Raw genomic sequence first — 63,095 nt, 5'->3', positions numbered from 1 at the left:
GATGACTCGACATTGATGTATCTAATTTCTTTAGTATACTGTTTAAATGCTCGTTTTAGATAGGATTACATGTACATATTTCAAAGATAACCATATGGACTGAAAGGTCTGGTTCTTCTTAAGGTCGAACGATGTGTTGGACGTAACATTTATTGCTCTAACAGAATCATTAGTAACAAGGTCAACAGCTTTCCTAGCTAATCGTGTACTGTTTCGTTGACGGATAATAAGAATACACCGGAAGGTGTTTTCAGTCTTTTGCGGTTAAAATGATTATTCTATCATAGATATAAAAAGTGTATATTTAATAGATAAACAAATCATACTAATTTCATTTCAAACGTGTCTACCATATTTCAAAATTTATGAGAGGTGTTCATTGTTTAACAATCAAAAGTATAGCCGAGACTAAAGAGCTGTAGCTTATGTCTAAAAACCTTATTATGAATAATATCAACACAAACAAAATGCATGTCACACATAGCCAGTGCTACAATGAAAAAATTGAAGGTCAGGCAAATTTCATGAATTGGTATCCCCCACCGAATGGGTTTGTGTTAAGGATGTTACTGAAAAGAACGTAAAAGAGCAAAAGACATTAAGAGAGCACAATCAAGTAAGAAATCTGAAACATGTGTAGTGAGACGGGGGTTAGGGTTTACAACTTCATATGTTGATAAATATTCATGAAGGTTTTGAAAAATTTAAAGTAGAAATGAAAAGAAAATCTTTTATGTGGAGGGGGTGTGACGGTGACCAGATTAGGGTACTAAACTTCACACGTTAATAATAAATATTGATGGAAAATAAAAAATGAAAAAATGTGTGTGTGGTTGGGGTGAGGGGTGGGGGCGGTGACTGGTTGAGTAGCGAGGTGGGGGGAGGGTACAACTTTGCATGTTGATAAATATTCATGGAATGTTTAAGATTAAAAAAAAAAACACGAAAAAAATTGAATGAGGGTGGGGAGGGGACGTGGTGTAACCAGGGCGGTTGGGGTGACCGGGTGTAGGTACACAACTTCACATGTGGATAATAAAATTTTCACTGAAGAAATGAAAGAAGTTCAATGAAATTCTACCAACTGGTTTGTTTGTTATGTACAAATATGTGGATTTTTAAACAATTAAAAGGCGATAACTCAGAAGTTAAGTTACTATAGAGATCCTGACGAAATTGAGTGTGCACTACTGCATTATGGTGACCTAAATTTAATTTAAGTGTTACAATCCTACGTCAAATGTGTCACAAGATATGAAGCAGAAATTGCCGTATTTATAGTACCCTATATAGTTAACACAAGAAACTACTAAGGGTCATTGCTCTGGTGGCACATGTACTTGGGCAATCTGACTGCAACTTGACAGGCCACACTTCCCTGTAATGGTGAATATGTAAATGAAGTTTCATTTAAATATTCCCAAACCACTTTCTAGATATGGCTCTGGACGGCCGGAAAGTCGCCAAACCTATATCCCTCCGCTTTATTTACACTTTAAACAAAGCGAGAAAATAAAATGTTGACATTTGTTTTGACTGTTATATCACTGTATAGTGTTTTCAAGTTTTGATAAGGTGGAGCTGTTATACAGTTTTAGTTCATGGATGAAAATCATTCTCTACTAAACAAAAGAAATTCATCTAACTGTTCTGTAGCAGTTTTTTTTCTACTTGACTTGAGTATATACTTAACTATTTACGCTAACTACAGTATTATACTTTACAGTTAAATTACAAAAGTATCACTGATAGATTTAAATATTTTGCTTTTCGAAACTACTTTACGGTGTTATCCACATTCCTGAAGATATAAACTTTATCTTAATCATATTAATTTTTTGCAAGTTTTTTTTCCAATTTTGGTAGCTGTTACTAATGTAATAACACGGGTAAAGCCATTTGTATGATGCAACTGTATGTTGATTCCTTTGAAATCTTGAAAACAGTGATAAATATGTTTTTATTGTGGGATGACCGGTTAGAAATTTTACACGGTGTACGGATATTAATTCATGTATATTTCTGTGTATCTATGTTTCAATGTGAATCATGATCGACAAATAAATAGAGTTGCATGCAAAGTAAATATATATTTCTTTATAGATGTCGTTATCATGCCAATATTGAATCATGTATTACCTTATATTACCTTTAGATGTCAAAGTGTCTTTTGTGTTTAATATAAGTAATACTAAGCATAAAAAGAAAACAGGATTTTACATTTCGTAATGTTGCGGTTGGTGGTGAGTTATGTTCATTTCAAAATAGTTCATTGCTCAAATGCTTCCTAGACCGCAGGGTAAACGATAGATATATCAAAGGATTCTTAACAAAAATATACGTAAACAAGATATTAAAGGATGTTACATATACCTGGAGCGATTTGATCATTTATGCAAATGCTGACATTGACCTTTAAAGTTTAAATTGAAGTAAATTATAAAAACAGTTTTGTTACGTTATGTATATACAAGGAAGAAACGTGTCCTATTATATGTATAAACAAGAAAAGTGTCCTATTATATGTAAAAGCATACAAAAGGTCAAATTATGCCTTCTTTGTCCACGGCTTGAGCACATAAATAGACAAAAGTATGTATTAGAAGTTCTCTGCGCATTACTCGAAAAATACAATAACGTTCATAATGTTAGTCTATGAAAAATCACAACTTTCACAACACTTTCGCGAATAGAAAGTGTTTACAATGTAGATTGTAATAAAACTTCTCACAGTTATAAATAATCTTTCATTTGTGAGCACCATTTCTTTGCTGCGCCACTCTAGAAAATTCTACTTCTTGTGGTCACGTCATGAAATATGTTTCCATCATAGAATGAAACAAACGATAACCTCTAATTATTTATTAGTGTTTGTTTCCGAGTACTGTATCAGAGAGTAGAACACGACGGGGTCTTCCTCCGCACGACCCGGAAATTTGTTACTAACATGAGGGAAGCAAAATCACAACTTCAGTTTTATTGCAAATGTTGCAAGTAGCATTGCCCGTTATCCTGTTGTTTATGTGTTTATGTTATGTATGTCCCGTATTGTATTCCGTAGTCGTATTCCTGTACATTGTTCGTTACCATTCCCGTAGTCTAGTTAATGTAATTGATTGTGTTTAAATATTTAAAGATATACTAAAATTTAATTTAATCTTATTTCCAAGGTGGTCCTTAATCTTTGCTTAATGGCTTCTCAGACACTAGTGAGCGAATATTATTTCAAAGGATTTTTGTATGAATTTATTAAGTAATTTATAAATAAATGAAATGCAAAAATGTTGTAATTTATATCGTTATGTGTAAGTTGCATCATTAAACATTTAGTAATGATATAAACAAATAATGTCTTTTGAGTTATTTAAGACATACGATTAAAATGACAAGAAAGCGGATGGGGTAAATTTTGCCCGCATTGTCACATTCCGACTTTTTTTTTGGCGAATGCGTATATTTAGGAATAACCTCTACAGTTAAATGCATTAGTTCACATTTACGAAGGCTCGCGCTATTGTCTAAATACATCATTTCATTGACAAGAATTATTGGTGCATATGATGTTACAGTATAATACAAGCAACAGAAGAATTTATTTCCGAAAATAGAGAAATTAACATTAATAGGTTATTCTTTCAGTGAAGTAACATTTAAGACGTCTAACTAACAATTATTTCTTAAATAGCTTAACTAATCCAATTTCTCCTTTTCTTGAAGCACACCTATTAGAGATAGAACCTTACATTTTTCAGAAGGCAGAAAAAACATGAAATAAAACCTAGAAATTATTTTATCTAAGTACTTTAAAATTACCGAATAATATTTCATAAACTTGTACATTTTGAAATTATAAACTTTTACATTTCGAAATATTTGTTTATACAATAAATAAATGTATTTTTGAAATATGTAAACATGTGGTATCAAAGAATGACAATCCGTGCATCATGAATGAATTTATCAGGTTGCATAGATATCTATTAGTTTACCTCCCTTACAACATCACCATTGAAAAAGTGATAACGGCTTTAGACATAATAAAATAATTTGATTTGTCAGCAACAACAACAAGAACAACAAAACAAATTAGATAGATTCACCTTTGTATGATTTATGCTTTTATTACGCAGTAATTTATATTGACGATTTTATATTGTTTTCCTGTAATAAAATGTCATATTTATAAACAGGAGATATATCACATGTCCAATCTGATTTGTAAGGGTATATTTATATTGACCGATGGCACGTATGCGTATATCTGTCTCATTGTTTCTTGAAGGAATTTCAGAGCCAAATCACCTACTGGCAGACACTATGCTATTGATCTGATTTTAAAATAAACAATTCTTACAGACATGCATTTATATGATATTCAAAAGTTCACATTAATATTGCTATAATTTTGACTAACTTATCATGATTGTAAACAATACATTTATATCCTATCACATTATTGTTCATCATACGGGTTTACTATATTTTTCTGTGTAATTGGCTAGAAAATACCATCAACAGTTTATGCATGGTAAAATATGTAAAAATAACCCTGCTTTAAGACCCATTTAAGAACCAATTAAGTGCAATTTAGGCTCTTTCTGAAGTGTTCCTATCTGGCCCCTTATCACATGTACATATGCTGGGCCCTATTGATAACTAATATAGATCAACTGATATCCAAACCGAAACCTAGCAAGACTTGCCAAATATGTCATTAAACTGTTATTTAAACAAATTTTAATCCGAAATGTATATTAACTTAAATAATCTGTGCTGTGACATCAAAATAAGGAAAGGCTACCGTTTTAAAACGGTTAAGGACAGAATCTAAAACTGAAATTCTCTGGACTGGAGGCTCTACTATTCTGTTTCTAAACAAGTAGAATGTGTTCAATTGGACATTAGAGTAAGTTAACTGGTCTTAAAAGACCTTGTATCTTGCAGGAACCCAACTACTGTCTAGAGCACATGTATCTACACACCAAGTATGATGCCGCAGAGTCAAATTCAGTCAATCCACAACCGCACAGGCACAGGCACAGGCACAGACACTGCAATATAGGTACGACTTTTTCATATTATGTAAAAAAAATTAAATTTCATTAAAATGAAAAACACAAATTTGGCAAGAAACACTGCATGCTTTGTCTTAGACATGAAACACGGATGTGCAGCCTGATCTTGGTCTGCACTGGTCGCAAAAGGCGGAATGAATTATGTCCAGCATGGTAAGGGTTAAAACATATTTGTGAGGAACAGTTAGAAATATTGAACTAACTTGCGATGATAAAGCTCACATTCACAGTCTATTCTATAAAAATGGAAATGTGTTAAAACATATATATTTGCATTGATAAAAAACGCGGATATTGCAATAATAAAGAAACTCCAGCGCGGATCATTTGCAATTTTAAGCACAAACTGTATCAATGTAATTTATGATCATAACATGATTTAAAATGTTTCTGGTGAATCATACTTTTGTCAGGATATATTATGATAGCCAAAACCAACATTTTGACCCACTTACAATTAGAAAAATCTTAAAAATGTGAATGTCAAATAACAGTTCTTAACTTGTATTTTTTTATATGTCAAACATCTCCTGGTTGTCTCTGAAAAATTTCTACCACAACATTGATAGCGTTTAAACAATATCGAATGTTGATACATATGTGCATTTACTCATGTTACGGAGGGTAGATTTTAGTGACCATCTATTTTTTAGGACATTAAAAAATTAAACATTAACGCAGTTACTTATTCAAAAGAAACTCTTTAATGCAACATAATTGAAAAAACACATCCGATACATAATCTAATCAATATGACATTTTCTACCGTCAACACCCAGAGAAAATAAAGGATTATGACTGACGATTTAAAGCTGTATCTTTAAAACAAAAATGTGAATATTTACACTTGTTATAATCATTAAATTGAACATCGTATAGAAGAAAAATGGCACCCCTCTGTCAATTTAGAATGTCCTTAACACCACACAAAATGTTGCGGATGTGCTACGTATAGCACAGTGCGGGAATGGCGATTCTAAAAACATACAACTCCGTTATGGAAGTGATAAAATTTACAACGAAATGAAAACATAGGCCTAAAGAATATATTGTTTTTGTTTTTTTTCTATCATGGGAACATGGTTTTGGAACTTTATCAGATGTTGTAAAACATTGATTAAAAAACAAGACAAAAAGTTGACATATCACAGTACTGGCAGTGCTAAAGTATTAGAAACCTGTCACCTAACATAAATTCAAGAACAGTACATTTCATTAAAGAGACAGCCCTCGAAACGGTACATTTTAAAACAATTACCTGTATATGACTAAACAACAACTAAACTAAACTACAATGTGTGGCTTTTATACAAAATCTGTATATACAGCAGGTATTGGAGCATCTGGTAACGGAAGTGATTATGCGTTACGGAAATTGTGTTACATGTATAGTTAAGCCTTTATTCAAACTGCTATGTGTAATAAATTAATGAACATAATATAAAATGTCAGGGCTCTTTAGAAACAGTTCAAATGATAAAGCCACCTCATGATGCAGGCTTTCTATCCATCTACGATCTCCGTCAAAGAACATCGAACATTTCTTGATTTTCCTGTCTTTTCTAAATAATCAACTATTTTGTATACGTCTTATTTCTTTTATTCTTTTTGGACGAATGGGACTTTGCATTTGTTACTATATTTCCAAATTTCAGTAAGAAAATTAATCAGAACGTTATCATGAGCCATGTCTCAAATTACGCAGCCATCCAGATGTGTCTCCTCGCACACAAATTTCTGTGATTTGTCAGAAACAGTTGAATTTGCATTTTTCAGTTACTTTTCTGATATTAGTTGTTTGTCTACCATTCTCTGAACAATTCCAACTCACTTAATAATGTTAATAAACGTTTCTTTACTAACATTTTCTGTCTTTTATTCTGTCACATCGATGTTTCAACATACAACAGTTTCTATTGGATAATAAATTCTGTAAAGATCCTTTGAAAGCAAAGAATGCAGTCAACTAAAATAATAGCAGACTCGGTTTGATTAAGTCCGTTCATATCATTGTAAGTCATATGTGCCGCTTTATCTTCTTTACACATGGATGAAAAATAGTCAAATTTGTCAAAAAAGGAAATTCATAGAAATCTAATTACAATAAAACAAGTCTAAGAATACCTTATTGCAACTACATAAATAACAAAATTTCTATGTAACCTCCGTAACATAATATTTTCTCGGTAACAGAATAAAACATGTGGTCGTCGAAGGCACATTTCTTTTTAAAACAAATTAGTAAGGTTTTAAATATTATATAATGACGAGAACTTTACTGAAACCAGATCATATTGGATGCAGTGACTAAACAAGGACAACTTCAATGCAGTCAGACAAACAATCTCACCTCCATAACGGTATTGTGGCAACAATCAAGCTCTGTATCACTTTTCTACTGATAGAATAGTCAGAAAAAATATATATTTCTTGAATCTGAGTCAGTTTTGACATATCTCTTTGGCCATATTTCAGGTATGAAATTTGAATGTCGCACTGGAATTTACGAACACGTTATCTCTTCCGTAACGGACATGTTTTAAGAGGCACATTTATTTCAGCGCTATATTTTATGTATAGTTTTACGTTCAAACCAAATTGGAAAAGCAGAGAAAACACATTCAAACACCTTAAAACATAAACTCATAAACATCATGTAGTAGAATGCTTTTTTGTATATAACTATGAACTTACCTTATTTACTTGAAATACTGTGCCACCAATAATTTAAAATTACACTTAAAAGTCTTTGCAGATCAGCCTCTGCTTCCTTCGAGTGACCCATGAGAAAAACTTTTTTTGTGCTTTCCGCATTTCAGTAGGCAGTTAGAACAGCTAAGATGTTATGTTACGGAAGTGATACGTTACGGAAGAAATAAAAGTATTTCAATATTTGATAACTGTTCGATACCTTGATGGCATATACTGAAAACAAGCCTTCTTACTGATGCATTCAAGGTATATGATACAGACACAAAGGGAAAACACTATTGTTATCACGTATATTTGAAGAAGTCCCCGTTACGGAGGAGAGATTTTAAATCGCGACAAAATAAAGTTGAACTGAAAACGATAATATCAGAAATATGTATTTAACAGATGGTAACAAGGGAGTTATTTTAATAAAGTTATATCATTTGACGACAGTTTGTGTCACTTTTGTCACATTTATACCTTTTTCAAAATACTTTGTTAATATATTAGTTATTGTTATGGTAGGTGAGAACTGTTTTTGGCGACAGTAATAATTATGACCGGGATAAATGCATTTTGTGCTTATGCTTTTTCATAATACTGCATGTAGTTTTGGTGCACAGATGTACTCCAGTGCTATCAACAGAGTTATTATTTGGCTCAGTATACTTGGCGACATGGCAGAAATGAGCAGAAAGCTTTTATTTCAATCCTACTGCACGCAGAGAGTAGAAAAAAGATCGACTTAAAGTATAAAAAACAAAGAATATGCCCTGGCTAAAGTAAAAACCTCTTTTCAATGTAATTTATTCATCATGTGTTTGTAATAGATGAACAAGAATGAAGGCGACAAGGAATTTTCTAAAGTGGGTCAAAGTTTTGGTTTTGACTGTATGAGCACTTACTCATCTTACAAAGAATACGGCTTTAAACGAAAAGAAAATGTATTATAACACTGGACAACCCATGTTCTCTCTGTAACCGAGTAATTTTTATCATACTTTATGACGGAGTTTCTACATGTGTTTTGAAACGTTTGAGTGATGTCCAGAGTGTTAGAAGCATACCGAACCTTACCTTTAGGTGGAAAAGATGCTGTTAACACACCACTTGTCCAATATTGTGAGCCATAAATAAAGAAACATCTTGTGTCCAGTCTTTTCTAGTCATACTAAATAGATAAATGCATAAAATATTCCGAATTGTATTTCAAATACTAAAGCTATTACAGCTACTATTCACACCGAAACTCAGATAAGGGCGTTTGCCGAACTGACTACCACGATTACTGACTGCAAAAACTCACGGTTAACCCCGCCAGCTTAGCTCAGTAGGGAGAGCACAGATCTACGGATCGCGGGTTCGTGAGTTCGATTCCCGGGCGAGGTATATGTTCTCCGTGACGTTTTTGGTAATTGACATAGAGTCTGAAATCATTCGTTCTTCACATCTGATACGGACTGGTCAGCCCGGTGTCAGTATAATGTGACTGGGTGGGGTATCATACCATGTATCTACGGCGTGATATTACAGTGAGGCAGCACTATAAAGTTGGGCATTGTGCTCACTGCTACAAGTAGACACCGTCGTTTATATGACTGAAAAATTGTTGAAAAAGACGCTAAACCCGAAGACTCACACACTCACATCTGATAGATGTATGTTGGGGAAGTTACTAGCGTAGAACAGGTGTATACTGGTATAGAATCAAGGAACAGTAGTAAGGTTAACTGCCCGTCGTTACATAACTAAACTGCTGTTGAAAAACGGTGTTACACCCGAAACAACCAACCAAACAAACAAACCCATGAATCTATAGCTTCTATCTCAAGGTTGTATCTTAAAGTTGACATATTGTGAGTATTTTAAAGTACGTAAGAGTTTCGTTGTAATTTAATCGCATTTCTGTTTTATGTCTAACACGTCAGAAGCTTTACAGTCTGCACAAGTGGTTTGCTGCGGGAAATCCTGTTTATAAATCACTTAAACACTTACTGCATATTCATTTAATTCAAGTGTTTAATCCGCGCTAGGCCGCCAACTTCAGGCCGCGCGGCCGTCAACTTCAACAACATAAATGTTTACAAGTGGAATAAGTCTGTAAATTTGCAGGAACGTTTTTTTTATCCTGACTCGTGCCTATATAAAGCCCAATTAACTACAGCTTTTAAAATACCAACATACACTATGTACATAAATGTAATTCGGTACTTATATACTACATAAACAGATCTCTTATCAGTTATCGATGTATTGTGCTATTTATGGTACTTAATCATATATAGGAATTCCAAAGTAATAATAGTTAAAGGTATAAAACCAATACTGAAAATTACACTGATATTTATGAGACTTGGGGTAATCGTAAATTCTTCTAAATAGAAAAAGTGGAAACTCCACAGGTCGCTCAACACAACAAAAACGAAAATGTTGCAGGCTCGGTTTCATTGAGCCTGTTCATGGACGGTAGTGGGAATGCATGCTATATTAAAGTCTTCTTTACCCTTTTATTCGAATTTCTTTTTCGTATAACATATTTGAAACTATTTTGAAGAAGAAGATTTGAAGGAAAACATGTAGTTGCTACTTTTCTTTCAAAGCATACGCATAAACATTGCCTGTAATATAAAAGTAACTGAAAATTACTACAGTTCAGAATTTAAAACGTTTACAGTAGCGCTCTCTTGTTTATTATTAGTTTTCTTGTTAGCAAGACAATAGGTGAACTGTTTGATTTTATAGCTGAACCAAACCCAAGACGTCCTATCTTGTGTTTTCCGGGTATGAAATGTCAAAGTTAGCGATATAAATCCTTTAGTTAGCCAGTCAGAGAACTTGCTTTTGTGTCTTAAGGCAACAATTGTAAATTGCCATGCGGATGTAAATTGAGTGACGTTAACTATTCAGTCTTTCGGGAGCTCAGACTAAGAATTTGAATGAACATTTACACATGAGGATTATTTATTTGAGTAAAGTCATGTAATTTTGTAAAACATTTCACTGCTTTAACTCATATGTTATATGTATAAAAATGAATCGGTAAGCCTTACTGATTCGTTTCTTTACAGCTTATTTCATATTTAAGGTATATGCTTAGATTCACCGACCGGGATTTTTAATGACCGTAGACAAAGTGGCATTTGACTCATTCAGAAACGTTTTACAGGTCTACCCTTCATAAAGTACACTTGTTTTAATAGACTTCCTAGATTTTAAAACAAGACTTTTATCGGAAAAGAGAAATCCTTTCATAAAAAAAAGATATTACGATAACAGTATTTATAGCTTTGAAAGTTGTTGGTTACTATTAAATACAGCATAAACGAATTAGAAATGATTAACATGCATGTATATGCAAACCACAATTTATATATTAAATATGTGCCTAAGGGATGATGAAAAATATTTTTCCATTACTAGATGACTCTATTTTAACTGTTTATTATATTATCATTTACCTTCTAGTGCAAACCTGTTTAAAATGCGTTTAAAACGTTTTGTTACGTACTATTGTGAAGATTCGCTTCGTTTAATATTCTGCTGATTTTATAAATAGTAGTTCGTTTCAAATAGTTAAAATAACACAAGAAATTCGGTCATTTACAGTAACTATCGTTTTACAATACTATATAATACTAAAATAGCAATCAAGTATAAAATGTACATACTTATGTCACAAAAAGTATATATTGCTTACATGATATCAACTCCTAGAATAGATTTAAATTTAGAACTGAATTTTCGGAAAGTCTAAACTTATATCTTATGAAATAATCATGTTAGTATAGATAAAAAAGTATGTTATTGTATTTTTGTTTTAACTTAAAGAATTAGTGTAGAGGTAAGAAAGTGTAATTTAAGCTATAGTTCTTGCTTTGTAAGTTTTCTTATGATTTCTGTTCTCTAATGTGAACGTTAACTGGATATGTAATATTGTTTTCGTGTTGGCTTGCAAAGAAAAAGGATGAGTGTAACGTTTAAGCTCTGGCACTTTATACCTACCAAGGTGAACAAATTTATGGAGTTATGATGTAAAACAATGATGCCATGGGATATGAAGTGCTCTTACAAATACATACTTAAAGACGAGGAATTATTTCTTTTCTCTTCAATGTGAGACGGTTCCCTCAGTGTGCTTCAATTTGGTATTGAAAGTATCCCTAGTTATAAAACTTAAAAAAGATAAGTAAGAAATATTATCTACCTTAATGACTGATATGAATTTATAGCCATAAGCTTTAAAATTAGTTTTGTTGTATCTGTTGACAATTGTATTTTCTATTATGTGCAGGTACAATAGTTTGGAGAACTTAATTATGCCACATTTAGACGACACGTTTTATTCAGTCTTCAATTTAATGAATTAATAAAATTACAGTCTTATTTAGTTACTGTATACGAGTTTGCTTTCTATATTTCAGTTAGCTACAACTTCCTAATATACATTTATATAGCAACAGTGTGACAATGGGAAAGCAACGCAAGACAAATAAAAGGCGCACTGCTGAAAAGCCGGAAATCAGGATAAAAGGCACAGCTAAAACTGACAAAAAGACACCTAAACAAAATAATTCAACCACTTCAGTAAACTCTCTGGAAAAAATAAAAAAGAAAGGTATTATCCCATTTCCCTTCCAGAGACAATTAATGTGTTTATAAGTCAGCGTCCTTAATGACACAATTCTACAGTGGCTATAATAATGATACATATTCTTTCAGACTTTGTAAGCGTTAAACATTCAATCTACATTTTATTGCATGCACGCCTATTGCCACCTTTACATCAAATGCTTCATCAACAGAATCTTTATACAAACAAGGAGGTATATAATTTACACCTCAACATAATTCAATACGACTAGAAGGCATAACTGTTTTGAAGATTTACAGGATATAAAATGGTTTGAAAGTTTTTGACATTTTATAAAATTGATAGGCTAATTTAACAATAACTGCGAGGTCTAGAGTATGCCTCAGCTTCAACACATAACTTCACAGAGTCATTAAGGCTAGAATATGTCTGGAAAGGCGCTCTCCAATTAATATTCTTCAGGGATCATTCTAATGTGTTTACACCTAAATTAGATCGATTAACACGACCATTTTATTAACTTTTTACAGCTATTGCACGTGAAAAACAAAAGATGAAATCAAATGATGAATATGAAATATATTTTTTTTAAATGTTAAAATTGCATTATAACCAACAACACGTGAGTCTTACAGGCAATAACGAGAACAGAGCCTCTTACGTGGCTGGCACTGTAGGTGGTATTGTAGGGGGAACGATTGCTGGTGCACTTATTTGGCCAGTTGGGCTTGTCCTCGGTGGACCTGTTGGTGGTATTATTATAGGTGCTGGTGCTGCTGGATTGTCTGGTGTTGCGATTCAAGGTATAAAGCAAGAGAAACTATTAACTGCGCAGTTTTATCACTTCGAATAACGGGATAAAAACAATTTTGATGTATACATATTATGCTGTTTTGTTTTATTTTAATTATTCGTTAATTTTTACATTCTGATACTTACTGTTTGTAAATGAAGACTTCATAGCAAGTACCGACATAAGCACTTCTTTTATATTAAGAAGTCAATTGTATAAATCGACCAAGAAAGTTGATTTGAGTTTTGAAAACAGCACTTATCCCGTTTTATATGTGTCGTTAATAATAAGCTCATTTGATTTTTTGAAAAAAAATGATGAGTTATTGAAATCACTTGATCGGAGTCGGCGTTGCCTGGTTAAGTTTTATGTTTAGGTCAGCTTTCTTCCTAAACTCTTAAAGCTATTGCTTTGAAACTTACAACACTTGTTCACCGTCATAAGTTGCCCCTGTACAGCAAGAAACATTACTCCATCCTGCATTTTGCAGGACATAGAAAATATCAGATTTATTGGTTAAGTTTTATGTGTATGTCAGCATTCTTCCTAAACTATTCAAGTTATTGATTTGAAACTTGCAAAAGTTGTTCACCATCATAAGCTGACTATGTATATCAAAAAACATAACTCCATCCTGCTTTTAGCAAGAATTGTGGCCCATTTTGGACTAAGAAAATCATGGGTAGGACAATTTTTCTATTGTACAAAAAAATCAGATGAGCGTCAGCACCTGCAAGCTGTGCTCTTGTTTTCTTTTCAGATATTTTATCAATGCACGATCAACTACTGCGTTTTCTAGTAATTTGTTTGGGCGTTTTGATCATACCTGTCCTGTTTTACCTAGTTTTCCGTGAGTAACCTTTATTTCATTTTCAAATGTTAGTTGAAGGAGCTTCGAATAGTTCTGTGAACTTGATAACAATATATAACAGCTAGGCAATGATTTAGATTTCTTTATATTTATTTTCTGTGGCATGCTCAGAGCTGAATGCAAAAATAAATAAAAAAATAGATAAAAGAATGTCGCAGTTCAGTATTTGTGCGCAAACTCAAGCCAGAAAAGTTGTGTAATAATGTATTTGTTCCCAATGTTTAATTAATAATGTATTTAGATTATGGATTTCTTTCAGTAACAGCGACATTTGAATATGTTCAAGAAGAATTGGCGCCCAGAGGATTCATACATTTGGAATGAATATGTACTAAACATTTGTTGAAGCTCAGAGCTTCTCGTTAAATGTGGTGTCATAACTTTCCGTTTTCCCTTCTTAAATAATCTTTGTATGTATGGTAAAATTTAGGCAAAAACAGACCAAGAATGTAAATATATTAATAAGGATAATCGAAAACTCAGAGGAACACGATTTTTATTGTGTGTATAGTGCTTTTCCCATTATCGTAAAGGTAGTAACTTTGTTAATGATTTTGTCGTTCATTAACTTATCACATAAGAACACTACCCTACCATCATGTATGAACTGATCTTTGTTATCTCTTACCTATTTTGTGCATGCCTTTTTCATGTGTCTTAACTATCTGTGAAATAGAAATGTGGTAATATGTGATAATATAAGTGGTAATATGAACGTTACCATTAATCTCGTATGCTATCTTGATAGATTTGTGAAAGCGTTTAAAGATAATCTTCAAACAATTTTGAATTATAAAATGCAAAAAGCTATGTTTGCGCTTACACCTTTTGCCTGAAAACAAAACTGTTCTGTAGAAAATTATAAGTAAATTTCGAAATTTTAAAATTAATTGTTTTAGTTCAGATATCATAGTTTGTTTTAGTCTCATAATTGTACAAATATTAAAATACATACAAACATAAAGTTCATAAAATGTACAATACCATTCATAATATTCATAATATTGAATTATAAGAGACTATTAAGTAAAAAATTATAAAAATACGATATTACATATTCCAGATATTTCAACATTATATCTACACATGAAAATGTTGAAAGTTTACCTGTTAGAACAGAAACGAAATATCTAAATCGTATGTCGTTCAGAGGCATACTATTATATCCCTCGGGATATGCTCTCGAGATATAGTCTTTTTGCATCAGAACAACAAACTATGAATTTATTTAACAACATCACTAAATGTGATTAAACAGACAAAAAATTCAGCCCAAACTGGTCCGAATCGGCTTTATCAGTTTACTTTAGCGTGGGTTGGATAAAAACAAAGGAACACATGCGTTTTTGCCCATCACCATCCCCTACACCACTGTAGTTAGTAATATAAGGAGTTACCCAAATGGGGCATGTAAAAAACCCAAACGATTTTGTTGTTGTTGTTGTTGTTGTTGTTTTATGTCATACCAGACATCTAGCTCTTGTAACGAACCATTTATATTTACATTTCGAACGAGCCATTTTGAACGACCTCTTCACAATACTTGCTATTCGTTAATCTTATACATCTGTTTTCAATCATGTTTTATATTAAAATGATTTAAGGTACAACATTTATACATTATATTTACAATTATTACTCTTAAATGATTATCTTTGATGAATAAACGAATAAACAAGGTCATCCTATGACCATTCAACAACAACTATGTGTTGAGTTTTCTCACCCAGTAGGTGACATAACAGAAGTTATCAGTGACTACAAAATACATATTGGAACTACTACTAAAAGTTAATAAGATCATAGACTCCTTAAAACCCTATGATAAAATCCTCAATACCTAAAATTTTGACCAAATTTACAGCATACTATAACAGGTTTTTTGAAGTGACCTTGACAATAGCATCGTTGGAGTTAATTTCAAACACTTTAGCCATCAATTGTTATCTTAATGTACCTCACGTTCAACAGATTCGCTACAAATTGGATAAATAGTGTTGTCAATGGGGATGTTCTCATATCGGTCAGTTTCAAGTCTGATGTGGCAACCCCACATCTAAATTTAGCCAATGCCTCCCTTGTTTATAAAAAACATGAACAGTTTCACGTTCAGTAAAACGTTCTGTTTTATCAATTTGTTTCCTACTCTACCATTCAAACTTGTAATATGCCATTCAATTCTATACTCTGACATTAAAGAAACAATAACTTTATCACAAAAATATTTGGACGACAGTCTTTCACACTGACTGCAATGTTCAGTTAATCTAGACTTGTGGAGTTTCCACTTTTTCTATTGTCTAAACATTTTTTAAAATCAAATTGCCAGGTTTTACATCAATTTCCACTTATACCTTTACATGCTGTGAAATAACTTTTAAGTTAAGTCTTGTCACTTCATCTTATTAAACCTATGCCCCTGCTGACAGACAGATTTCCACTGTTTTACATGAGGTGGCTGCTAATTCATAAAACCCAGTTGTCCATAAAGAGCTGTAATAGGCATATATTTACATTCGAACAGTTACATAATTTTGTAGATTTTTTCTTTCGCTACATCTGTTACCAAATTTGTCTATAGTCACTAAAATAACATATGATGCGGTTATCTGTAAAATAATGTATGTAGGGAGGTTGGGTCAGCACTTAACGACAAGTGATTGGAAATACAAATTTTCGTGTTGCATAAACTGGAACCACCTAAAGCTGTCATTTTCATTTTAAGCAATGTTTCAACTGTTCCCTACCAACAATATCAGCTATAACTGAACAGAAAAACGACAGAAAAAGTGTACATCTAAGATCCATGTAAAATGTTTGGTTCAAGTTTCATCAAGAAACACCATTGTTTTCAAAATATATATACAAAGTATTTTGATGACAAACAGATCAGGCATGTTATGGCTCGTGCGTCTGTAAGTCTGTTTGTCCATCATATTGGGTGTAGGTCAAAGTTACAATGAAGGTAAAAGGTCAAATATGTCCGTCATACTTCTTGTACTGATAAAAACTTAATAACCATCTAGTGCATTACGAGTGCATCAATCCGCATTATTCCCCCATCCATCAAACAAAAACATTACCCACACCCGCTCTCCGTCCCCTAGAAAATAAACTCTTTTGGTTTCCTGTTCCTTAGTTTTCCACCACTAACTAAAAATGAAAACCTTTTATCATATTTGAACTACACAAGATGTATATCACTATTCTGATAATGTTTGACAGTTCATATTTCTCTTTCACGTTGTTTTATTGCTGTTATTTGAACAAACACCTATTTAACCTATCTGGAGACACAATAATTATATTATAGTGTAAACAATATATTTAATAGAAATTTGATGTTTTGCTCGAAATATGTAATAAACAGAAAAACCGTATGTTATACAGGATACAGAGAATCTGTCATTGGTGTTCGGTTAAGATCAGAAAATCCCAACCCGAGGGCGCACCGCTCAAGTCTTAAACGAGGCTGTGCCGAGTTTAAGACTTGAGCGGTGCGCCCGAGGGTTGGGATTTCTGCTCTTCACCGAACACCAATGATGGATTCTATTTCTCACTTACCACAGCAGAAACAATAAAAACAAGCATGAAAATATGAAACTATTTTAAACGCTGGAAATGGACGTCCGTAAGCAGAAGTGACGTCGTGACATTTCAGTGACGCACAATAACAAAGTTCCGCTATAGTTTTATCGTTTGTAGCGTAAAGGTACGTTCTTGTCATAAAGTAATGAATTTTGAATAGAGAAATACAGTATAAGGAACGGAGAGAAAAGATAAAGGTACCTGAGTTTTAATCATTTTACATAAATAATATGTATATTCAGTGCATGAAGTAGTTCGTCACAGGAGTGTGGGATAACCCATGTGAGATAAGATTTTCCAGCACTTAAAATAGAGATTTTTCTGTCCGATAAGTGAGAAAAACTATATCCGTTATTTAAGTTCTTCCAACTTCGTCTGACAAATCGGCATTTGTGTATTAAGAATATGGTCTCTTAAGACATAGTATAAATTTTAAAACTTAAATTTCGCTTGAAGTGAGACATATTTAAAATATTAATAACACGTTGGGAATCCAGACTGGAATACCGATCAAAACATTCCGAAATATTTGTTTACACTTATATCTCTTTAAGACGTTGTATTTTTAAATCCCTGTCATAATACAATTCGTTTAATACTGTTATGCAACCGTTTTAGGTAAAAATATAAAAGTCCGTTTTACGGTTAAATTACAGCAGCTACTAAACGAAGTTACTATTTAGTTTGGTTTGGTTTTATGTAACAGTTACCGAAGGAGCAGCCTTTTTCTTTTCTTCTTTTTTTTTTAAATTGTGAATATTATAACTACTAAACTATAATTTTATATGTATGACTTATATGTATGAATATGAATATGATTTTTTATATGTATGAATATGATTTTATATGTATCCAAAAACGTCGCACCGACACATGATAGGTCATATGGCAACTTTCCAGCTTTAATGGTGGAGGAAAACCCTAGGTGACCCTCCGTGCATTATTTCATCACGATTGGGCACCTAGGTAGAACCACCAACCTTCCGTTAGCCAGCTGGATGGATGGCTTCCTCACATGAAGAATTAAACTCCACGAGTGAGGCTCGAACCCGAATGCCCTCTTTATCATATACCTCTCTACCTTTTCGTTTCTTGTTTTGTTATCGAAAGGAATCCTGTATGTTTATTGGTGTTAATATATAAAAGAGTAAAGGTTTTGTGCGCGCTATTTATAGAACTGTGAGAAGTCATGCGTTCTAAAGAAAGAGGACTGGCAATATACGATACAAAAGGTACAATACGTATTTTTTCTGCCTGTTCAGTTTTACTTGTGAAATACAACCCTTTATTTTGACAGTATTTATAAAGGTATATAATACTTCTCACATTGACTGAAGCATAAAGGTAACTGTTGTTTTATTATTAAATCCAAATAAAACTTTTAAGTTACCTATGGAATGGGTTGAAAGCATCGTTGGGGGTTGGTATTATTTTCTTGTGGTACAGTCTTAAATTTTATTATATACCTATATGAATTCTGTGAAAAATCGGCATCTATTTCACAATAAATATTAACAGTCAGACAAAAACTTTTAAATTCCGTATTGTACCTCCTATTGTACCGGACTATTTTCATTAATATGAAAGATTTGAAGATTTCGTTCAAGAACAAAACAAAAATCAAAATAGTAAATGTATATAATAAAAGGGTCATTTGGACAGTAGCTAGATCTGGGACTTTGTATTCTTGTGGATTTTGGAAGGTCGGATCACACTGGGCGCTTGCGCGCCTCGTGAGATCCGACCTTGCAAAATTCACTCGAGCCAAATACTGCATCCCAGATCAAGCTACTGTTATAATAACCCTATTGTATACGATGTCATTACGATGTGACGTCACTGCTCTAGGTCAATCGGATCAGAATTCAAGTAGAATAGCAGAGCGGAGGTAGCGTTACTCCACTGTATACAGCTTGTAATGTTTTTATATTGAATCCAAAATCACATTTACCCCACTTTTCATTCTTTGCAAAAGATGCGCTTTGTTATCGTCACGTAAGCCTTTTATATTTACACTATTTGTTTTCCTTTGATTTGTTCGCTAAAATCAACAAAATTTAGATTAAATGGTGACATTTAACCTTTTGAAAAGGCTAACTTTGGATTTTCTATGGCTTGAAGGAAGGAAATGCTTGTTGGCGACAAAATTAATAGTATAACAGATATCTTAGAATTCAATAAGAACCTTCTATTTATCAGCAAGGTAACAACTAGTATTTGAAGCTTGATAAATAAAATTGAAATTCAAGAAAGATCATGTAAAGAATTTGAAACATCAAACGTCTACCTAGGATCTAGTAAAGGATTTAACATTACTGACTTTCATAAAAAATGATAGCTGTAGTGGACGTTGAGGAATGGGAAGATAGGGCAACTTCCTTCCTAATTTTAGACCCAGATATTTTATTTGTAAAGACATTCACATACAGCATACAGTACTTTCTGATAGGTGATTCGGCGAGGGTTTAGATGCGTTGCTATTTAAGCGTTGCTAAGCAAGGACTTGCTTTGATATCTTCATACAACGCTTTCCATTCAATAATCACGGATGAAATAAATGAATCGTTGTATAATTGTGTATGACAACATGATAAGGGTATATTCGTGTTATTTATTAAATTACCGCTTCGATAGCCTAGTGGTAGAGCGTCCGCTTCGAGTGCGGGAAGTCGTGGGTTCGATCCCCGGCCGCGTCATACCAAAGACGTAAAAAAATGGTACTAGCAGCTTCCTCGCTTGGCGCTCAGCATTCAGGGGATAGTGCTAGGTCTGGTCAGCCCGGTGTCAGTATAATGTGACTGGGTGGGGTATCATGCCACGTGATATTCCAGTGAGGCAGCACTATAAAGTTGGGCATTGTGCTCACTGCTGCAAGTAGACACCGTCGTTTATATGACTGAAAAATTGTTGAGAAAGACGTTAAACACGAACACACACACGCACGCACGCACGCACATACACATGTATTAAATTGGTATCTATTTTGCGTAGAAGGGGTTTGGATAAGGTTACAGAAGTAACTTGGAGAAATGTCATTTTTCATTTAATAGAACAGTAAAGTTTAAATTTCTTTCTTTTGCTAGATAGTGTTTCCCATTTTAATTCGGTATAAAGGTGGTTAATGTTTCAAAGCTTCGTCGCGCTTTTAATAAGGTGGTGGCTGGTGCGGTTTAGTATACTTTTTAGAAATTAAAAGAGTTTTCGTTTTATTAGAATCAAAACCAACATGCAATGTTTACGCCCAATACTGTATTTTGCCGATTTCAGAATTAAATTATATGCGGCGCCAATATCTGATCGTCTACTACCAGATATCAACTTGTTTCATCGGCGAATAATCGAATGTTTGATTTTATAATAATACCTTTCACAATGTCGTTTATGTAAATGCATGAAGGACGAGGCCCGCGGCACCCCGACCATTACGCTTAACCATTTTGAATCTGAAAACCTAACGCTATAAATTCAATAGATTTATGGGTTCTTCCCTAAGATGATAATTTAAAATACATAACCTCCAGGCAACACTTATAAAAGGACATTTAAAACATTCAGTTACCGCATACTTGTAAATGTCGTCGTGTATATATATTACAGTCTGATGAATAAGCGGGACGGTTGGCGCGACTACTGATAAAAATTGAGCATGTAGGGCAAATCCAAACAATCGCGATTCCTCAGGTGGCAAAATTATAATATATTTACATATATATACCCTGAATAACCTGGTTTGTTGGAACCTTCTTTTGTTAATTATCTATGATCGTTCCAAGATCCCAACAAAAGAATGTTCCAAGATCCCGGGTACATATAACGGGCACATTACGGAATAAACAGAATTACGTTCCAACATACCAGGTATTTTAAGGATATAATAAGGTTAGCTATTGTAAAAACTTGTTAGCGGCCCGTTTGTTATGTTGAAAACTACTGACACTGAAAGATTTGCGAACAACTTGTCAATGCAATAGCAATACGGCAATTTTATTGTTTCTTTAAAATCTGCTTATTATTGAGAACTTAAGTTTTTATCTCTATAGAATCAAAAAGATCTCGCTTTGTTTCGCCTCCTCTAATTGGTCAACGGTATAATTTGGTTTAAATCTATTGGTCTTATATAATGTTTTAGATTTTGATAGGTTTATATCTGTAATTCCAGTCTCAATCAAGTTAGGTTTGTTCATTCATAAAGGTGCGACATTTAGCGGCAGATGATTTTGCGTCATTTAGCGGTGGTTGTGACATTAAACGTCAAACCCACGACATTAAACGGTGGTTGCGACATTTATCGTTGTTGCGACGTTTAACGGTATCACAATGAACACAACTGCAACGGACCCTTGCGACCGTCAATAACACTCTTAAGGGGACGCATACTTTGAAATTAGAAAAAAGTGGGTGGGGTATTATAAAATTTACCTGCAAGAAAGTACAAGGTTTTGGTAAATGAAATGAATACTGTTTCAACTGTTATAAGTACACAAAGGATTGCTCACTAAAATAAAAATGAGAAAAACTGAAACAAGAAAGTTATTGTTGAATTACATAAGACTTCTTGTGTACATTCAAAGTAAACAATTAAGACTTTTTGGTGCGAAAATAATAGTGCTTCACTTTGTCCAAACATTTATCAATGTCCTACAGATTCTAATTTAAAGAAAGAATGTGAAATAAGTTCACTGTCTTGCTTTTCATTTGGCATATGTGAGCTAAAACACATTATTTAGTTTGTTTACAAAGTAGTGCATAAGAAAAGATATGGTGGTCAAGGAATGCCATATTACAAAACTAAAAGAGTATATTCCCCTTAATACATTAAACATTTATCATTACAGAAGTCTAGTGGCTTACAATAAAGGCCTAGAAATGTAGCCATTATTAATTTTTAACTTGGTATTCATGAATTGCAATGCACTTAAATATCAAAACACATTCAACAAACTTTTGAAAATGTACTGTCTTAAAAATCCCTAAAATAAGGTATGAAATTTGGTTGAGAGGTCCAATCAATGTGTATATGTGCAAAAGCAACATTCTAATCTTGTTCACAAAAGTTACTAATACACAGCAGGAATGTCAATGATCAAAACTGGACGAATATACAAGTATCCTCATTTTAATGTCATTTATAATTTGTCCTTGAATTCTCCACCATACTTTTCATAACTCTGTTTGCACGAGTTGCACGAGAATGCTGTCATTCACGTAAAAAAATGGGGTCAAATAAGTTGTAAATGCAATATCATGTAAACGTAGTTAATGGATTATGCAGTTCAAGATAAACTTTATCTCATAACGTAACGAACATGTATAATGTTGTAACAACAACTTTACTTGCACTGATTTAAGTAGCAGTCGGTTTATAAGTAACTTTATTGATTCATTTTGTGTTTTGTTATTGTTGTCAAAAGTATCACGGAAGTGCCTCACAACTGAAGCGGAAACCAGTTTGATGCGCAAAGTAGTCCACTGTAGGTAATATTTTTTGACAAATGTCCACAGAAATTAATAATTTTCTAATATTAAAGACGAATATCTGAATAGGATTCATTATTTGATAAGAAATTATAATCATCGACATGTTTTTTTTAAAAATCGTACACGTGCTGACACCTAAGTTGTCTCCCGTTGTTTATTAGAGTTACCTTTCGTTCGGCGCAGTAATACATTTGCAGTGAATCGCCGAGAAGTCGTGGCAAAATTAAAAACCATGTAAACAAACTAAAATTAACCACCTTTTCAAGATGAATTTCAAGTGATCGACATTATGCATTTAACCCGCCTTACCTGTGTAGCATCTTAGATATCTGTTCTAAGGTATTCATTGTGTAGAATGTCATGTTATGCCCTTGCAATGCTAATCCCACTCTGATTTTTTTGTTTACATTTTTTATCAATGAGAAATATGGCGTCCATCCCGAGATGAACTGACGTGGCGTTAAATTTTTACATGTTTAAGCAAACCTGGTGTGTTAGAAAGAAAATCTCATCCCTTCAACATTATTTGGAACACTGTTATTGTAAAAAACCTGTTTTTTCCTTATACAAAAGCTTAATATTTTGTGTTGAATGTACTTTCACAAACACCTCTGTTTTCCTATTACATTCATAGTACCACATCCTTATCCACAAAATACTGAATATTACAGGTGTCCATCAGTATTATATCAGTTTAGGAATATGTTTTTTATTTTCCCACCATCGATTTCTTGAATATGCACCCCTTCCGCATTGCTGTATGAACTGTGAATGTAGCAATATGCGTCCCCTTAAGACGAAACCATGCTCTAGAGAAAGTACCTTAAACATTTAAATTATGTTAAAAACATTAAAACTGTAAGGATGTGTGTTGGTATATATTTTTACGTAATAGTTTTATACAATTAAACTATATAATAAGTAATATGAAAAGGCATGTCTATCAATCTTTTTTCCCGCTATATTTTCCGTATTGTTCAGCAATAATACATGTTAGATATATACATTTATTTCACACCCATATAAATTTTACCAACAGAATGCTTTTGCTTTCTATCACGTGTCGATGAAATAGAAACCAGTATTGTACTGTGTCAAATGTATTCACGGTCTTTTACGTATATATATAACAATGTCTGAAACCTACAGTCTTCTCGTATCGGACTAGAGTCCAAAATATCCATATCTGTTCGTACTGGACGGGATAACTCTTCTGATTCCGTAATGCAAGGAGTTGATCGGGATTTCTTCTTTTATAAAATGCATTTTGTCTGCAGGCAAATAGAAAGTGCGATAACTTTCTTCTTTTTGACCGAAATATGTAAGTGTGAGTACACGATTTCTAAGTTAGAACATTTTCTATCCGATAGTCATTTTTTTTGGAGCTGGAGTAAAAACATGATATCGCACATATCTAATATTAACATACATATTATGGGAGAAGAATGAGAAGAATATCAACGTCTAATGTTTGTTGTAGGCCTATCTGGAAATGTTTCCATTTAAAAATTGTGAATATTTGCATTTCTGTCATTTCTTTTATATTATGCTTAATGAAGACGTAATTTAGCAGTTATTAACTGTTACAGTGATATGACAAATAAAAACATCAGTGTTCATAGGTATAAAACAGACATATATTATAGTTAGTAAATAGATGGTTTAAAGTACACATTTAAAATATGAACGCTCTAACCACAAAATAGTAAATATAGGCCTAAGTGGTGATACACAAATTTAGGACCAGGCTATATATAAATAAGAGTCAGAGGTATGCCATGTTGACTGTTTAAATATGTTGGTGTGTAACCATGTTTCAACACTTTTGAAGGGATTAATAAATGGTAACAGCTGTGATATCGACTAAAACGATTTGTGGAAAGTATCTAAACTAGGTGACAAGTTTATCATTTATACACCTATTACAGTTATATGTTTGGATTTGCGTTTATTCTTATAAATTATATAAATAGTAGTAAAATAAAGACAAGCTGATGTCAACTGATATTGAAACAAATTGCTCTTTCATCAATATCATCTTACAATTGCCTGTAACCAATTTAACATATTAACACATATTACTTTTGTCAATTGTCTGATTCACGTGCAAGTGGAAAGTAAAACTACCTGTTGTGTATAAACCAGCTTTTTGTGGATCTTCGGCTACTCTTGTTAATTCTTGGAATGTTTATTTGAAATGAAGCAAAATTAATATCCTTAAGTAAGTTACAAATTCAAACAATATTTCAATATCAGTTGGGACTGCTTTTTCATTTAGCGCTTCAAGTGGACCAAACAATATAACTATAGACTTTAAGGTGACAATTCAAGCTTTCTGGATTTGTAATGACTGAGAGGATTATTTTTATTACTGCCACATACAGGAAGAATAGCAGATGTACGCGTCAAGGTTTTGTGCTGGCAGTAATTTTTCTCACCTTTTAAAATGCATGGTATCATCTCGATTACAGTTGGTATAGTTCAACGTCAATTAGTGAGGCGTGACTTATACGCTATCCTCGGTGTTCACCGTTGTATTGTTATGAACTAAAAGTGCAAACACGCCTCGATGCATAAAGTCGATCTATTTTGTTTTTGTTAAACTGGAAAACATTTATTTAGAATGTACAAACACAATGCACTAATGTTTCGTTGAATGTACTTTTTTTTTTATTTTCAACGTGAACGCCAGCAAAAATGTGTAAATTGTTGTCATTTATAGTTTTATGGAAAAGTGACAAATAGTAACAAATATGCGCGTTTGATAGCAAAGTATTAACGTATAACGGCTCTGTAACGCATACCTGAAATAATTTTGAGAGTATAGAGACGCGTAGTGAAATATTGATCTAATTAAACGTTTTTGCTAGAACAGCGTTTCTTTAACGTGTTATGGTATCTAAAGCGTTCCTTGAGAAACGTTGGTGCCTGAGTCAGTTAATCCCACGGGGTTCTTCATATGTTATACTTAAGAAAACATGTGTTATTCCTTCACAAACAAGCAAAAACTAATTCGGTAATACGAAGCCATCCCTATATATTTCAGCAGTAACATAGTTCTCCGGCTTCAACTTCAACTCACAGATTGATGGCGAATAAGGGCAATGGAAACAGATTTTCAAAAAAGAAATCAAATAAAACGCACATTAAAGAAACAGTCGTGACTGACAGAAAAGAGGCTAACAAGACGACTGAACAAAGTGATCTATCTGTTGCTACCAACTCATTCCAAAATGTGGAAAGCAAAAGTATGGTTGCATTTTGATGTGTATAGTGTTCAGCATCTGTAGCTAGTCCCAACTGGTTGTATGAGAGTGATATATTCTTTTTATACTTCTGAAAATGTTCAGTGGTGTTTGATTTTTCCCTTCGGGTAGTTTTTTGACTTTTCAATGTTCCATGCACACGGAAAGAAGCATATTACCATAAATGTGCTAACTCAGCTAGGATTCAGCACGTTGCCCATTTAAATAGACTGAATGAAACTGAATTAGTTTTCATTTTTACTTTGCACGAGTGTTCGTCTGTCTGTCATGTTTCGTGCCCAGGGCATATCTAAAAAACCATTCAAAGTATTGACTTTCACATTGGCATAAAGATGGATGGCGATAAGACGATGTTCAGAGCAAATAAATAAGGTCAAATGTCAAGGTCACAAATAAAGGAGCTTAAAGGTCAAATTTTGACAATCACATTTCGATAATCTGTCCTTTGTATTTGGCTTCCGGAGCACAACTTCAAAACTATTTAAGATATTGAACATAAAACTGGATTAAAGGTGGGTGGTAATGAAGTGATTTGAGGAATGCAATAATCCACAAAACTCCCTCCCTCCAATACAAACATATACACCACCTTTCCCGCCCCAAGAAGAATAAAAAATCACTTTTAGTTTCTTGTTCCTAAGTATCACCCCAAAATCGTTAACTTGTACTTCCTACTCCTCTGATCCAGAGCTTTGAGAGTATATTGCCCCGCTTAGCAGAGCTCTTATTAATTGATTATTTGCAATTTAAATCATTTCAAACTTTATTTTTTTTCCAGGACTTGATAAACTTGCATGGTGGCCGTAAAATGTATCTTTGAATCTATGTTATTATTATAATTGCGAGTGTTTCGGGCTCCTTGAGTGTTTTCAAAATAACTTCAAAATAGAGTTCCGCTTAATTCATCACTAGCCGGGTAAGATGTACTTTTGCTGCACATTTAATTACCATTCTTGAAAAAGCCTAATTTCGCTAACTTTCACAGAGGCAGTCTTAAATTGACAAGTTACGTGATGAATATGCTCCCATAAGCCGGTATGCAAAGAAATTATAGGTATGAATAAATACATTAGATGAAAACACTTGAGAACAAAATATATACGTATCTATTAACGCATAAAAAGTCACTTTGTACCTGATTGTGTTAGCAGTGGCATCTGCGTTAACATAGGCCATGTACTAACACCAAATAGTTTATTAAGTCTTGTTTCGATTTGTTTTTGCTATATTGCTGACATGATTTATGTCAACAAAGGAGGATAGAATACTTATTATTCGTCAATGTTATATTACAATGCGTTAATGAAAGTGCAGGTCGAGAACGATAATACTTTAAATTTGCCAAACGTTTTCAAACAAATATTGGAAGTCGGACAGAGAACCTCTGATAGCTGTTGAATGTTAAGGAGGTAGGTTACCTTGTTACAAGGGTAAATTCAAATTAGTTGAACCGCTGCATGTTATTGTATTTCGTGTAATATGAAGTTTTAAATGCTACAATCTCAATTTCGTTTGTCTCTGTCCCTTCAAGTTCAATTTTTATCCAGGTTTGAAGAACATGACCCTCCAAAGGTATTTCATATTGAAAGAAGAAGGAAAATACGGGTATTTAACACTTTTCATTGTATTTTAGTTTCATTGATATCCATAGAAGCCTGCATAATTGATAAATTTATTGGTATGCACGTTATATTTTTAATATAAGTTTAAAATGTATATGTCGCGGGGCTCGTATTTCCATGGTAACGCATTTTCTCTCATTTTTAAACAACTATGTATAAAAATTGGGGTTTTCGACGACTTCAGTGCCATTCTGTTAATGACCAACATAAAATATTTGGGTAATATTATTAGCAAAATACCAAGCACTTTACATGGTACTCTATTTTTCTTAAATTTTAAAGTAACCATGGCAACAGAGATGTTTAAAATAGCTATTATCTTGCTGTTTGTCGTAAATTCTTAAAAAAAATATATTGAATAAGATTATCTTTCTAGTTGATGTAGCTTTAAAACATATTATTTCTAACGTAGGTTACATTTTCGTGTTATTTGCATTTATTCAAACAAATTTCACAGCTTGGAATACGTACGGCAGTACCCATCGTCGGCCATTTTTCATGGAAAAATCGTTCAGCGTGCTGCTATTATTCTAATGGATATTGTTGAAATGAAAATAAAAAGCCGAAGCTGTGTTTCTTAAATAGATTAGTGGCAACGCTTTTGAATTTTACATTTAGATACATAGGTCACGGGTTTCGTTTCCATGGTAACATCAATTTAATTCAAGAAACCACAATTTTCTACTGAAATTTGAACAATTTTAGATCTTAGTTTTAGTATATAAGTAACAAATTATCAACTGAACCTGAAAAATATGTATAACAAATCAAACTGCTAGACTTTTTATTTGAAAATGGCCGTAACAAGTAATCTTTCACCCAACTATATTCCAAATAACATTGGTTGCCATCATCCATTTTCTTACATTCCGCATAACATTTCAATATATCTACATAAAAGAAGCAAAATATTGATTATTATTCAGAGAAAAGACTCATAAAAATATTTTAGCAAATAATGGTTATTTGAAAATAGTTAAAATAAAGAAAATGTACAGAATTACGTACTTTCAAGATAAAAGCTATTAATTTTGCGCGGTAACTGACACGTAACGTCATGACGTCAATGACGTCACTTTAAGGCAAAATTGTTTTGAAGCGTTTCTGCGCCAATTTATTCATTATTTCTGTATTATTATACCATAAAACATCAAATCGAAGACAAATTCATGATTTGTTTTCAGAAGAATAAATATACAAACACATTTAGTTTGTCGTAAACGTCGTCGTAAATCGTCACGTTAGCTTCCGGTTGGACATGCGCACATAAAATATGAAGGTAACCTACCTCCTTAAGATACTAAAAGGAGAAAAACGTATGACAGATAAATTACTTACTAGTATTTTCTTCGTTTAATATTTCATCGCAAGTGAATGTTACAGTGGATCATGAAAAGAATACTTCCGAAGTTGTTGGCACAGTAGCAGGCATTGTACAACAATGTCTGCAGCACTGGTCTGGTCTATTGGAATGGTCATATTTGAACCCGTGGGTGGTATACTTGTAGGCGCTGGTGTTGCTGGATTTTGTGGTATGGCTATTCAAGGTCAGTGTTAAAAAGTAAAATATTTCAATTAAATAACAAACGTTGTTAAAGTAACTGTTTCTTTAATTTTGACTAATTATATAAAAACTTTTCAGCATAAATTATCAATGAATATTCAATCACTAGCCATTACAATCCTGTTTGATTTCCATTTTAGCCATGTGGATGACGAGACGTCTAATCTGCGATGTACTTAATTGACAGGAAGCATCGACACACAACAGTTACCTTACTATAAGAAGTAAATTATATTATAAGAAAAATGTGATTTGTTTTTTTAATTAAGCGTTACGTCTGTCCATACACTTATTTTATACATTTATAATTTGTTTTTCAGAAGTTGTTTCTAAACATGTTCCACAAATAGAATTACTTTTACCTTGTCTAGTAGTTTTAGCTTTGTCCGTTTTTATTTACCTCTTTGGTTCCAGTAAGTGTCTTGAAATAGTTCCTTGATAAACATTTAATAGAATAGATTGAGGAGTAGACAAAATATATGCAATGATTTCAAAGTTTAACATCGCTTGATTCTAAGAGAAAATAATAATATTACTTTTTTAAATCAGTTTCAATAAATATAGGGTTAACGCACGTTTATTTCGTGTTACAACATCTGCAGAATCCCGAGGGATTGATTGGTGCACTAGCTTGGAGGGATTCTGCAGATGCTCTTTCACGAAACAAGCGTGTTTTATCGCTGATTGTGCATGAAACAAAACTTAATTGCTGGCTATATTGAAAAGAAGAAACAACAAAAAAAGAAAGACCTTTAAGCTGACATTAGCTGATCGAAGGTCGTAGTTTTAGGTTGTTATGAAAAAACATGTTTTATTTATGCTTTTTCGGGGCCTACAATCACAGTGTACGTATCGAGTGAAGCATTTCTTGACATGTGATAATTTCTTTAACATCAGATATATATGTAAAGTAAGTGTGACCCCCACCCCTTTCTTAGATATAATCGGTATACAAAGAAAACTTTAACTTTGCACGGCACACTGTCTTTACACAACGTGCAAAGTGCCTGCAGAACACAATTCTACCTGGTTCATTCAATCTCTTACGCATTTTTTAAAAATGTAAACATGATCGTGAAATACAAATCGATATCCATAATATCCTTATCCTTAAAAATGAAATATCTAGGCTTATTTACTTTTGCAATGTAAATAAAAAAATGACGTGGACTAAGTCAGTATAAAAGGTTTCCAAATGCAAACACTAGTTCATCATAAGGTGAGCGGTATCGCGTTACATTTATTACTTTTTCGTCGTGAGTTCGATTTCCTGACCCGTGTAAGTTTTAGCCTCCCGTGCCACACTTCGAAGAGGGAGGGGTATATTGTTTTGCTGATGTAAGTAGGTCGGTTGGTCGGTTGACTAATCGGTCTCCAGATAATAAGTCAAGAACGCTTGAGCCTAGGATCGGAGGTTGGTCATGATCAGCAGATGACCCATATTTATTTTGAGATCAGTAGGTCAAAGGTCAAGGTAACCCGGAACATTTAAACAAACAACTCCAGTTAATTACAACATTGGAGATGTGAAATATTCAAACCGCCAAAAGTATCAATACAAAATGCTCAAATTTCTATCCACTCATCCACTGTGCCACCAAGCCAGCTATCGGGCTAACTTCATATATCTCTTTTAAACGCCACTGATACTAACAGAAATCAGAACGACATAAGAATGTGAAAAACATATAATGCCGATAAAAAGTTTATAATTTATGTTTATTTTTTGCAAATACGCTATGTTTCACATCGATTTTTCTGGTTTACTACATAAGGTCAATAATAGTACTCTAAAAAGAGCTTTTCATGCGATATTGAACAGATCCAATAATAGCTACTGTATAATCAAAATTCAATAAAGACTGTGTCCGCATTTTGAAATTTCGCGTTTAAAGCCCTTCTTTTATCTACACACCCTATGTACTTTTTGGGAAACCAAACTAGGGAAAAATGCAATTATCCAAAATACTACTAAGTATGTCAGACCAGACTGACCTTGAACATATTTTCTGTTTATAAAACCACCGTCACCACCAATATTTGGATAACTACATCATATAAATAACATACTTTTGAAATACGATATATGTATGCTTGCTTTTGAAACGTTTGTATATATGAATATTTTATCAGAAGTATTATTTAGTTACGTGGTTTTTGGTACATTCACGCATAAAATAGTTTGTAGGCTATATATTCCAAATTTACCCGAGTTCTAAAGTGCAAGTTAGGATTTAAGGAAGCAGTATACCATTAATTTGAATATGTGAATGTCCGATCGGAAGCAAACATGAGAAGTACGATAACATTTGAGAAAATCTAAATGTGTTTGTATATTTATTCGTCTCTTGACAATTAGATTAGCCTGTCAAAGATTTGAAGCTAAATTGTTTAATAAAGCCGAAATAAACAATACTTTACCACAGGAACGCTACAAAACATCATTGCGTCAGAATGACATCATACAAGTGGTGACTTTACATGTCAGTAATCGCGCAAAATTGAAAGTACGTGTTTTTGAGTAATGATCAATATTTTGAAGATTTCAGGTTCAGTATTGAAACGTCATGCGGTATTAAGAAGATAGCTGTTGATGACTTATTTTATTGGAAAGGTAGAGGTGTGCAAAATTAATTATCACAGTCATTATCAAGTTGAGCAGTTTTATTTGTAATACTTAATGTTTCCTTTTTCATATTTGATTAAATGGTACTTCGACACTAATACCTATACTAAAACTGTCAATATCTCTTTAGGAAAATGCGATTTCTTGAACTAAATTATTGTTACCATTGATACAGACCACGCAACCTATATAACTTTAGCTTTCAAAGGCTTTACTACTGATATATTCAGTGAAAACAGTTTGAGATTTTTAACTGTTCAAAATGGCCTAAGATAATAATAATTGCAAGCCCAAATATTTTTCAATATAAAAGTGAAATGAGGAATATTGTTGAAGTACTTTAAACATTTTCTTAAAACAAATGAAACTAAAATAGATATATTACTTAAATCTAAAACAAGCAAAGTCGATGAATTGATATACCCCGCGGAATGGGTTTTGTGGTGAGGAATGGCAAGGAAATATATCCGGCTAAAAGTTAAGGACGTTACTAAAAAGCGAATGATTTCATTACATTTGAACTTAAAAGAACTGATGTCCTGACATTTGTTACAACTTCAAATGTTGATATGAAATAATTGAAAAAAAGGAATAAGGTAGGAGGCGGATGTGACCCGGTGAGGGTACAATCTTTAGATGTTGATAATAGATATTGAAGGAAAATAAAAAGTGAGAAAAAAATGTTTAGGGTGGGGGCTGCATGATCGAGTGGTGGGGGTGGCTGGATGGAGGAGCAACATTGGGGAGAGTACAACTTTGCATGTTGATAAATATTCATAGAAAGTTATAGGTTTAAAAAAAGAAAAAAGAAAAAAAGTGAGGTGGGTGTGGGCAGGCGGAGGGGATGTGACTAGGGCGGTGGAGGCGACCGGGTTTGGTCACACAACTTGACATGTTGATAATAAATGTTCATAGAAAAACATGAGAGAAGTTTAATGATATTCTACCAATTGGTTAGTTTGTTATGTACAAGCATGTGGATATTTAGACAATTAAAGGGCAATAACTCTGAAGTTACCGAAGAGATCCTGACGCAATTGTGAGTTCCCTACCGCATTATGGTGATCTAAATTTGCTTTAAGTTTCATAGTTCTAGGTCATATAAGTCACAAGTTACAAAGCAGAAATTGCCATATATATAATACCTTATTATAGTTAACACTGGAAATTAAAAAGGGCCATAACTCTGCTGTTACTTGGGCAGTCAGACAGAAACTTGACATGCAGCATTTCCCTATAGTGGTGAACATGTTTAAGGCGTTTTATTTAAATATTCTAAACAACTTTCTAGATATGACTCTGGACAAACGGATGGAAAGACGGCCGGACGGCCAGACGGACGGACAACGCAAAAACTGTAAATGGTAAATGTAAAGTGGTTTTGGAGCTACATGAATGAGGAAAGAAAAACGTTTTCAATATTTAAAAGAAATCATAAAAAGTAAGATATAACACATTTTAAACATCTCTTTTGCCACGGTCATTTATAACTTAAGATACGATAGGGTGCCATGTAAAGTGTTTGATATTCTGCTTATAGATTAATCCTGACGTTCCATTTAGATCATTAAGAAAACGGCACCAAAGACTTGTTGTTATATATGCTTGCCTAAAAATGATATAAATACATAACCATTAATACATGAGCCACGCTACATATATCTTTTAAGCTAATATTTCAAAACTAATGTAAATACTAATAAACTTAAGTTATCAATATTGCAGACTTCTACAGATAAGAGGAAAACCGAAATAAGTTGAAAATTGTTAAATATTCGTTTAATACTTTCGTTTTCCTTTCAATATAAAATACCTTTATCACCCCTCCAAACTTGGATAATACTCTTATTTGACGGAACTTTTATTTGAAGGGAAGAAACAAACAAACATGAGATTTTAGCAGCTAAACATATAATGACTCCGAGTACAATAAATTGCTATGCATTAATAAATATTAATCTGGTTACAAGATGTACTACATCCTTAAGTTTATTTAATGATTGAAGTATTTTAGAAACATTTACAGCGAACATATGGAATAGATATTAAATAAGTAGATTTCCAAAAATACATGAAACATAATAAGTTTGTAATGACGTGTAATTGTATGTAGAAATTACGGTAAGAATATTTATAGTTACTTAAGTAAGAAAAGAATAAGACTATTTTTAGACTATACTAATGTGTATATCTAAAACAGGTGTATCTTATGAATGATTTTTTACAAACCTACAGTTTACTTAAACTTATAGAAGCTTAAGATATAACTGTCGAACTTACAGGTAAGTTATTTAGTAAATGCTTTGATATTTTTCTAGCATTTCAAATAAATGTGGAATATGTTGGGACAAGTTCAGACTATAAAATATAGAAAATGCTTAAACATGGCATTTACTGTTACGAAGCAAACCGTCTTTTAGTTTTAAAACAATTTTGACAAAATAACTAATTGTAAGTGAACATTTTTGTCTTCTTAAAAAACATAGAAATGTAATACGTCAAAGTAACATGAGTAAATTAGTAATGTTCCCTTAGAATTTAGTAAGGCGAAGTGGGGCAAGCACTTTTCTGTTAGAAGACAATGGAATTAGAAGACTTATTTCTCAATTTAGTAAACTTGATAGAGCGTGTAAACATTGTGAGGAATAAAACTCCTTCACGAGGGAAATCACTTTTGTAAGTTGTGTAAATAGTTTACTATATTACAAAGTTTTAAATACTATTTGATTCCAAAATAGTAAAGATTTCGTTAAGTTAAATCACATCCTAACATTGTAAGTTTATAGGTTATTGTAAATTTTCTTGTATCTAAGGTGATATCAACAATGGTTTTGCCTCTATCATTCTAAGACATTCCGCATGCCTGTTATCCATCTCTTCTAGGTTTTCCACTTTGATTATATATGACGGCGATTGGTGGGATACCACATGAAAAGTACATCTTAAATGCAACTTAGCCATAGCTGCAATAATATGTGTATTCCTTCTCAACTGACCGGATCTTGTTGCTCTGCATTGTCATTGATTAAGTACATAGATGGTTCATTAGGGTTTGTTATTACATGCATCTATATGGGCATTTCAGTGACTTGGTAATGTGATCATTTCTGGTCATTTAGGATCACAGACTCCATTCAATTTTCTGTTCTCATTTCGTTGAGGCTGATGTTAAGGGACGTAAGAGGTTTAATGCAAGAAACTTTCACGTTTGAAGGTACAGATGGAAACATCTTGCTCGAGGGCTACGCTTTCGGCGGTAACGAGGTTCTGCCGAGTAACCGCAAAACAGTTACCTAAGAGCCAATGATTTCCATCAGTACCTTTACCTTTTGTTACAATAGTAGCGTACGAATTGACGCATTCATTCATAAATCAAACTCCAGAGTGTAAGACGATGTTTTCTAGCACCGACAAAAACCAGGGGAAAATGCTGTCTGGTATGCAATAACATATTTTATTTATTCTCATGAACAGACCTAAACCGATCATGTCTGTTGGGATTTTGCTTGGTTGCTTTCTATGCTTTCCAACACGTATTCTTATTACAACATGTATTTGAGAAGACACTGTCTCATACGTTTTAAATACGGTTGGGGTTACGAGTGATTCTAAACACTCTTTTAACAACTTAAAACTCGCTATTAGCCATCGACTGTTTAAGTGGAACATAAGTGTTTATCTTTCTGTTTGTGATACTCTTTTGACTAAATTTTGAATGTGTGTATACGTAATATGTGTATATATAAACAAACTTGTGTCCGGGAAAGATGTAACAAGGTTCGGTGTTTACTTAGTAGAGGTCAATAAGGTTAAGTACGTTTCTTTCATTATGATTGTAGTTTTATGAACGAAGAGAAATCCTGTCATGCCCTTCTACCACTGCTCAGTTAAGTATAGATATTAAGTTAAAAGCCGAATATGGCAGAAGTTTACAAAATAAGATTATGAGACAAGCTACGATGGCTACGTTATTTGACTTATATTGTACATGCAAATAAATTATAAGTCGTCAGAGCATCTCTTTTTCAGTATTATGATTCTTCGTCAAAGGATGAATAAGAACAGCAACTTACCAAGTATGTATTTGATTATGATATTTTTTTCTTCACATGATATTGACAACAGATAAATCATATAAGGACGGTTACACTTTCGTAAATTATTAGCTGTCGAAAACCAGTTTTCGGATGAAGCTATTCTTGTTGAACAATTTCAGTTGGAATAGTTATAGTTGATCAAAGGAGTAAAGATAAAAAAATATATTTTAGCAAATGATATTTGTTGGAAACAAACAAAACATTACATTAAATGTTGACGATACTGCGCATATCTGACCTTCTATATTATTTTACCTCGCAAAATGTCTAGCATTTTCATTGGATAAAAATACGGTCATATGGTGACCCCTTTTTTTCTGTGGAGGCTCAGTCAATTTTCGTGTTGTTCAAGGTTAAAAATTCATGGTCAATAAAAGAAACCAATCCTTGAGTTTGTTAGTGACTCTCCATGGTAATTTATAGGGTCAGTATGATAAATATGGGTACTCGTGTAACGCCTTGCATCACCACCCCCACAGTTATAATACTGGGGCCGTATTCATAAAGCATCTTAAGTATAAGTATAAGAAATTGATTATTTACTTAAGTATTACTTAAGTAAGAAATTCATTGTACTTAAGTATATTTGTTATTCATAAAATCTGGAAAGTAGAAACAACTTAATAAACAACTTAATAAGTAATTCTTGGCTTTTATTGTGGACGAAAACATTAAAAAAAAACAACATTAATTTCAGACAGATACAACATGCACAATAATGTTTAAAGTGCTTTTATCTGAAAAACAACACTTAAATCGTACTCACGACGCTATTTAGTTTTCTGACTTAAGTCATTTCTTACGTATCTTAAGTTTAAGCTGTTTTATGAATAGGACTTAAGATTGTACTTAGACTTAAGCTGAAATCACCACAAACTTAAGTAAAATCTTCAACTTAAGTCAAAACTTAAACTTAAGATGCTTTATGAATACGGCCCCTGATCCCACATTGTTCCGTGTTCCGGTTCACTAACAAACCCAATTATTAATAATAATCTCGAATACATGGGATAGACTAAGTAAAGAACAAGTACTTTCGTTGTGACATCTATATCTTGAAGCTCGCCTGATGATAATTAAAACACTTGATTTTACAATATTTGTAAACATCAGAAATTCAACTATTTAAATAAGAATAGCAATTTCCACCTTGATGTAAGGCAACATTATGTACGTTCAGACACACGAACTTGCACCATGCCACACATCACGTGAAGTGATGTATAAGAGCGGCCTTCGTGGCCGAGTGGTTAAAGTCGCTGACTTCAAATCACTTGCATCTCAATGATGTGGTTTCGAGCCTCTTCGGGGCGTTAAATTCTTCATATGAATAAACCATCCACCTGGCTTACGGAAGGTCGGTGGTTCTAGCCGGGTGCCCGCTCGAGATGAAATAATGCACGGAGGGGCACCTGTGCTCTTCCTCCACCATCAATGCTGGAAAGTTGCCATTGACCTTTAATTGTGTTGGTGCGACATTAAACCAAACCAAACAAAAAGAAAAATATCAATATCTTTTAGCAAGCGTTGCAAGAACAATTATAGACGTGAAACGGTGGTCGTTCTGATAATCATTTATAAATATAATTATATTATAATGAATTATATACAACAAATACAATGTCTTGATAAGATGTGTGATGAGGTGATGTACTTGAAGAATCTATTTTGTTACACCCCTTTGAAAAAGAATTGGTACTTCTGAAACTGAATGATGGAAAAGTGCATTTTAGAAATATAGCAGGTAAAAGGTTAAAATGGTTAATGGCTATGAAAATGAATAGTGAAAACCTATGTTAACATATTCAAGGTTAGGTAAGTACTATAATAATTTTATTTTATCGCTAGTTAAACCTTCAGACGAAGGCAGACAGCGTGCTTCAGACCTTACTGCCACTATCACCGCTATTATACTAGGAATAATGGCTGGATTAATTGTTTGGCCAGCAGGCCTTGTTCACGATACCCCCGTTCCTGGTCTTATCATTATGGCTTTTGTTGCTGGATTGACTGGAGCGATTATTCAAGGTCAGTGTAATAAACATTTGTTGCATGATGATAAGGCGAATATCCATGATTATGGACCTGATCAAGGTCATATTCACCGAGGCCGATAAGTCATGTCCATAGACATGGATACTCACAAATATTATCAAACAGTAAGCGTTTTATTTTATGATGACACTTAAGGTATGCAGTTTGGTTAATATTTCAGTTACATTGTTCACACAATTTTATCGACATGTAACGGGGCTACTGATTGAATTACTAAATGTGAATGGCTGATGTTAGACATCTTTATATAGCACAGCGCGTTAGTTAAGGTAGTTCGGTACATTTTGTGCGCATACGCGAATAATTTCGGTTTACGTAAAGTCGAAAAATTTAAGTGTGTTGAATTTTACTTATTTCTTGCTTGCTTTCCAAGAGAATCTTCAATAATCGGCGTCTTAATGGAAAAGCTAGAAGGAAACTATTCGTTGAGGCTTTAAATCTAAGTTTATCGCGAGATTTTTAACGACATTCACCGGTTTCGTAAAGCGGTCGTTTGTTTTGGCGCAATGTGGAAGTGTCGTCTTGATCAGGTTGGGGCAGGTATTAAATTTAGCTAATTTAGCTTTTTATAGCTAATATAGCTATATATGGCTAAAAATTGAACAAAAGAACTGCACGTTTCCATTAATTACTCTTAAACTGTAAATAGGTGCATATTAGTTACTTGCATATCAACTGAAGTTGGCATTTGTAACATTTCAGAGAAATAATAAAAAATATTTACTGATGCATTTTTTTCAGAAATAATTTCAATTTATCCTTCCATCACACAAAGTAAATCATCTGATAAGTACATAAAACAAACATTATTTTTCACAATATTTCTAATTTTCAGCTCTTCTTTCCTAAGCACTCTTAAATCTATGAAAATATGTTCAGAAAGTTGTCATTTGTGAAAGATCTGTGATATCACACAACATGTTTTATAGCTTGGATGTATAATGTGTAACCAATCCAAGGGAGGTGAAAAGAATTGAATGAAGATTTAAACTTGCACATTTTCATGGAAATTCCATGCAATAATACAGTTACAAATGATTTCCTCCTACCAGCTTAATGCACTATATAAACACTGCATGGTCATCACACTGTTGTTTGGCTAAGACAAGTTGTTTTTGTGTTCAGTGTTTGTGTCAACAGTAACTAACGGACATTAATTGCAATTAAACAAAATTGTGCATACTTGTAACATAAGCTAAACTATCAAAATTTTATGTAATATCAAAATACTCTGAAATAGATATAGTAATGGGCAGACAACTACCATTCAGGGATGTTAAACTTGGATTCAATTTACATTGGCCTTAAAGTCACTCTAGCTGTTTAATACAGGCTATTGTGGTTACTTGCATAACTGGGCTTAATTCGCCAATTAAACAAAGCAATTAACAATTAACTGCATCGGTAAATGTTGTACTTGATTGATCAATTCTGTGTAGAAAATGGTGTGGAATAGATGGACACAGTGACAGGATGCTCATGTTAAAAATATGAGGAAGGGTGAGAAAATATACATTTCTTTTGTTCACATTTTAGCCATATGTAGCTATATTAGCATTAAATAGCTAAATTAGCTAAATTAAATACCTTCCTAATCCTGTCGATGCAGTGTTTTGGCTGAAAAGTTGACGAATTCTACGTCTCACGACGTCTTTCATTTGTTTTACGTTTGCCATCAGTTTTAAGCAGTAACTGTTTCTCGAGAGTACCGGAACAGACTGTGAATTATTTCTATAGATCTAAATATGGTTCGTGAAAAAGGACAGTTTGTCCGGCATTCGGAACATTCCTACACTAGTGATCCATGAGGACTTTGTCCAGTTTCCAGAATGGTAGGAAGGAAGGACTTATTGAATTGGACGACTTGTCATGGCAGCTTAAACGTTGCAATAAATGTAATCAGCAGCTGCATCTTCACAACACCCTCAAGAAAACCACATTTGTCTTGGTGCATAATTTGTTAGTCGAACTAATCCAACGTATACAGTTTGTTTTATATTGTGACGGTCAAACTGTGGCTGCAAAAGTCAGAAATTAAAAAGCAGCCACTCAGCGACAGTAAGCTTGTCTACATTTTCCATAAAATTTCCAAAATAAATACTGGAAAAAAACATGGAAATACATACAACATCAACACAAAATAGAACAGCACCAGAATGAGTGCGGAAGTTGTCTAAAGTGGTGTGGCACTGTGCCTGTTCATTTATGGTTTACAGTTTCCAAAAGTCTGGTGCGTCATGTAAATTATATTGTATTGTCATTTGATACTGTAATTGCTTATTCATTATTTTAGTTCATTCTAAAGCCATCAACAGACGGTAGGTTTTTGTTGTACAACAACAATTAAATTCAAGATGTCAGCCAAATGTTATCGTGTGTACGATGCTATTCCTTGATTTCGTAAATCTTTCTTGACTTACAGATTAGGACATGTTCTATTTCGTAAGTTTTGCCTTACGTACCACCCACGTTGACAAGCAACAAATTGGTATAATTAATTGATAACAGGCAAGTGAATGAAATTTTCAGAAACAATTGCTAAAAAATAACACAAATCTGAATATAAAATGGCTTCCAATGCATAATGGAAAAAGGATGACACTGAAAAGTTAAATGATTTGAGCCGCGTCATGAGAAAACCAACATAGTGCCTTTCCGACCAGCATCTGCACAGTCTTGTCCATGCTGTTCGCTATGAAACAGTTTCTCTAATTGCAATAGGCTTTGAAAGCAAACATCATTGATCCTGACCAGACTGCGTGGATGCACAGGCTGGTCTTGATCCATGCTGGTCGCAAAGCCACTATGTTGGTTTTCTAATGGCGTGGCTCATTTCTGTCATGTGTAATCAAATTCATTGGATATTATTTTTATAAATAATGGTTACATTCTTTTCAGTACCTTATGCACTATGTTTACTAGGTAAATCTCTGTTATTTATATAGGAGTGGAATACTGTCTGAATGTGAAAGATGTACAATTTTAAAATTGTACATCTTTGAGATAATTAGTATTGTACAAGTAGAACCTGGCGTCTGTTGAGGTCTTAAGATGCTTTTATCTTTTCTGGAGTAATGGACCACTGTGCTTAAATATGTTTTATCATGATGATTTATGAATAAATTAATAAAGACCTAGTATACATAATTTTAAAATGTTTAATAAGTAATCAAGTTAGTATTCTTTAACAATGCGAATTGTATTGATTGTCAATTTTCAGAACCAGGTATGATTATGTCTATTTTCAGAACCAGATATGAGTAGAGTACAGTTTGAGAAATGTCTTGATAGAACAGATACTAAGGAAATAATAAAGAACAGAACAGACCACATTTCTCCTTCTAATAACTGGTAAAGTTCCAAGTAAGAGCGAGGACAACAATGCAGCCCCAGTGAGAGTTCGTGATGAGGTGTCAACTGTAAATGTGTGATCGTTAAATGATATGCAGTCAGATTGACAAGTAACATTAATTTATAAATCAGTTCTGAGAGAAAGTTTTGCTGAGCTTTGTGCAGGATACTCCTAAAAAACACATGAACCATAATTTTGTATTATAAGTACAATGTCAGGTGTACTCCAGACTTCACACAGATGTTGATGGTTATATATATGTGGTGATTAATTTGTCAAGTGAAGAAATTTTAAGAATAATGTTAGCGAGTGACAGAACAGAAGTACAAATTCAAGTACAGAGGTCAACAACACTGAGTTTAGGATACAGAAAAAAGCCGGTGATTATGACGAAACAACATACATAGAAAGATTATACTAGTAAAATGAAAACTTTTAATGTATGGAAAAGATTGGAAACAGGTTTAATATTGACAGAAGAGACAGTATTTACAGACTGGTCTACACTTATTTTGATTTGACTTTTACACAGTGATTCCTTCAGTAAACAGCTAGTGGTCTGATAGAATTGTGTTCATTATATCATACAGGTTTTGAGTGAAATGTAAAATTAATGTGTATTTAAATCAATCAAAATTTTTCAAAATTGGATGTTGAAACTTTACAACTGTTTAGTATTTCAGTAATCAGTTAGGGTTTTTGAGTGATTTCAATAAAGTACAAATGAAAAAAAAATTACTATCAGCCAAGATGATGTGCTATTGTAAAAGATAGAAAGAAAGAAAATTCACAAGTCACATTAACTTGGTAAAAGGGATTTTAACAGAATTAAACTAATTGCTGAAGGATTCTGCAAGTTGTATCAAATACCTATAATGTATTTTGTAGTTCTTTGGATGTACCTTCTATCTATCTCTTTTCAAACCAATTTTTATCTCTTAAATCTATTGAAATTGCCGTCAAAATAAATATTTCTTTTAAAAACAATATATTTAACAATTAAAAGGTATATTCAACAAGCCAGTACTATGATACTATTCTTAGTCATTGGTATTTATTTTTAGACTTGTCCTATTTTTCTTTTATTCAGTTTCTGGATCCCCATTTAGGTAGCAGGGTACACTTAGATTCGAAAAGTTTGGGCACGGACAGTCTTACAAACAATGTCGCGAGTCGCAATATTGCACTTCCCTTATGAGCAGAATCAGGATGGCCATTTTATAAATTGCGTGCATGTTTTGTGTTTTTAATTAATGGCAAGATCAGGATTCTCCTACAAGAATAAAAAAGTTATCAAAACGAAAGTTTTACACCATCCATGAAAAATAGCATGCCAAAATCATCAAATTTGCACTTTTTGAACAGCCTACAATGATACTGCAAGAAGAATGCCCAATTTTATTGCATTTCTCAATTTAATAGTCCTTACTGAACTTCAGGATATAAACGGAATGGGGGCCCATCCAGCTCGTTTTTTCACAAAATAGCGAAAATGTTCCTGAGTATCAATCAACAAGCACAGAATCCTTCCGTGATTTGAATTTTCCGCGAAAAGGTGCCTCATTGATTCATACAAAGCTACCAGCATTTAGTTTTACAACTGACATCAGAATTTTACATATGTCGGCTGTATAATTTTTCTAAAGAATTAACAATCATTATCTCTCACTTTAATTTACAGACACCCAAAATCACGAAGTTCTAATTATAACAAATATTGACGGGGGCCAAAATTCGAAGTGTATCCTGCTACCTTATTAGTTACAGTACACATTTTGGGATTCCAGCAATTTTCCACATCCTCATTACAAGGTAGTATTGATTTTTCATTGGTCCAGTGGCTAACTAATTTTAGCATAAAGTAAAATTGTTCTATTAATAGATTTTCAGAAAATCTGTTTGTGTATTATACAATGTGTTTAACATTAAAGTGGGATACCCAGTATACAAAATTCATGTACTTATTTCATTCGAACATTACTGTTTAATTTTAGCCTGAACAAATTACAGGTTTTCTTTGTATTAGAGAATTTTGGTAAATTTCATTGGTGAAAGGTCCAAGGTACTTTTCTCAAATAGTCAATTAATAGAAATTTTTCAAATATAATATTTTGTGTAGTGAATTAAAAAGAAATATATTTACTTCAGTACTAGTCAGTTCTGAACTTGAAAGATACTTTGATAGCTATTTGGTCTACTACACACTTTATATATTTTTGTGGCCTGATTAGAAGTAGCCTGTTTATTCATTCAGTATCTTAGTATAGGAAGAATTATTTAAGGTAGCTCAACACAACTTCTGGACATTAAGGTGATTTATTATCATATAAGATAATTTTCATTGAGAGTCCTACATACCAGAACATTTTTGAGTGACAATTAGAAATATTTAAGATTACTTGAGGTGGTTTGAGGTGGTTCACTATCTGTTAGAAATATTTAAGGTTGTTAACCATCTGTTAGAAATACTTAAGGTGTTCAATATCTATTAGAAATTTAAGGTAGTGGTGGCCATATATTAGAAAATTAAATTTTTAAAAAGTGTTCAATCAAGAATGTAGAAAACATCAAACATTGCTATTACTTCTGTCTCCTGCTAGAACTGGCGCACACATAGGGATGATGTCAGTCGTTGAACATCCTCCCAATTGTCAGTCAACACTTGTAGACCTATCTGGACTATAACTTGGTTGTTCATGGCACAATTTCAAAATATTTTGGCAGAAATATACACCCATGGTTCGCACAGGTCCTGAAAAGTACTTGAATTTGATGCCTAGTACTTTGAAACTGCAAAAATCTCTTTCATCTGTTTGCTCATACTCCGTTATTGTGGACCATCCAGAAGGTGAGGAATCTGCGATTCTTATAAACTTATTTCTGTGATTTATTTTTTGCTAAGCTTCATTCAAATTCTCTTGAGCTTTAGAAGCGTTTCTGAGATTTATGGCTTTCTTTAAGTTAGTAGTGTCAATCAAATCCTAAATTTCAGAATTAAAATGAAACTATTTCTTATAAGAATTGATCTTGAAAGAAATGTAATTATCACTTCGTACCTTCTTCCTGACGTTGTCACCTTTCCGCTCAGAATCCTCCTTCAGATCACGTTTTAAATCTGCGAATTTTGCTTCAAAAATTCCTTTCAGTTCATGGGCAACGTTTTTCTTGAAGTCAGAAGATCTTTCGTCGCCATTTCCTTGATCGGACATTATAAGTTTATAAACTTGTGTTTGCTGCCAAATGTTCACCTAGAGTGAAGATAGAGCGCGAAAAAGCCTTAATATTCTTACAGAAATGCACGAAAAGTTCGTGCAAAAAACCCCGCTAAAACATATACAATAGAAATCATTGAAGTATAAAACTAATGAAGTGTAGGTTATTTCGAAGGGATAATAATTACACATTTTTGTGGTGAATGTTTCTTTCTATAAAGTTATCGACCAATAAGATAAGCGTAATTTAAGAATCAAAATATAAATACTTATAAATCAAAATGACTATCATCTGTTGGCTATTTGTTCTCTTTTAATCATGTCTTCGGTTGGCATATCATTTCACTAAAGTAAAGCCAGATGACAATTGAATTGAATATATTTATTTTGCCCAGTTGTCAGTGAGAGTATTTTTCTTTCGGGGGTTTCGAGGTATAGATCCTTAGGTTTTTATTGCAAAATATAAATCCATGGACTGGCTGAAGATAATTTAGTCTCGCGGCAGCTACTGTGTAAACTTACAATCTAGTTTATTTGAGGTATGACCCACCTAATGGTAAATGATTTCGAATGTTCAAAATAATGTTACATCAACATACTGTATCCAGTGTTACCAATGCAAGCCGTTATTAAATTTTGTATAATTCAAAAAACTTCCTAAAACTCAATTGGAGACAAATTTCAAAGTTGTCCAAAACATTTGCAGAGAATTCATTATTCCATTAATTTTGATGAAAGAAACGTCAAACTAAGTAAACAATTATAAAACACAAAATAAAACTGTGAATATGGTGTCTCAAGTAAAAGGATTTAATGAGACAGAATCCTAACTCCGACATTGAACAATTAAGGTCGAATCTTGTGGGGCTGTTTTAAATGGCTTTCACTTCATTTAAAAAACAACCTTGGGGCAGAAGAAGAACCAACCTACATTTCTTCCACAATATGTAATTTAAAGAGTAAAGGCAAACAGAGAACTTTCCGCATGTAACTCGGTATTTTCAAAGATGTCCAACTCTCAACCCTTCTGTTTCAGAGATAAATTTACGTAGAACAGCAACAAATCACTTATCAAATAAAAAGATCACTTTTGTACAAAAAATCAATAATATGTCTTGACAAAAAGTAAAACATACTAGAAAAAAGGAATATAAGGAAAAAATTGGTCACAGTCGGGCTTGAACCTATGCCCCTGAAATATTTAATTCAAAGCAGGTTTATTGTAGAAATTGAATTCTCTTCAAACACATGGGTCATACCTTAATTTGAAATGAAACAGTAACCATGTCACAATATTACAATATCTACTGAGAAAACTATTTTATCTTTCAGAAGCATGGGCACAAAACATTCGGCAGATTCAAATATTCATAATTTGTATGGAGCCTGTGATGTTTGTCATTATATTTGACATATTTGGTCTGCGTAAGTACTACATTTTTCAGGAAAATAAAACTAAGTTAGTTATGCCATTACATTTAGGTGGTATAATTAACATGTTCATATATCACTGCGTATAGTCCATACGGTGAAAATATTATGTATAGAAATAGATCGGTGAAACATTTTTATTTATTTGTTTCATAAAATTATCTTCATTGATTTCGGATATCCTCCTTTAATTCCACGGTCAGCAACTCGTCATGTAGTTCTCAAATAGGCTTAGCAATAATAGCGCGCCCTGACTTATCTATTGTTAATAGTAAATTAGATTTATGTCATAAATATATCAAACAACAATATGCCATTTAGAGCATTAGTTACAGTCAATTCTCTTTTCTAGAAACTTCAAAGTAATTAACAAAAGGTGGCAAGACTAAACCTTGTTGATACATACAAAAAATCAACATACGGCATCATTTGGTTTTATATAATAAGACAGAGCTATTCCAAATGAATAAGTTAAATAAATCATTTGACCTAACCATATTTTCAGGAACTGCAGCTTCTGAATATATTCCAGAAGAACCATTCTACATAGACATTTAGTGCAGCGACGTACAAAGAGTGCACAAACATGAATTCCATAAACTGTATACGATATGATTTGATGAATATTAACAGCGAGTGTGATATGCATACATGGTTACTGTAAAACGAATTATGGTCAGTATCTAACACGCAACTATGACAGGGCCCCATGGACTGTATACCCTAGTCAACCGCGTTCAGAGAGCTTTGTGAAACAATCAGCATTAATCATTGCGTGTTTTAATTTCGACTTGTATTCGTAACAGGTAATGCTAAACTCCCTCGAAGCTACATTATAACGCAGGACATCTAGTTGTAGTGGTATTACGCTTAAATAAAACTTCTAATGCCCCCTTCGATATTTTGCCAATAAACTAAGATTTCAATTTAAATATTTTGCATTAAAATATTTTAATCAATAATATATAAAAATACAAAATAATTCAAAATGTATTCATGAAATCATTTGATTTTATTCGTTTTTCGAACTCACCTTTAGAAAAGTCACAAAAATACACATGAATATCTTGATTTTATCAAGTTATATGGATACAGAGGTTCGGATATTGGGTATCAAACCAAATATTAGAAACATGGCGCAGGAAAAAAAAAGCATTTTTGTCACAGATGTTTTCCACAACAGACAAGTTAGTTTAATGGTATATTTGTCATTGAAGTTGAGGTAGTCAGTTTTAACATGTTTTAAACGTTTGAAAAAGTCATAAATGTATTAGAAATAATATAACAGATATTGTTAAAATACGGAGAGGTTTTAGAAGTTCATTAAGTATATGAGGTTATAAGTGTATTTTGCAAATGACTATTACTTTAATGCAGCATTTCGTTTTAATACAAAACGTTAAAGTTTGCTCATTTAGTTATTAGAATGATGCTGGTATACTTTTATCCATCAGAGGCTTCTCACAGTCGCAGGAGGAATTTCTGATTCATTTCTTTTGTTTATTTGTGAACACGGGTAACCGTAAATGCCAACGGAAGTGGTATCAGTTAACGTTTTCACCGAATTGGAGACTCAAGCAACATCTACGAAAACATACTTGCTGATAATGAATAAAGACGATACAAAATTACTGCGATCCATAAAATTTACCTCTCTAATATCGGATATTAATACATGTATCAAGAAAATGAAAATATTCCTCGCAATCGGCTTCGAATACTAACGATTTTGATATATGCTCGAACACACGAAGCGAACTGAAACAGATTTCAGTAGACCTATGACATGCTTAGGTTTACGAACCAGCAGCTATTCAAATACAGGAAAAGCCCGTACTATCCAATCTATGTATCTATATCATGTCGTCTGAACTACAAATCTTTTTTTGAAATGATTTGAATAATATTTGTGGTACCAGAAACAATATGAAATGTTATTATTAAGATAGGTAAATGTTTCTATATGAGACTATATGTTTCACACATTTTGCAACTAATTAGATTTAAATTATCACTATGTAATGTAACTACATGTTGAAGAGTTCATTATCTAATATTGTCTAATATTGAAGTCTCCGTATGTTTTCGTAATATTAATACATGAACTTTTGAGCTAATTGATATGCCTGTACCTTAAAACTAAAGACAACTCATGGTTCAGGAAGGATTTATGCAAGTATTTGTCTGGTATCAATAATATATCTATATATCAGTTTACAGTCCAAGGGATGTAATCCTTTGGAACAAATGAAAATTGTTTCAGTAGTAATGTAAATTTGTTATAAAAACTAAAATAAAAGGATATATGTATATTAATTACCTCTTTATGTAAGAAAACCTGTAATGACTTAGACCAGCCGGACGGCTTCCGCACATGAAGAGATAGCGAGTTGGTGAGCTCCAAGTATGTCGATGTCGGCCCAGTGAGGTCTTTTCAAAGTATCGTTCTTTGAATACAATTTCCCAATATTTGACATGGGTTACATTGAAAAACACGTATGTGTTTTTGTATAAATTATCAGTGTTTCCGTCATGCTGCTCCAATAATACGCAAATCTACTAAGACCCTTGACGGTCATTTATCACGGACTGTCACAGTTTTTTTCTATTACCGTCACGGCAATGTCACGGGTCTGATAATCGGAATATGATGTTAGCGTCATAGTAACAGAGAAATTTTAGTAGTATTTATCTTTTAAGATTGGTTAAAAAAAATAGATATGTTGCCAAGTCGACCCAATGCATGTGTGACGGTGAGATCAGAACCATAAATAAACAGAATAAACAGAAGTTAACTGCTACAAGAACCATTTGTGCTGTATATTTCGGAAAGACAGTATGGGCAATTGACGAACTACAAAAGGCTTGGATGGAGGATTTTATGAAGTACTTTGAAGACAGGATTTCCCCGAACCTAACGAGGGTATGCAAGTGGTCAACAAAAAATGATCTAAATTAATCTTTGTGTTACTGTAGCTATAACGAGCAGCTGCAACTAGAACTATGAATTATGTGAGATATTAATTTGGGAGGTATTTTCAAATGAAGCAGTTTGTTTTCTGCAGTAAAATGATAGTGTGTTTGAGTTGCGTTTCCTCTCATGGTCAGGCTCCATAAAACGTTTTATTTTGCTTGGTTGCATTCTATGATTCCAAACAATCTTCTTGAATATTTTATTCTTTTGATCATTTGTATTTGTAAGCATTTTCCATGCAATTTCATTATTTTTATTTTTTTCACAACTAAATTTTAGTTCTAAATTTCTGTAAGTAGTAAACGTTATATCAAGGACGTAAATATCTACGAGGATATGCTTCTTTCTACTTATTCTGATTCTCTTGCGAAATAAAGTGAGTTTATCGCATAGACACGCTTGAAACTGCAGGATATTGTAAAAAAATCGGCTATTACCGAAGTCTAGCGAAGCAGTGAAAGTTGCTCCGAAATATATTGAACAGCTTCTAAATATATTACTATTTCGTTTCAAAATGAGAATTTATATATGTTTTTATGGCGTAGGGGTGGGGATCGACTGAAAATTTCGAGTGAAAAACTGAGCCGAATGAAAGAACAAAAATTATCAAAAATGGCGAAAATTAAAATGCGTAAAATGTTCGCAGTACAGCAAGATAAAAATGTTCGCAGTACAGCAAGATAAAAACAATGCAGACCAACTTGACTTATCTGCCAACATATGTAATACATATTTTTTTCTTGGTTTTTAATTGGTAATAAAGCTTTACATTACCACTATGTTTTTGTCTATTTTGCAAATACGGCATACGTATCTTTCAACCGATCCTGAATTTAGCAGTTACATATTTAGTAGATTAATGCCGTATATTTTTACTAATTTTATGTAAATAAATACAAATTTACTTTATTTGAAAAGAATTTTTCAGCGTTACATTCAATCTTTCAAAAAAAAAAAAAAAAGACAAATACTGATTACGGAGCTTCATGAAAGGCGGGGTGTTGATTTACTGATCACTCATTGGTTATTCAATAACCGAACAAATGCTCGGTGAAAATCGACGATTATTGTCGGATATTGTCGAAGATAGCGGAAACATTCACGGGAGATTTAAAAAGTCAATCTCGTTTATTGATTAATCGATTATGTCTAATCCAGTAAATTTATGTCCTTGAGTAATCAATACTCACTGCATCAATTTATTTCGTTTGATAAATAATATATTTATTTCATTCTACTTATCTGAAATAATTACAATATCTTCCTGTTCCAACCCATGGTTATAAAATATTCACTTGAAAGTAGAAAATTTTAATGTTTTGTTTTATTTTTTGTGTGTTATCCTTTATATTTAGTGTAGCTGCCGTGGTTGTTAATCCCCATATGATACTAGTGTCTAAAATATTATCCAACCCAAGATCTGGCTTTTTTGTTTCTTTGTTTTGAGTGTGACGCCGTTTTTCAATAGTATTTCAGTTATCTAACGGCGGGCAGCTAACCTAACCAGTGTCCCTTGATTCTGAACCAGTACAAACCTGTTCTCCGCAAGTAACTGCCAACTTCCCCACATGAATCAGAGGTAAAGGACGAATAATTTCAGAGACAATGTCTTTATTAAATCGCCACGGAGAAAATACGCCTCGCATAGGGCTCAAACTCACGACCCCGCGATCCGTAGATCTGTGCTCTCCCTATTGAGCTAATCGGGCGGGCTAGATCAGTTTTTACTGCAAACAAATGTAGCAAGATAAACATAATATTTATGTTATATTAATGACCAAAATGACCATCTTTTAAAGAGTTTGCATGTTTTTCTTCATAATCAAAAGAAATCAAGAGATAAGTACATAAAAGTAACTAAATATTCTACAGCAAGTAGCCTATTACGAATACAATACAATACAAGAGTTTTATGAAATTAATCCATTTTCATAATACACACATAAGTTAATTGATATCATGCAAATTTCAATTTAAACATACACATATATAATATTTATTTTGATAGTGATCCTCTCATACTAGAATTTTAAGATATCATGTTGTCTACATAGAAATAAATGATTAATGTTTCAAATCGTACACAAATGCAGATATGTAAACAGCAGTAAGCGAAACCTAGTGATTATAAGCCCTAAACTGTATGTACATATTATGTCTTAAAATACTTTTTATACAAACAAAAGGAATGCTCATCTCTTTTATGTTGATCATACACTGTTTTATGTATATATCATATTTGTTTTTATGTATATATCATACTAGTATTTGTTTTGACAAAAGATGACATAATTTCATGGTGATTAGTCGAATATTAAGTTTTGTATAAGCCTTTGCTCAATCAAGCTATGTTAGATATCTGGTCATTGACTGTCCATGCTCAATTTGAAATCGCCTCATTTCCGAAGCCATGTCTTCTAAAACTTGCCTTTCAGGTGCGTCTGGATTTGGAAATCTAATTCTGATTTGATTTTCAGCATTTCCAATGGCTGCATTTATACCTGCGTTTACAACACAACCCGTAGCGTCTAATATCCTTCTTCGGTTTTCTGGGCTACAAGTAAACAGTTACACAACAATAAGTTAAGCTGGCCATCTTATATCCTTGGTTAAACGAAGCACCAATTTTGAAAGTTTATGCCTTTATAATATATTGGACAGCTTTATATTAATAAATCCATACCGACTTTAATTGAAAATCGCAAAATAAAAGATAAGTTGTGGACATGTATTCTGAATGAGTGCCGTCAATAATCAATGCTCTTTTAGCACAAAGGTATATAGACAAATAAATGCTTACGAAATTGAATTCCATCGGTTGCTCAGGGATTGATAAGCTGATAACACGAGTTGCCTTGTCGTTTCTGCAACGGCTCTGAAGATTTCTTGTGCGTATCTTGCCAATGACTTTATCTTCATGTTTACCCACTTCGTTAGGTCCGTTAATAATTTACCAATCTGCTCTTTATAATGCCATAGAGCTACCCCACCAGCTGTTATAACTGAAAAATATCATACTTGAAGAGATAAAATGCAGACATCATGCCCTTCCAGACACCATTTCAGGCACTGGCTGCTGCCTTGGTAGAATCATTGACCTTTTGCTAGCAAACTTGATGGCTGTCTTAAATGAAATAATTCTACAAACAAAGCAATGTTGTAAATTTGAGTGATTTGAAGTCAGCGGTCTTCACAACTTGGACACTGACTTCCGAAATGAACATTTATATCAGTTATTTTTTACATTTGCATTTGCAGCCTCCTAAAATGAAATCAGTTAAGCAGTGTATGTATAGATAACAACCTCTCTATCTTTCATTAGTTATTACAATTAATTGTTAGCTGTCAGCGGCCCGTTTATTATGATAATGTTCAATATAATTGATGATGTTCAACATCATTGAGACTGACAAATTTATGAAGTACATATTCTGATATACTATCAACAAGCTACGGGAAAGGGAACAATTTTCCTTAATGGAGTCATTTGGGTTTATGTAATTCATTAGCTTGTTAGAACAAGACATAGAACATGAAGGAAATACGGACCATTACATGAAAAACATGGAACACGTGACAATGTGGAAAGACACACCGGTACCGATGATTTTTTATACATATTTTTGTCAGTAAACAAAGTTTAAAGAAATTCTGTCTGTAGGAAACAATTTGCCTACATACATATAGAAAACTGTCTCATGTGTCTGTAAGGACACGATGTAAAATAATATTTCACCGAACAAATATGATGAAAGAAAAAGCGAATAAATTCTACATTTTTCATCGCTCGAAAGGTGTTTTCACAGTAACTGCTTAAATAAAGCTTGAAAATTGATTCAGGAATATTTTAAGCTTTAAAATATGGACAACATATGAACATGCAAATATTTATTATTATTTTCAATTGTAGGGGAAATTTTCGTGAAATAGGTACGGACAGCATAAATGAAATACGGGAATTGTGAAAGCATACATATTTGATTTCAACATATATTCAGAACGAATTTCATCATTTTATTTTAATTTGTAGTTTACATTTTTTTCTTTTCTTAAGAACAAAGTCAAATATTTACAGTCGCCCTATTCTTTTCCATGGACCATTATGACGTTTATTTCGTATAAACAGCAAAGAAAAGGCGTGAAAGACGTCAACGCTGCTTGGTGAAAATGGACCGCTGTTTTGACGACGTCCGCATAAAGTCAAGTAGAACGTTTCTTAGATGACATTGCAGTTGTCCCGTCTGGTGTACACAATGGCCGGGAAGCTGATTTAATGTTAAATGTGTGCAGTTTATAATATAATCTTGTTTACAAATGGAAGGGAAATATAATGTAAATATAAGAAATGAAATTTTTAGGTGGTCATGCTAGCGCAATACATAAATTTGCCGATTCTATTTTGTCGTTCATGTAGCATAAACACCGAAATAAATCACCTCATAACTAGATCTACCAACCACACCACTAACCTAAGATTCATGTATGTTTAATGCGGAGAATGATCACCAAAAGCATTCGAACAGATTTTTGAAACAATGTTTATCTAAGTATCTAAGCAAGTAATTGGCATCTATTGAAACCTAAAGTAAATATAGTACACATTTAAACATTATATATAAGCTGGTTCAAGTTAAATTTACCTTTTGAACAGAGATTAATATTTCATCACAGAGCGCGATATTCTAAGTGTAAAATACATGTACTAGATAATTTATGAATAGAAAGTCTTAGTGCCATTTATTCATCTAAATACGGAATTTGTGTTAATAAAACATGACGCATTTTCCTAGTATGTTTTAACAGTGAGATTATTCGACTTTACAGACTTTAATCTTCTTACAGATTTTATTTTATAAATACGTTTACTATTAAATCTATTTAAATAGCTTTTGATTTGTCAATTTAAAGAAGCGATTTATTTTCACATTCAATAGGGGTTTGCAAGTAAGACCTGCAAAGCTAATTAAAAAATACTGGGATATTTTACGACAAAGTTATGAGACAACTTTTAACCACGTACTGTCACATTAAGGAGGTAGTATATTAACATTTGTATGTGCGCATGATAACGTGACAACGCTAACGACAAAATAAATGTGTTTGTATATTTATTTTTCTTAAACTAGAACTGTCACAGGAGTGACGAATATCCCCACAATACGGTCTTGTCACAGAGGAATGGCAATCATAAGAAAGACATGGCCACAAGAAGGTGCAATTTAAATCGAACTTGACCTGTATTTTATGATGTTATACCTGTGTTTCTAAAAGCATTTAAATCTGTCAATCTGTCAAGAACTGTCACTGGAGTGTTTAATGACTCCAATGGTGGACGAAATTTGAGCAATAACTTGAGTCCGTGTTAAAAATATCAAATAATAATAGCGGTAGAGATAAAGTGTATCAAAACACTATACAAGTATAATTCTAAGCACAAAGGGGACATAATTCAGGAAATATTGGTGCAAGAGTTATGCATCTTGTGTCATATGATGTGGGTGATAGTGTGGAACAACTACTTCAAGTTTGAAACAAATGCATTTCGTAGTAACTGTGATATAGTGAAAATGCATCAAGATTTACCTTAAATTCTAAGTACAAGGGGGCATAATTCATAAAATTTTGGTGGCAAAGTTATTCACATTGTGTCACATGATGTGGGCGATAAGTTGGAATACCTATTTTAGGTTTGAATCAAATCCATTTAGAAATAACCGAGATATAGTGAAAATGCATCAAAATTTACCTTAAATTCTATGTAAAAGGGAGCATAATTCATCAAAAATTGGTGTCAAAGTTATGCACATTGTGTCACATGATGTGGGTGATAAGGTGGAACATCTATTTTAAGTTTGAATCAAATCCATTTAATAATAAATGAGATATAGATGGGACGCGACGCGACGTGACGCGGCAAACTGACTCCTATATAGCCCCCAAACAAACATGTTTGGGGGTTATATAGGAGTCAGTTTGTATAAAAATCATTAACCTGTCTCTAAGCTGATGCTTAATAGTTTAATGATGGTGAAATAATTTGTAAAATATCACAGAAACGCTACAAAGCATGACACCATTGACGTCATGGCGTTACGTGTCAGTAACCGCGCAAAATAATAGCTTTTTGTTTGAACGTACATAATTCCGAGCATTTCTACTTTTAACTGAACAATTTTAAACAGTCATAATTTTCCGAAATATTTGTATGAGTCTTTCGCTGGGAGTAACGATCAATATTTTTTGGCTTTTATGTAGTTACAATGTATATTGAAATGTTATGCAGAATGTAAGAATCTAATGTTATTGGAACTAAAGCAGGGTGAAAGGCTACTTCTTATGCCCATTTTTCAAATAAAAATTTGGTAGTTTGATTTGTAATTTCTATTGATAATTTGGAATTTATAGACTTAAACTGTGCTATAAACTTGCTCAAATGTCAGTAGAAAATAATAAGTTCTTGAATCAAATTAATGTTACCTTGGAAACGAATCCCTTAACCTACATACATGTGTATCTATATAAAAAAAATTAAGCCGTTGACACTGGTCTTTTTAAGAAGCTGAGCTTCAGCTATATATCTCTATTTCAACACTATCCTTGAGAATAATATTTGCAAGAACAATGCTTTTACAATAAAAATTTCAGACTAGGGGTACTGCTGTAAGAATTTGTTAAATTAAACAAATGTAAATGCAAGTAACACGAATATATTACTTACTTGTTAAATTGTTTTGAAGCTATATTATACAAGAAAGATAACTGTATATGTTTTAAGAAATTACGATAAAATGCAAGATATAAGATACTTTAAACATTTCTGATGCCAAGGTAACTTTAAACGTTAAGTAAAATGGGGAACCATGTAAGATGTTTGGTATTCTGCTAATAATATTACCCAAATATTCCATGTTGGTCATTAACAGAATGGCCCTCAAGCCGTCGAAAGACCCGTTATCATACACAGTTGTTCAAAATGAGAGAAAATGTGTTACCTTGGAAACACGACCTCCCACGACATAAACATTTAAGCTTATATCATAAAGTTTACGCGCATACTAATAACATGATCAGCTATGCAGATTTGGATAACTGTGAGACCAAATTACACTGAAAAGTGTAAATTATCCCTATTTTCCGTCTTATTTCAATATAAGGGACCTTTGGATGGTCATGCACTTCAAACCTGAATAAAAATTGTACTTGAAGGGACAGAAATAAAAGAAATTTACAATAGAAAGTAGGTATACTACCTCCTTAATGAAATATATATTGACAGCTGTACTGGGTGAGTAGATCGTTCTACATATAACTAAAATAAAAACATTTAATACAAACAACCGGAACAAGAAAAAAGTTACTAATACATGTACAAGGTTTTGCGAAATATTCTTATGTGAATTTAAGGGTCATATTTGGCCACTGACAGACAGACGGACAAACAAACATTCAAATGGACGCCTTTTTAAAGAAATTACTGGATCCACTATTCTTCATATTTTTACTACTCGTTGAGTGTTGTCAAAATATTCTATAGTTATTGCCATATCCAAAGTTTGAACTTACATGTAATGTTGAGCAGTGCAAAAAACATTTAGGTAATAAGGTATTTAAGTTCTGACAATAGAGTTTTAACTCTTCTAAAAGTGACAGTAAAAGATATGCTTACCACAGCCTGCAACGACCCCCGCACCGAAACTTACAGGATCTATATTTTCTGAAATATACACCGTGTTACATTTTGGCTTAATAACAACGGGACTTTAGATATTCTAAAATAATTACTGTACATAACCTCTTCGTGTTGATAAAAATGCTGAATTACTTTCCAAAAATATTTTCTTAATTTTCAAACTTATTATACGTATACTAACTATAAAATAACTCTTTTTCTACTCAATATTATGCTGAGGTGCATTATCATACGTTAACTGTACAATATTATCTACTAGAAAAGACATAATACAAACGTATTATTTAATAAGTTTGCTAATCAGATAATTAAGAACTGGTTATTTTTACAGTATATATACTCTGAATGTCAATCAAAATATAGAAGGCATTAATTGCAATCTACTTACTTGTACACAACTAAACCATTCAGTGCCGAATCGAAACAGAAAATTTGTTTATAAGTATAATAGTATTCCTCTTTTTTCGGTGATTCCCCATTTTCGTAAATTTAACCCTAAGTATGTTTTTGGATTTCACAATGTTTTGAAAATTTTAAATACTGGAAAACCAAATGCTTTACCCTTTAACCTTATCTGATTTTGTAATACATTTGATATGACTGTCAATATTTACAACAAAGATTTACACATGTTTAACACTAACACTTGAAGACAGGGTATAATGCATGTACATAACTGAAATAAATTTACATGTATAAACTTTTTCGAACTTTGATATTTTTCACAGTTTGTAATATCTTCCAATCAGATTTATTTTTAGCCACTTTCACATGGTCTCTTCCATCTAGTGTAATCACATGGTCTTTTCCTTCTAGTGTAATGTTTCTTTGGGAAAATAGTAATTATGCCCAGTAATACGCTTGATTGAAACGTATCGGTGTTACTGACTTTATTACTATATTTACATATTGCAAAATACTTATTTAGATAGGTAGGTTAATGTATGTATATGTTTGTGTACAACTGAGATCAAAAGTAGATTAAGCAAATTTATACTGTATTTTTGCCTTTAACGTGGAAACAAGTGGCGTTTAATTTTTGATGCACACTATTTGTTTGATTTAATCGCGACGCTATGTAAACTATGTACACACATACATTATATATGGTTTTCAGTTTGTAAGCTGTTTTTCAGCTTAAAAAGAACAATATAAAAACGTTATAACGCGAAATCAAATACTTTTATGAATACTGCCATGCTTTCCTGTAGCTATGACAAATATCCTATGTGGAGGTAGCACCAACTTCTGTTTGTTTGTTAACGTTTAATACATTTAGCTGAAGATTAAACTTTATCTAAATTTTGTACAGTACCTGAAGCAAGTAATTTCTTTTTTCCGAACAGATAGAAAACAAGACTGTTTGTGAATTCAATTTTGCTCGAAACGTTTAACTGGTAAAAGCGGTTTTTGTCAAATAGTATGTCGCAATCCAAACTGAAATTCTAAATTCTATGTAGTCTCTTAGACTGACTTTTCTTGCAAAAAGCTGTTCCGTTCTCATAAAAGAGGTTGAACAGGTAGTGTGGACCTTGTCTGGTTACACGATAAGTGGCTATATTTATAAGTGGCTATATATGATAATCATCGCGTATATATTTACATTACCATTGATTATTTTAATGTTTAGCAGGATAACACTTAACCACTGATAGGGTCTGGAAAGTGAACATCAAACAAATACATTTTGTTATACTAGAGCTACTAAAGAATTGTCATTTTGTTGACATATCACTTAGAAACCGGTAAAGGTGTCCAGAGATAGTTCAAAGGTTTAATTATGATTCTAGTTTTAAACTATATTTTTATGTATTTGCTATCATACGCACTTCCATCAATTGAAACATAAACGAAATATGTGATTTAATCATATTTACTAAGAATCCAACATATGCAATGTTTGGCAGATTGTCACTTGCACTTGAATGGACAGGAACAAGAAATGTAAAATTAACATATTGACTTTTCTGAAACGATATGATTCGTCCTTAAAATGAGAATATAAATCGTAAAATGCACTTTCCACAATTATTCGTTACCAATAATTCACCTGATGGTCCATTTTCTTTCTATATGGGACTATGTAAAACAAATGACCACTAAGGCCAGTGTAATGAAGTATTTCGACCCCCATAGAATAACGACCCTCGGTCATTATTCTATAGAAAATGTGACTCCTTTCCTGTAAAATATTGACTCCCCTTATAAAAAAGTGACTCCCTTTGAAAACTTTATAGAATAACGACCCCCGGTCATTATTCTATAGAAAAACTGACCCCTCCAAGTAAAATACTGACTCCCTAAAGATGACTCCCTTCGAATCTCATAGAATAACGACCCCGATTATTATTCTATAGAAAAAGGGACTCCTTCTATGTAAAATACTCACTGTCGAAATTATACATTCGAACTCTCATACAATATCGATTCCCGGACATTATTCTATTTAAAAAAGTTACTCTGTCCGGGTAAAACACCGGCTCCTAAAAAGACTTTCAACGATAATATCTATTAAAAAGTGATCCCCTCCAAACCTAACGGACAATTTTACTAGATCTACAACTCTAATACCCTCCATTGCCAATAGTTAACATTTTGATTGTACTACTACTACTACTACTGTGCCGCTACTTCTATTGCTATTACTACATGTACTTCTTCTTCTTCTTCTACAACTACTACTACTTCTACTACTACTACTTCTACTACTACTACTACAACTGCTACTACTGATACTACTATACCTGCTTCCACTAATACGTCTTATACATCTACCTCTTCTTCTCCTGCTGCTGTTGTTGCTGTCACTTATTCCTCTGCTGCTGCTGCTGCCACTACCACTGCCACTACTACTACTACTGCTACTACCACTACTACTACTTTCTATTGTTGCCGCTACCGTACTTTACTGCCACTGCTAAGTATTGCAACTTCTATTAATACTAAGTTCTATGCTAGCAGTTTCTTGTGCAGTTTTCTTCTGAAGAATTACTTCATACCGAAGTGTGCAGGGATTATTGACACTGGTGTGTTTTGTGAACGTATTGTGAATTGTTATTTTCCTGAAAAAAAAATGTATACACCAAGATACAGCGTCTAGAAATAGAATCCCTTTTCCCGTTGCGGAATGCTCTGATTTCTGTGTCAAGTGATGGTATCTGGGGCTAATGGTCAAACGTAAGGATGGACGGACGGACGGACAAGGGCAAATCTATATGCCCCCCGAGTGGGGGCATAAAATGCAGCAATTAGGCCTTAGATACATGAGTTATTACTAAATTTGACCAAATGACCGGGGGTCGTTTTTTTATGGAAGTCAATATTCGTCGTGAGGTTCAGTTTACTTCACGTGGGGGAGTCATAGTACTATGATCTTTAGGTCATAATACTATGACCGGTGGGTCACTTTTTCTATAGTATAATGACCGGGGGGTCATTATTCTATGGGGGACGAAATACTTCATTACACCGGCAAGTTTTGACCTATGGGTATGATTTGAACAAACTTAGTAAAGGACCACTAGACGGTACTACATATCAAATGTCTAAGCTTAGACTTTTGCAGCTTTTTCTGCAGATGATTTTTAAAGTTTTTCCTACGAAAGTATACGTAAAAGTTGTGACCCGAGTGGAGCAAATGTTAACCTAAAAGGCATAATTTAAACTCACCTGGTAGAAAATCACTACACAATACTATATGCAAATTATCTAAGTTACAAGACTTGAAGTTTTAGAGAACTTTTTTAAAACTATTTCAGACTTTTATCAAAAGGTGATATCCGAGTGAGGCCATTTTAACAAACTAGTTAGAGAACCACCACACAAAGCCACGTACCAAGTATTAAATACATAGGCATTGCGGCTATAGACAAGAAGATCAAAAAACAACATTTTTATATAAGGCATTGTAAAACATTAGGGACATGATATGAGCTAACTTGGTAGACTAAGAGGACCACAATACAGTGTTACATGACAAATTCCTAAGCTATGGACATAACGGTTTTAGACAAGAAAGGACATCGGACATTATGTTAGGGATTTTGCCCTAAGTTCAATGTTATTTCTTGACTTCAGTAGCTGATAGTTTTATAAAACAGCTTCAAATACTGATAAATAAGTTATATATTCCTATCAAACTGTCACAAAAAGTGGTTTTATTTTATATTCGTTTTCTTGATATTCGAACAGTTTGTAACTAAGGGTCATATTTTTGAAAAGTTTAAAATGTGTATTTTTAGTTAAAATAAGCTTTGGTATTTTAGGTATGTCTAATATGAAATATTTTAACACAATATATAAACTGATACCATGCAGAATATCAGTTTTATTGACATTTTTCAAAATAAACGAAACGGAAAAAATAAGAGTGGAACAAAACATTTTGTTCCCTAACTGTATTTCAGTTATTTCCACCCGAGTGCCCATGATAACACTGATGCATTGATCATATCCTATTGCTTATTTTCTATACATCTATTGCTATACTGTATTTATACACATGTACAATACTGACCGGGCATTATGTGGAGGATTATTATTGAATACATGGAGAGGTGTAGCTGGCCATATATTGGCGTAGTTGGCCTTTTTCAGTTGAAACGGAAAGGTGCAGGAGACTGCCTATTCCACTGCGGGTTCAGGGATGCCTTACTTATAGCACTTTATATCAGTAGAACTTCACTAGCTAGTATCAACATATATATAGATATTCTTGGGGTGTCTGTGTAAGTTCTTTGAGGTCCTTACTAGTATTTTGGTTGGCTTCGAAATAATTTCAGACGTGTGAGCGAACAGATGTTAATTCTGGTGGTGTCAATGTTAGTTATGGGCGAGTCAGTATTAGTTCTATGGGTGTCAGTGTAAGTTCTGGAAGCAATTAGGTTAGTTAATGAGATGGTGTCTGGTGTAGTTTTTGTTAGGGTTTAGGATGCTAAATCGAATAAAAGCAAATCTTGCTCTTAAAATGCATTCTAGGTTCGCTTCAACTGTGTCCTACAAAAGGTAAAAAAATGCACCTAAGTGGCATTATTCCCATAAAAGTTCGTCTGTATTTCTTTGTCATGTTTACGTTGAAGACACATAGTTATGTAATATGGTAATATGTCGATGCCACTTGCTTGGTTCTTGACGTATGGCAGATGCAGTTGTCTCAATCCTGATAACACTCAATCGACGGACTTAGACTGTCAAGAGGTAACAGATCTGATTGAAAAATTCATAAGATATACTTATAAGGATCTGTCTGCTTTCAAGCTTCACTTTCTATGTCCCCTATTTATTTAATTTAGTGTTTTCTGTGCTTGAAATATTTACAAAAATGAATAAAGCTGTATATATGTAAGGATTAGAAAACACATGCAATAATTGTCAAATATTTATGTAAAAATTTATTTGCTGACACCCTGTACGTAGTTTTTTTTCAATTTTAAACACTTTCCCACCCGTGACCAAGTGTCATTTTTGCAGCATACGTATATAATAATTATTTACAAAGGCATGTGAACTATCTTGTTGCGTCACTGGTGGGAAAGATGTTAAAAACGTAAAAATGATTTATGTTCATATTTTAATAGAAAAGAGAATGAGAAATGTCTACAAAGTCTTCTTTTTTGTTCATAAACATGTAAAATGAAGTCGCATTTATCAAGAAATGGTCTTCAACTATCATAACTATGCCATTTCAGAAGTCTATCCCTATGTCACGTTTTCCTTAATCGGATAGGCCATCTGAATAGGAAAATGTCCGAGGTCCTTCTTAATAAAATAAATCCGTTAAAAATGTATATAAAAAGGAAGTGATCCCCAGGGCTGAGCCACATTTAATTTAGGGGCATAATATGAACATTCTAGAGGACAACTAGAAGATGCTACATATCAAATATTAAGGTTACATCTTCTTGTCTAAAACCTCAAGTCCCGGAACTTAGATTACTGTCAGGAAGCATTGTGTAGTAGCCTTCTAAAAAAGTACATTCAAATCATGTCGAATAGGCTCGAAATCGGCACCGCCGTTCATTTGTATTACATAGCATTATATATTAATAACTTTTCTAAAATCTCCAAGGTCTAGATCTTAGATATTTGGCATGTAGCTTTGTGTAGTGATCGTCTAC

At 33.0% G+C, this 63,095-nt stretch overlaps 2 protein-coding genes and 1 long non-coding RNA gene across 12 annotated transcripts; 2 read left to right on the top strand and 1 right to left on the bottom strand.

Annotated features, from left to right (window-relative positions):
* The first annotated feature begins 11,454 nt into the window (after positions 1–11,454).
* LOC123556625 (uncharacterized) lies at positions 11,455–15,743 on the top strand. 4 transcript variants are annotated; one of them, XM_045347506.2, is made up of 5 exons: positions 11,455–11,610; positions 12,191–12,384; positions 12,996–13,163; positions 13,914–14,003; positions 14,284–15,743. In XM_045347506.2, exons 2-5 carry the CDS (start codon positions 12,237–12,239, stop codon positions 14,346–14,348), a joined length of 471 nt encoding a protein of 156 aa, XP_045203441.1. In that variant the 5' UTR covers positions 11,455–11,610; positions 12,191–12,236; the 3' UTR covers positions 14,349–15,743. The 4 variants fall into 4 exon arrangements, with proteins under 4 accessions (XP_045203441.1, XP_045203444.1, XP_045203443.1 ...); XM_045347509.2 differs by lacking the exon at positions 11,455–11,610 and adding an exon at positions 11,617–11,775; XM_045347508.2 differs by lacking the exon at positions 11,455–11,610 and adding an exon at positions 11,617–11,914.
* A 9,096-nt stretch (positions 15,744–24,839) lies between these two features.
* LOC123556626 (uncharacterized) lies at positions 24,840–49,624 on the top strand. Of its 5 annotated transcripts, XR_008370905.1 has the most exons (8): positions 24,840–24,985; positions 26,137–26,338; positions 29,350–29,525; positions 29,683–29,766; positions 36,198–36,244; positions 38,114–38,293; positions 46,217–46,309; positions 46,821–49,624. XR_008370905.1 is itself a non-coding variant. In XM_045347510.2 (5 exons), the coding sequence occupies exons 1-5, from the start codon at positions 34,750–34,752 to the stop codon at positions 46,871–46,873; spliced, it is 468 nt and encodes a 155-aa protein (XP_045203445.1). In that variant the 5' UTR covers positions 34,696–34,749; the 3' UTR covers positions 46,874–49,624. The 5 variants fall into 5 exon arrangements, 2 of the variants coding, with proteins under 2 accessions (XP_045203446.1, XP_045203445.1); XR_006687498.2 differs by lacking the exons at positions 29,350–29,525; positions 29,683–29,766 and having other exon boundaries at positions 24,841–24,985; XR_006687501.2 differs by lacking the exons at positions 24,840–24,985; positions 26,137–26,338; positions 29,350–29,525; positions 29,683–29,766 and adding exons at positions 34,332–34,450; positions 43,354–43,484.
* A 1,456-nt stretch (positions 49,625–51,080) lies between these two features.
* LOC123556627 (uncharacterized) lies at positions 51,081–57,453 on the bottom strand. Of its 3 annotated transcripts, XR_008370907.1 has the most exons (5): positions 57,368–57,382; positions 56,956–57,003; positions 53,363–53,554; positions 52,090–52,291; positions 51,081–51,843 (listed from the first exon to the last, which is right to left on the bottom strand). It is a non-coding gene; the product is annotated as an uncharacterized LOC123556627 (long non-coding RNA). The 3 variants fall into 3 exon arrangements; XR_006687502.2 differs by lacking the exon at positions 53,363–53,554 and having other exon boundaries at positions 57,368–57,439; XR_008370906.1 differs by lacking the exons at positions 53,363–53,554; positions 56,956–57,003 and having other exon boundaries at positions 57,368–57,453.
* Between the last annotated feature and the right edge of the window lie 5,642 nt (positions 57,454–63,095).

Source organism: Mercenaria mercenaria, chromosome 5 (genome assembly GCF_021730395.1).
Source record: "Mercenaria mercenaria strain notata chromosome 5, MADL_Memer_1, whole genome shotgun sequence".
NCBI lineage: Eukaryota > Metazoa > Mollusca > Bivalvia > Venerida > Veneridae > Mercenaria > Mercenaria mercenaria.
The sequence above is the reverse complement of the archived record's forward strand: the minus strand, read 5'-3'. Positions and strand labels throughout refer to the sequence as shown.

Excerpts from the sequence above, each read along its gene's own strand:
- LOC123556625 (XM_045347506.2), top strand. The coding sequence starts at position 12,237 with ATGGGAAAGCAACGCAAGACAAATAAAAGGCGCACTGCTGAAAAGCCG. Across the intron at positions 13,164-13,913 it reads GTCTGGTGTTGCGATTCAAG|ATATTTTATCAATGCACGAT; the intron begins GTATAAAGCAAG and ends TTTTCTTTTCAG. Across the intron at positions 14,004-14,283 it reads CCTGTTTTACCTAGTTTTCC|TAACAGCGACATTTGAATAT; the intron begins GTGAGTAACCTT and ends GATTTCTTTCAG.
- LOC123556626 (XM_045347510.2), top strand. The coding sequence starts at position 34,750 with ATGGAATTAGAAGACTTATTTCTCAATTTAGTAAACTTGATAGAGCGT. Across the intron at positions 36,245-38,113 it reads TAAGAACAGCAACTTACCAA|TTAAACCTTCAGACGAAGGC; the intron begins GTATGTATTTGA and ends TTTTATCGCTAG. Across the intron at positions 46,310-46,820 it reads ATTTGACATATTTGGTCTGC|GAACTGCAGCTTCTGAATAT; the intron begins GTAAGTACTACA and ends CCATATTTTCAG.